Source organism: Cynocephalus volans, chromosome 1 (genome assembly GCF_027409185.1).
Source record: "Cynocephalus volans isolate mCynVol1 chromosome 1, mCynVol1.pri, whole genome shotgun sequence".
Lineage (NCBI taxonomy): Eukaryota > Metazoa > Chordata > Mammalia > Dermoptera > Cynocephalidae > Cynocephalus > Cynocephalus volans.
The window spans coordinates 241484249-241556337 of NC_084460.1; the positions used below are offsets into that span (position 1 = coordinate 241484249).

At 35.4% G+C, this 72089-nt stretch overlaps 1 protein-coding gene across 2 annotated transcripts; it reads right to left on the reverse strand.

Annotated features, from left to right (window-relative positions):
• Positions 1-8847: 8847 nt before the first annotated feature.
• Positions 8848-59511, reverse strand: SP3 (Sp3 transcription factor). Of its 2 annotated transcripts, none has more exons than XM_063094845.1 (7): positions 59380-59511; positions 58625-58776; positions 58050-58175; positions 48956-50315; positions 18934-19126; positions 13066-13262; positions 8848-10575 (listed from the first exon to the last, which is right to left on the reverse strand). In XM_063094845.1, the coding sequence occupies exons 1-7, from the start codon at positions 59384-59386 to the stop codon at positions 10259-10261; spliced, it is 2352 nt and encodes a 783-aa protein (XP_062950915.1). In that variant the 5' UTR covers positions 59387-59511; the 3' UTR covers positions 8848-10258. The 2 variants fall into 2 exon arrangements, with proteins under 2 accessions (XP_062950915.1, XP_062950921.1); XM_063094851.1 differs by lacking the exon at positions 59380-59511 and adding an exon at positions 59162-59211.
• Between the last annotated feature and the right edge of the window lie 12578 nt (positions 59512-72089).

Sequence of the window (72089 nt, forward strand, 5' to 3'; positions counted from 1 at the left end):
ACAGCAAAGCCACAATACAAACCCAGGTGTGTCTTAAGTCCAAACCTCAAGATATTATTCACCACATTATACTGTGAAAGGTTTCACCTTTACTAAATGAATCAAGATGAAGAAGTCACAGAAAGTTATCAAGAATAAAAATAGGAAAGATGCAATTAACACAACTGAGAATTTTTAAAGAATCAGGGTGTGAAGAGGACTAAGTAAATTTTAGGTTACACAATTAAAAGTGAGGCCCAAACCTACTCCAAGTCCAAATACGTAATGAAAATATACAAGGAAGACCATGTGGTATGAGACATAACTATAAGGCTAATGTTGGCAGAAAGTCAATATTCCTTAAAACCAAACACAGGTAACAGCTATCTGATAAGAGAGTGTCCTAAGACTGTAAAGGGACTTCTAAGCCTTTTTTGAATTCTTTATTTTGTGGCTGGCCTGCCCAGGGACCCAAACCCTTGAGCTTGTTGTTATAACACCATGCTCTAAGCAACTGAGCTAACTGGCCAGCCTGTTAAGCCTTTTAATCTCGGGCACTTTCTACTGGCCCTTCAAGGCATACCCTTCCTGACTCATACAAGCTCTAACTAAGTTCTCCCTCATCTCGACCTGACTCATCTGGCACTAACCATGACTTTTTGGTGGTATTTTCTACAGGACCAAGTGACCAACTACTTCAAACTATTTTGTTTTATGTGAGAATGAACTGTATCTCAGATGTCTTAGTTGGCATTATTTGGTAGCAAGTAACAGTCTGCTAAACTTAAGAAAAAGCTAAGTGTGGGAGTTTCTCTGTAAGGTTTTATGACTTATCTTATGGAACTCCAGGAGCAGGAAATGCAGACAGGCATAAAACACTGGAACAAAACCCACAGTTATCAGGAATCAAGGCAGCCATTATCTTCATCTTTTTCTTCTAGGGCTGAATGGTCTCTGCTTTATTCTCTCTCTGCCTCACATGCATGTTCCAAATGCGAATTCCAAATTCTCAGTAGGTATCATCAGATTGGCTCAGCTTTGACCAGATGTCTGCTCCTTGTCCAATAATCCGAACATCTCCTCCCTGAAGGTTGTAGGAAGTAATTTTCAGAAAAGAGATAAAAGTTGGGCAGATATACTGAAAGGTATCCGCTCCAACATTTTCTGTATTTCCCTATTGTCTATTAATTGGAGGCTTAGACTTTTTTTTCTTTTTTAAAGTAAGCTTCATTTCTTTGACGGTCTTTTCTAACTTTTAAACCACTAAATGCTAAATTTTATCTTTCAGTAAAAATGAACTCAAAGATACTTTGGCTGGTTCTTAGAAATGTTAAAATAGAATTCTACATCAGGGCAAAATTTTCTTCAAGAAAAGATACCTCTGTGTTTCATTCCTTTTTTATTTCATCCTCAGATTGGGCAGTCACTTCAGATACATCACCCACTATCAGACTCTAAACGTTCTCTTTTCACATTTTTTGCATTAACAAGACTTTCCCTCATTTTGAAGAAAATCAGTGCATGAACCATAGTCAAACAATGAAAACCCCCAAAACACTGGTCCCTTCAGTACAGAAAAATAAAATCTCCAGAGTTGAGACAACCAGGGGTTTAGGAGGGGAGACTATTTATTGAGCCCCTAGTATAAACCAGGCACTAAGCCAAATGATTACTTTTTAATCCTCATGACTGTCCTATAAGGAGTTATACTGTTAGTTATCCTCTTTTTATGGATGATGAAAATTAGGTTTTAAGAAGGTGGGAAATCTATCCAATATCACACACCTAGTATGTATCTTAGTACAAATTTAGAAGCGAGTTAAAAGGTGGGAAATGGAGAGAAGGGCTGAAGGAGACTTTTCAGTACATAATTTTTAACACCAAAAATTGTATCTTAAATATACAGTAATGAAATGGTATGAAACGTATTACATGACAGCATACCATGGAGCTTTTTAGAAATTGTTTTAAAGAAATACACCATGAAGAAAGGCTTATTTTATAATAAATGAAAATGACAATAAACTTGAAATCCTCTAAACTCCCAATTTTGTTATACATTTTAAAAGGAAATGATTTAAATGGTTATTAAATGGTAGCTTAGACGTTTTAATTTTTACACTTGTATTTTCTCAATATTGATCAACATAAAGGTGCCATAGTGGGAAAACTTCTTCCTCAGTCCTGACTCAGGCGTGCATCTGCCTATTGCTCTTCTCTTCGCCACCAAACTTATTAGACTATTCTATGCTTGCTGTCTCCATAGCCTCTCTTCTTGTGCTCCTAACTGACCAGACTTTTACCTACTCTCTTCAACTACCTACAAAGAACAGCAGACAACTCACTGCCAAAACCAACAGCTTTTTCTTGCTTTTCATCAGACTTAACCTCTGTATTTGATGTTCACCACCATCCTGACACTTTCTATGGTTTCTGATAGCTTCCTTCACTGCTCCTCTTCCTCCACCTTTAAGTGTAGTTGTTTACCAAGGTTCAGTAATTAGCTCAAATAAATTGCCATGCAGTGTTTGAAAATCCTGGACTTTGAACAAATTTAGTTTTTCTGGGAAGAAGGACCATGACCCCCAAAAGACTAGGAATCCCTGATAAAAACTAAATTCTTAATGCCTTCGCAATTTGACAGACCCTGATTCAAAACTTTTTTCCACTCCGTCACTCACAAATTCCCCTATGATCTTAAAATACCTTTGCTAATGTCGTTTCCTCTGCCTGAGTTTCCCAGACTTCTCATCTACCTCTTCTAGGTTTCTACAGCAATTTGTATCTGCCACTAGTATATATTTACCACACTATTTGATTATATGCAAATCTGTCTGAACAAAGTAACCAATGTATCTTTGTGTCTCCAACACTAAATAAAGTGATTTCACTAAAATATCAGATTTTGTTAGCAAGTTATCAATTTGTTTTGTGCTCACTGTCAGACAAAAGACTTAGTACTCATTCATGGCAGTAAGTTTTAAACATACAGTACTATTTAGTGAAACAAATAATTCTTTTACATATTGAAAACAATTCTTACCAAATTCATATAATTAAAACTGAAAACCAAATTGTCTACTAATAGATAGTATGACTAACATGTCAACTCATACATTATAAAACCAAATGTTATTCCAAATCACTTTCGTAACAACCCTAAATTTAAAACAATATTAAATAAAAAATTTTAATAAAACAAAAACTTCAGAATCCTGAGTAGGCAGTACTAAGGTTTAAACTACAATTAAGATCCTAAGGGGATGCTTGCTGTATCCTAAGTGATTCTACAGGAGTGTTTATCAGGGCCACTTGAGGAGCTGTTTAAAAACACATATATACGTTCCTCTCCAGAAACATTGATTTAGCAGGTCAAGGATGAGGCCACGCCTATGGACTTTTTAAAAAGCTCCAGCATTTTCTGATGAGCAATTCCGATTAAGAACTATTTCCTGTGAAAAATGTTTGAAATACCTTCGGCTTATACATACAAGCATTTTTAAATATCTTATGCTTTTTCACTATTCTGAAAGACCAAAGTTATTTACAGGGCACCTGACATTTTTGCAATAGGCACAGCTCCTTTAAAGGTTTATTGTGCTTTTTGGTTAAGTAACTTTTCAGTCATTAAGTCTCAATCTACAAAACGAGATATTTTCTTTAATTTGTGATATAAAGAGTACAAACATCTAGTCCAGTAGATGAGTATTTACAATAGGAATTGTTTGCATGTAAATATACTGAATATGTACTAACTCCAAATAAAGCAATTGATAAAACACCTATTAAAAAGTATGCTCACACTGAGAAATATTATACTCATATACAATAGATCTTATAACTAGAAAACAATGACGAGTAATTCTTCAAATATTAAGCTTCCAGAGTATATTTGGAATATTTTAAAATATAAAAATAGAAATATTTTAAATTGCCTACGCCGAGGTTGAATACTACCTTTGATTTCTTTGTTAGGTAAAAGACCATGAATATATTCCTAGTGAACACTCAAAAAATATAAAAAAAATAATTTTCAAGACTACTTACTCTTTTCATTGCACTCAGAGATTCTCTAAGAACTGATAAAATATGCTTGGAAATTCATGGAGCAAAAGTGCTCTATAAACTTACTGTAAATTTTCAGTATTACCTAAAAACATCCCTACTGTCACTCTAAAAAGGTTTAATCTCCCAACATTTGGGGGGGGGGGGGTTGCTGGCCAGCAAGGGGAACTGGAACCTTGGTGCTCTAACCAACTAATCTCCCAACTTAATGGGCATTTTGCTCAAGTGGGCAACCTCACTTAATCCTTTCCACATAATATTAAACAATAAAAAAAAATATATATATTTTTGTCATTTTTGTGACCGGCCGCACCGCGCTCAACCAGTGAGCACACCGGCCATCCTTATAGAGGATCCGAACCTGCGGCGGGAGCACTGCTGCGCTCCCAGCACCGCACTCTCCTGAGTGCACCACGGGGCCAGCCCAAAAATAATTCTATATTCATCAAGGATATTGGCTTGTAGTTTTTTTGTTGTATCTTTGTCTGGTTTTGGTATCAGGGCGATGTTTGCCTCATAGAATGAGTTTGGGAGAATGGCCTCTGTTTTCAATCTTTTGAAATAGTTTGTAGAGAATTGGTATCAATTCCTCTTTGAAGGTTTGGTAGAATTCTGCAGTGAACATATCTTGTCCTGGGCTTTTCTGTTGGGAGACTTCTGATAACAGCTTCAATCTCTTTTATTGTTATTGGTCTGGTCAGATTTTCTTTATCTTCTTGGCTCGGTTTTGGTAGTTTGAATGTGTCCAGAGATTGGTCCATTTCCTCCAGATTTTCCAATTTGTTGGCATATAGTTTATAGTTGATTCCTTGTATTTCTGAGGTATCAGTTGTAATATCATCTTTTTCATTTCTAATTTTTGTTATTTGGATCTTCTCTTCTTTTCTTGGTTTGCCTTGCTAGAGGTTTGTCCATTTTATCTTTTCAAAAAACCAACTTTTTGTTTCATTGATCTTTTGTATCATTTTTGGGGGTTCTATTTTATTTAATTCTGCTCTGATCTTAATTCTTTTCATCTAATAACTTTGGGTTTGGATTGTTCTTGTTTTTGTAGTTCTTTAAGGTGAAGTTTTAGATTGTTTACTTGTCATCTTTCCATTTGAAGCATTTAATGTGATAAATTTCCCCCTTAGTACTGCTTTTGCAGTATTCCACAAGTTTTGGTATGATGTATCACTATTTTCAGTAGTTTCAAGAAATTTTTTGATTTCCTGTTTAATTTCTTCTTGGACCCATGTCATTATGTAGAATGTTGTTTAATTTCCATGTGTTCGTATAGTTTCCAGAGTTTCATATGTTAATTTCTGATTTTAATCCATTGTGACCTGAAAAAATACATGGAGTAATTCCAATTGTTTTGAATTTGTTGAGACTTGATTTGTGGCTTAACATGTGATCTATCCTGGAGAATGTTCCATGTGCTGATGAGTATTCTGAGGTTGTTGGATGGGACTGTAGATATCTGCCAAATCCAATTGGTCAAAAGTGTTGTTTAGATCTTGTTTCTCTATTGATTTTTTGCCTAGATGATCTGTCCAATTTTGCTAGTGGGGTGTTAAGGTCCCCTATTATAGTATTAGCGTCTATCTCATTCTTGAGGTCTAATAGTGTTTGCTTTATAAATCCAGCTGCTCCAGTGTTGGGTTTGTATATATTTGATTGTTATGTCTTCTTGATGGATAGATCCTTTTATCATTTTATAATGGCCTTCTTTATCTCTTTAATGGTTTTTGGTTTAAAGTTTATTTTATCTGATATAAGAATAGCTACTTCAGCTCGTTGGCTCAACATACGCAAATCAGTAACCGTGATACACCATATCAATAAAATCAAAGACAAAAACCACATGATCGTCTCTATAGATGCTGAAAAAGCATTTGATAAAATTCAACATTCGTTCATGATAAAGACTCTACAAGTTAGGTATAGATGGACAGTATCTCAACACAATTAAAGCCATATATGATAAGCCCACTACCAATATCATCTTGAACTAGATGATAGATGCCCACTCTCACCACCCCTATTCAACAGTGTTGGAAGTACTAGCCAGAGCAATCAGAGAAGAGAAGGAAATAAAGGGCATCCAGACTGGAAAAAATGAAGTAAAATTGTCCCTGTTTGCGGATGATATGATCCTATATATTGAACAGCCTAAAGCCTCTACCAAAAAACTCTTCAAGTTGATAAATGATTTCAGCAAAGTTGCAGGACAAAAAATCAACACACAAAAATCAGTAGCATTTCTATGCTCCAACAGTGAACATGCAGGAAAAGAAATCAAGAAAGCTAGCCCATTTATAATAGCCACCAAAAAAATAAAATACTTAGGAATAAAGTTAACCAAGGATGTGAAAAATCTCTACAAAGAGAACTACAAACCACTGTTGAGAGAAATTAAAGAGGACACAAGAAGATGGAAAGATACCACATCCTCTTGGATTGGAAGAATTAACACTGAAAACATCCATATCACCCAAAAGTGATCTACAGATTCAATGCAATCCCCATCAAAATTCCAATGACATTTTTCTCAGAAATAGAAAGAACTATCCTAACATTTATATGGAATAATAAAAGAACACAAATAGCCAAAGCAATCTGAGCAAAAAAAAAAGCTGGCAGCATAACATTACCCGACTTTAAACTATAGTACAAAGCTATATTAACCAAAAACAGCATGGTACTGGCATAAAAACAGACAAACAGATCAATGGAAAAGAGAATCCAGAAGACAACCCATACACCTACAGCCATCTGATCTTTGACAAAGGCACCAAGACTATACACTGAGGAAGAGACTGCCTCTTCAGCAAATGGTGCTGGGAAAACTGGATATTCATATGTAGGAGAATGAAACCAGACCCACACCTCTCACCATATACCAAAATCAACTCAAAATGGATTAAAGAATTAAATATACATCCCGAGACAATAAAACTCCTTAAACAAAACAAAGGGGAAACACTCCAGGAAGTAGGAGTGGGTACAGACTTCATAATATGACCCCAAAAGCACAGGCAATCAAAGGAAAAATAAACAAATGGGACTATATCAAACTGGAAAGCTTCTGCACAGCAAAAAGAAACAACAGAGGAAAAGACAATCGAGTGGGGGAAAATATTTGCAAAATATACATCTGACAAAGGATTAATATCCAGAATATACAAGGAACTCAAACAACTTTACAGCAAAAAACCAAATATCCCAATTAAAAAATGGGCAAAGGAGCTGAATAGACACTTCTCAAAGGAAGATATATGAATGGCCGACAGACACATGAAAAAATGCTCAACATCACTCAGCATTTGGGAAATGCAAATCAAAACCATTTTGAGATACCATCTCACTCCAGTTAGGATGGCTGATATCCAAAAAACAGAATGATAAACGCTAGCAAGGTTGCACAGAAAAAGGAACATTCCTACACCGTTGATGGGACTGCAAAATGGCACAGTCTTTATGGAACATGGTATGGAGGTTCCTCAAACAATGACAGATAGACCTACCATATGATCCAGCTATTCCACTGCTGGGAATATACCCAGAGGAATGGAAATCACCATGCTGAAGGGATACCTGTACTCCCATGTTTACAGTAGCACTATTTACAATAGCCAAGAGTTGGAACCAGCCCAAATGTCCATCATCAGGTGAGTGGATAAGGAAACTGTGGTATATGTACACAATGGAATACTACCACCATGTAAAGCAACATGGATGGACTTAGAGAAAATTATATTAAGTGAAACAAGTCAGGCACAGAAAGAGAAATACCACATGTTCTCACTTATTTGTGGGAACTAAAAATTAAATATACAAACAAATGGGGGGGAAGAAGATACAACAATTCTTTGAACTTGTTAAGACAAGTGAACAGATATGATGTGTGGGGGGGGAACGGGTAAAGGGACATGAAAATCAACTACAATGTATATTGAGAAAACCAAGAAAAAAAGGAAATAAATAAACAAGTAAATAAATAAATAATGATAATTCTAAAAATTACCTAAAGGAATTTTAAAAATTCAAGTTCTATATAATCCTGTAACTTCCAAATAATTACACATTCCATTGATTCATTTCTATAGTTCCAAGTAATATTTCCTATTTCACTTCACAAGCTAAACTCTCACATTTAGAAAAACTTTGTCCATGTTTATTATATATGTCTAGAGTTGCCCTATGCATTCAAAGATATTACTGACAAGTGTCAGATTGGGCCTGGAAAATAAACTACGGAAACCTTTACCCCACTGTATATGCATGGAGAGGAATTTGATTTTTACTTTAAAATATCTAAGATACAATCATTAATATCTGCACATTTTCCTTTCCTCCTACTCTGCCTTTATGATGACTAGACACACACAAATTCAAAACAACTTTTTCAAATAACTCCTGCCATGGTTATGAAAGCTTATCATATGCTATCATTTTCAGGAGTCTTTATGTTAATTCAGGTTTTTGATAAATCAAAATACTCTGCACTGCTTTAAAAGGGGAAACAAACAAAAAATGTTTGCAAAATGGTGTTGAGAAAATTGATATGAATCAGTGGGCTAATGATTAACATGTTTTTTCAAAAGTTATATTTAATAAGCTCATTCTTAGGTTAAAAAAAAAAAAATTAGTAAACTGCCAGTGCCTCTACACATCTTTTTAAATAAACATACCTGTTTACAAGTTTAGTGTCTGAAATCAAAAATCTGAAAATGAAAGGCAAAGTTTTAAAAATAAACCATGCAGATTTTCTTACCCTGTAACACTGCAACATTTTAAATGCATAGGAATACAACAAACTCAAAAGAAAAAAAATAGTGTTTTATTAACTACCACACTGTTATAATACACTTTAAACGTACAATAAGGTAGCCTTTAAATTTGAGGTGGTCTTAAGAGTAACAAATGAACAGAATTCCAAATTTTTGAAATAGGTGAACTGCTGCAGTTATAGGTATACATTTAGGAAAACTGGATAGCTCTTACAAGACCAGCAATGTAACTTTATTTTGTACATTTATTAATTGAAAATATAAACAATAATTAAAAAATAAAAAGAAAATACAGCATAATAAAAAACATACATTTCTCAATTAAATGTACTGGATACATATAAATTTTAAGGGAAGAAGCAAAAAAGGAAAATGGTTGATATTTAAGTGCAGACGGACTACCTAGACAAAAACAAAAAAAAAGACTTAAAAAAAATCATAAAACCTCTAGTTTTCTATGACTACTATCCATATGGTTGGAGTATCGTCACTATGGAAGTGATTGTTATGTTTGCATATGTTATACTTTACTGGTAATTTACATGATGGCTTTTAAGGCCCTGCAGACATGGTTTTTGGAAACAAGATTAGATAAAAATCACTGCTAAGACGCAATACACCTCATTTTTTTGGTCCTCCAATATTCAAGAAAAGGGATAATTCACTATAACGTTTTCTTACCACCCAAATGCCTCAACCTATTCATTTTAAACTTTTTTTAAACATTGGCTATATTGCCCAACTTTGTTATTGAAAGAATATTAACAAGACATTATTTTGGCAAATTAAATCTTAAACATGGCTTTTCAACAGGATTTTAAAAGATGACTATCCCTAGAGTTCCATGTTAAAATGTAGTTTTCAAAATCTTACAAGAGTAATGCTTAAAATATTGTACATAGTTAACCTAATTAAAATAATTAGCTTCAAAATGACAAATTGATAAGCTAAGTAAAGCCTACACTATGTAACATTTGCTTGGAAACTTGATTTGTCAGTTATGCATAATAAAAATTCCAGTCATCAAGAAAATTACAAAATTTTTTTATCATAACATGATTTCTTTCACCCACCAACTTTTTTATCTTACAATAGATAAATACCAACATGTTCTCATTTTTACACTAAACCACACAGGATTGATGCATTTGGTTAGACTACCATTCGCATTGTTAAATTCAATTTTCTCTTTATATAACTTGGTAAAATTTCATTTCTTCTAGATTCCAAAAGTACCTACAAAACCCATGCAATTTTACCATTTTTAATATACTATGGAATATCATACAAAGTAAGGCATTTCAGTGTCATGTATAACCAAGTTACTGTCAATCCAAAAATTTTTGCACATCAATAAAAAGATATCTAAGAACTTAGGAACAATATTCTTCTCACTACCGTATAAAAATAACCACAATGAATAAGTATTTGTGTAATATTTACTCCATTGTCTCATTTCCAGAAACTGTGACAAGCTGTAAAGGTATTTCAGTGTTGGTAAGGATATCTTGATTGCTGGTGGCAGAAGTATTAACAGTTCCTATCCCTGAAACAGAACCTTGTTGAATATTTGCAAGGATAAGTGTTGTTCCTCCTGCAGTAATCAAAGTATCATCTCGTGCAGCTTCTACAGATGCCAGCACTGTACTGCTAGAGTGAATACCTTTTTTATTCTGATGTGTTTTAATATGTTTGGCAAGGTGGTCACTTCTCATAAAGCGTTTTGAACATTCTGGACAAACAAATTTCTTCTCACCTATAAAGAAAAAAAATGAAGTTACTTAGTTTTTGAAATTCAAATTAAATAGACTGATCATCCCCCCAAAAAACAGAAAGTAAGCTGCACTGACAGGTGGGAGACAGGAAACAGGGGTCTATTAAAATTGTTTGTTTCATGAACTACTCCTGCAAGATTACTCTTAAACAATATCTCTCCTCAAAATAAATCTGCCATCTTTTTGATGAAAAACAATCTTCAAACTATTAATATGACAGACCAATAGTCAAATAAGACTTTAGTACCTCAACTGTGCTGTTTATTTTGAAATACCTGTGTTAAAAGATACCAGCTAAAAAATGATCATCTATAACACACTTCTTTGAAGTCCAAACAAAAGTACATTCTTTTAAGCTATAATTAAAATATTAACATGTATGTCTATAATACTAAAACTTCAACTCTTAAAGAGAACACAGAGTAATTCTACATTAAAGCAAAGATGCAAGCCAGAGGTCCAATAAGACTGAGTAATCCCAAGAAAAGTGGAAATAACTAACTGACTTGATTTCAGCAGGAATAATTAAAAGTAAGCCTAATATACCAAGGTGTTACAGATGTTACCTTGATGCCTAAGTTTATTTCCCAGAATGAATAAAATACTTTTAATATAAAAGACAGATTAAACCAACATGTTAAAAACCTACTGTGCAAGAGGATTACTGAAAGAGAAGGCAAAAGGCCAGCCTAAAATGAATCTAGAGAAAAATAAATCAATAAATCTATGAAATATTTTCTGATTTTTTTTCTTTAAAAATGCCTTCCTATCTCTTCTTCCAGCACCTCTACTCTAGGTAGGTCCTCATCAGACCTCATGCCTGAACTATACTGCAATTACATCCTAGCCTCTCCCATCCAACAAATCAATGCCAGATACATCTTCCTCAAATACCAAATTTTATTACACTACAAAACTTCACCATTGTACTGATAAGGGAATGCAAGGGTAACTTGCAGATAAAATGAATAGATGGCTCCACTATCTAACTTACAAGGATATCTGTAATGTGCATCGATACTACTTAACAGCAATATGTTATGTAAAATCTCATCTTTGCTCATGTCATTACCACTACAAAATGTTCTCTCACCTCTTCTATTAACATACCACCATTTTTCCAGGAAAGTATTTCCCGAAGTTTCTCTTGAAACATCAGTCCTGAGATATGTCCCATACAAATGGCATAATGACCCAACAGGGCCTGGGAAATGCTACACACATTTACATCCCCACTTAAAGAAGCATGATGTGCATTTAGCATTCAGTTAATTTAAAGGTCCTAAGAGGTGCTTGCTTTATAGTACCTATACCCTCTTTAACCCAATGTTTCCCACTTATTTGATCACAGACCTTTTTTTCCTTTTACAACCTGCTGATCAGATTCCACTGAGGAAAATTCTGTTATAGGGACATCTTAAGGTCTACTATCCCAGCTCACTACCCAATGGTGCCTTACGATCCCAAGCAATGACTTATCTCTGCTTCTGAGCATATTCAACAGCACAGACTATACTTCAAAATCTTTTTACTTCATTATCTACTTTCTTATATTGTTTGTTGGAGTTTCATACAAGTTAATCTCATCTGTCTAGCTACCCAAGGAAAGACACAGGAACTAAAACAAGCAGAATATCTAATATGTGTACTGCTACGTTCTCCATAGGTTATTTTGTGCAATATTGAAAGCCAATGCAGGAAGTGAGAAGGGGTATCAGAGATAGCTTATTTGCTTAATCTAACAGAGAACTTGGATTGGAATCCTGATGTAGCAGACTTCAAAATCCATGTTGTTCTCCATTTAATCATGCTTCTTCCTTCTAAGCTCTCTAGGGATTGTAAATACACATTTTTCAATTCTCCACTGTTGAGCATAAACTGGTAAGCACTCTGATCATTTACACAGGAGCAGGAGAAAACTATCTCTAAGTTATATTAAGTTAGGCTTCAGTTTGGGTCAGTCCTAGGTTCATTTCATGTAACAACCACATAACATTATGTAAAAAGAATTAAATGAAAGAGTCTTGACATCAACAATGCCTTGGTTATTCCTCAGTGAAATATCTCCCTTACCTCACAGATACTAAAACAACAGAAAAGATGAAACACCCAAATTTATCAGAAGGGGTTATTCTTTGTTACAGTGTTAAGGGGGAAGAAAAAAGAATAAGATGAATCAAGAGTAAAATCAAACAACTAATTAAAAATGTTAAAAGAATAAACAATAGCGCATATGTACCTTAAGACATTCAACAATGTCAACAAAACCTAATCAAAGTCTGAATAAAATGAACTTTATAAGATATACCACACTGGCTTTGGAATTAGTGTTTTTTTAAAATTGGTGTTACTGTAAGTAAAAATTTGATGTAATTAGTTTTAAAATTCAGTAAGGCATACCAAAAAAATTTCAAGGTAGTTATGTAGCCTTATAATTCATTTTGTCTGTTAAAAGTAAGTATTATAGTAACCTGTATGTGTTCTTCTGTGCCTCTGTAATTCATCACTTCGAGTAAATCTTTTACCACAGAACATCCAGTTACAAACAAAAGGGCGCTCTCCAGAATGCCAACGCAGATGAGCTCTCAGATGTGAGGTCTTCCCATAGACTTTACCACATCCTGGTATATGACAAATGTGTTGCTTCTTTTTCCCAAGATTGGTACCTCTAAAAAACACACAGAATAATATATAGTTATACGAAAATATGCAAATGGACATTACCAATTATATCATATATCCCCCATGTTGAATTTCAAATAGAAGACATTATCACCATGAGATCAATCAGAAATCAAGACCATTTTAAATCAATTTAAATAAAAATGTACATATGTCAAACATATAAGTTTTACATATTAATTTTACTCCAAAACTAATGTGATTGTTGTCCAAATATAAATATGCCCAAGAATTATGTAATTAAAAGGACACTTCATACATAAAGAATGTACAATAAAGCTATTTATTATTCCATCAGAACCATTTGCAAATTACAAATTCTATGCATAGGCCCAATCCAATTGTATAGGAAACTAAATGGTCTTTATTCAAAAGTTATGATGTTAGATAATTTAATATATATATAAACTGAAGAATAAATGCATAATTGATCACAGTTTACAATTAAAAAGGAGCTTAAGTAGATTTTAACATGATTTAAGTATATTTACTCATATATATGTATGACCACATCCTGAATATACACTGACTTAGAGAAAGATTTTCTTAAAAGCTAGCTAAAACTAATGGCCTTAACTTTCTTAACATCAGATGAAAACAAATATAAATCAAAATTATCTTTACAGTTAAAATTCCCTTCATATTAACCATGCAAAGACACCCAAAATTATACACAAGAAGTATAATGAAATACAATTTTCTCCACATCACAAAATTTGACATTACATTTCAGTATTTCATACCAAGGACAGGGTTTGGGAGATGTGTGCTTAGATGGGTGAACAGAGATATCTTAGCCTAAACAAGAAGAAAACGTTTTTGATTCCAGAACGGATATTCAAATAGTATTCAACACTACAGAAATTGTTACTTCTCAAGCTTTTAAAAATAAAAACTTAAGCTATTGAATAAAAACAAACGAGTTTTTTAAAAACATGACATTTTGGACAAAACAATTATCAAAATCATACTGTATAAACTTTGCAATGTTTCTCCAAGTTTTTTTTTAAAAGGTACATTTAACCCCCCCATTCCCCTCCTCCCCCAATTTCACAGTCTAGGTGTAGCCTGTAAACCTTCCAAAGCCTGAAAATCCTCCTGTACACAACACACCTATCGTTTTTCAAATTTTACTGGAAAAATGCATATTTCCCCACATTTATATTTTAATGTACTCACACTCAGTAGCATGTGAAATTGCCATAGGACAAACAGTGCTAAACGGTGCAGTGCTGGCTGTTAGATGCCATAGGTGTTCTGAACAGGGAGACATCAATGTGGGCTCCAGTAGTTAGAGAAGGCTTCGTGGAGGAGGTGGGTAGGATTTATATAGAAAGGAGGGAAGGCATTCCAGGCAGAGGAATAGCATAAGTAAAGACAAGGAGGAGTCATGCTGTTGTCTCAAGGGCAAGGACGTCATAATCTAACACAATTCTACTTTCTGCTACAGTCCACCCCCAATTTCTACAACTCTTCAAAGAGCTGAGTTGAACGAAATAGGTTTTTCTGGCTCACTTGCAATGACAAAGTCTTGTTAACCAAAGCCAATATTGTTTCCATTTAATTTAGCTTTTAATATTTATTTTATTCTTAAATAGCCCTAAGAAAAACAGCAATGTTTGTGGCTACTGGTGTACAAACCAATTTTACATATCGTGTTTACCATAGCAATTTCACAGAGAACCCAATTCAATTCAGCCATGTCACTCACAACTTCTTGCCTCTCCTCTACACCTAACACTCAAGTGAACTGATGCACTTTTATAAACTCAAAAAAGTGCTCTTTCATAAACTTAGCAAAATTTAGCATGGGAGCACTAGCAAAGCACAAAACTGTAACAAATTAATAGCAATAAATCTGGGTTCTCAAAGAACCAAGGAGCTAGGGAAAGAAACTTTCAAATGAATTTTAAGAAAACAGAAGAAATATTCATTGCTTGAAAATGGGATAGGCATCTAAGGGAAAAAAATGGAGGCAGGGTTGCACAACAAATAATACAATTTAACAAAAAAGTTTAACATCCAAGTCCAAGTATCTATGTAAAAAGAAAATCTGATTCAAGATAAGATCTAGATATGCTAGATATGGAGTTATGACATATCACATGAAGGGAGATAAACTGAAGTAAATTTCTCAAACTTCAAGTAAGAAAAGATTTAGTTATGTTTTCTTCTTGATTAACGTAACCACACCACTAATACCTATTACATAACCTGGAAAAACTAAAACTTTTAAGTTTCTATTCTTGAATGCCTCCATTTGTTCCCAATAATTTAATAATGCCAAGATAAAGTGACAATAAATAAAGTAAAATTCTGGATAACAGGATTAAGAAAAGTAAAAGGTTAAGAAATCCAGTCTCTTTTGGTTGGGGTGGAAGAAACAGGACATAAACAGAAATGCTAACAAAGAAAACAGATTTTACAAAATAATTTTTAAAATATGGACTGATGCTTAATCCACACAATACCCACATAATGACAATGCACTTATAATTTATTTTACTTTATTCCTATTATTTTAGGAATAATAAGAGTCCACTCAATTAGTCTCTGAAGACTGGTTCTGCTCAATAAATGTTGGCCAAATGAAATTTAAATATATTTTATAACTCGTTCAAAAAGGTAAACAAATAAAATTTAGTTTTCTAAAGATGGATGAATGAAATTAGTTTTCTAAAAATGCCGCCTTGCTTTTCTTCCTTTTTTCCTTTTACAAAAATGGTTGAGGAAAAGAGCCAATATTCTAAAAAAAATTTTAAGTGCCACCAATCTCACCTTTACAGAACACTTTGGAATATTCCTCATTTACTATATATGTTATGCTCCTACTAATTAGATGCAACAATCGTCACTTACATGAATGTGCCTATCATGTGTATACTAGACTTTGTTCAAATGAGCTCTAAGAAACAATACAGTACTTAAGAACCTCAATTTTATTGTTTAGAATAGGTTATTTTAAAAAATGAAGTTATAAAAGTTCTAGAAAAATGAAAATGAGTATTTTTATAATCCTCAGGACAGATAAAACTTTTAATTGCACGGTAACAAGGCATGTAATAAAGGAAAAATTGACCAACTTAAAATTTTACTGCTTAGAAAACAATTTTGCAAACCCAGTGATGGAACTCTTTCTTTACTTGTATAACAATGCATTTTGCAAACCACTGACATAAACGAAGTTGAAGGCAATGTAAAACTGGAAAAAAATATTTGCACATATGAGAGTTAACACACATTAACAGACTCACAGACAACACAAAAGACATAATTCACAAAATAAATTTTAAAATGGCAAAATAACATAGCCAAAAATGTTCAGCCTCACCAAGTAATAAAAAAATACATTAAATAAAACAACATTGAGGTATTATTTTTCATCAACCAGACTTCAAAAGATTTTTAAAAATGAAAAAATCCATTATTGGCATGTGTATGGGAAAGCAGATACTCTCATATGCTGCTGGTGGGGGCAAGGGGGAGGAAAAAACTGATACAACTTTTCTAACAGACAATTCTCTTTGACCCATCAATTCCACTTCTGACAATTTATAATAATGAAATAACAGACAAATGTGTTAAGACATATGTGCAAGGATTATGACAATAAACTCCCAACAAAAGGAGATGTTAAAATTATACATCCACACAATAGATTACTATACAGTCATTAAAAAAATGATGCAGACTATAGACTTGGAAATATGGTCACAAAAATTTTCAAAACAAGAAAATACATGTAAAACAGTGAGAATAAGGCAATTCTACTTTTAAACACATGTAACATCTAGAAGGATATATACAAAAATGTACAATAGTTATCTTGAAGTGCGGGGGAATTTTGGGTTTTTTTTTTTTAATTCTCTTCTATATTTCTGAATTTTTATCAGTTAGTTTAATAAACATAAATTAATTAGAAGATTTTAATTTTAAAGTAAAGAATAAGTGAATCATAGACTAGGCCTTGACCTCCAGTTAGATTTGACTTTCATGAATAATTTATCTTGAAAGTTCTTCTAAAATGAGGGTAGATTTCAGAAAAGTTATTGCCTAGCCAGAATTCCACACTTATTTTAATTGACCAAAACGTTTCAAAGAGCAAATAAAATTTTAAACAACTGAATAAGTATAATAAATATGAATACCTAAGGATCAGACACAGAAGCAGATCCACTTGGGGGGCAGTACAGTACAATGGTAAAGGCTCTGGAGTAAGAAACTAAGTCCAAATCCCAGTTGTATAGGCTCTTAAAAGGCTGAATTCAACCTCTCTATGTCTCACTTATAAGACTGTCTGGAACACAGTAAGCTCTCAATGTTAGCAGTTATTAGCCATTATCATTATTATTATTGCAAATGGGTTGGACAATGTGCATATCAGCTAATAAGACCAACTCAAAGGCAGATAGAAAGGCTCTAGTAGATAAGCTTGCTGTGTTAATAGTATACAGCTTGAGCATCCCAAATCCAAAAATTAGAAATCTGAAACTTTTTGAGTGCCAGCATGACACTCAAATGAAATGCTCACTGGAGCATTTTGGATTTCAGATTTCCGAATTCTCAACAAGTAATGCAAATATTACAAAATTAAAAAAAAAAAAAAATCCAAAGTCTAAAATACTTCTGTTCCCAAGCATTTTTGGATAAGAAATACTCAGCCTATGTTTCGTCTAGAAACAGTGCACTTCTAAGAAAGGTGTGTCGAAAGGTCTTTCACCATGACAGGATTTGGTTAGTGTGGCTTCAGAGTTCTATCATTTTCTGCAGTATATATTTCAAAACTGTGCAGAAAATGTACCATGACTTTTAAATCTTCTTGATGGAAACTTCATATTATTAGTAAGCAATATATTTCTATATGACCATTTGATGCTTTTCACCTTAAACTCACCTTGCCTGATATTAACATTTCTATACAAGTTTTCTTTTTGTTAACATTTGCCTAATAAATCTTTTTCCATTCCTCATCTCCAGCATTCCTGTGCCGATTATTTGAGGTGTTCTTATAATCAACATCAGGCTGGACTTTGTCTTTTTAAAAATACAATCTCAATCTCTTAATTATTAAACTTAATCCATCCACATTTAATATAATTACTAATTGTTTTGAGTCTATTTCTGTCATGTTATTCTGTCTTAATGTTAATTTTTAAAAATACTGAATTGAAATACTACCATCCCACTTTTTAAAAAATTCCATCATTAAGGCTTATTTTTCATTTCTGTTGAAAATGGAAATGCTTATGGTTATCAACTATCTCTGAACTTATATTTAATATAACTTCTTTTTTTTTTACATAACTGCTGTTCTCAAGCTAAGAATCAACTTTTTAATCTGTATTTAGGCAAATCCCATTGCTGACTTGCAAACAGGTAAATTTATGATATGGGCCTATTAAACGGCATCTGTTAGACTGTTTTTAAAAAAACGAAATAATTTTATTTTAAAAGACATTTAGATCTGAAAATTCGATTTCATATATTGTTCTCTAATTTCTGCCACACTCATACAGAGACACACCCAAAATGATCATGTAATGAATAATTTCCCACAATGAAGCAACATGGCATGCAGTATTTCAAAAATTAGAATGATGATACTAGCATTCTGAAAAACAAAAACAAAAAAAAGAATATGTTTCATGTATGCATACCTCCCACCACCTTCTTTACAGTTGGGACAGGTGCAAGCTACCCTCCGAAGTCTTTTTCCTTCTTGATGTTGTTGGTCCCCTTCTTCATCTACCACCTGTACTCTTAAGTGTGTTAGATCATTGGTATTCAACGTAGAATCACCACTGAGCTGCCACTCTTCAGGATCAGGTTCTTCTTCCTTGATCCTAATATCTAAAGAAAAAACAAATACAGATGAGAAGCAGCCCATTGGCCAAAAAGATAGCATGAGACCTGAACCTCTGTAAGGTAAAGTGAACATTATGTAAAATTCAAAAATCATCTATTTGTGGAGCATAATCACTGCTTCTCATTGTGGCTTATTCCTTTCAAAGCAATCTATTTCAGTCTAAATATCAGAGATTTAAGCAAAAAGAGAATAAAGTTAGCATGAGAGCTTACTTTTTTAAAAGATTCCATGCAAAAAGCAGGTAATATTTTTGAGCAAACTGAGTCATAAATTGAAAACAATCTAAAACTTTGATTACAGTTGTTCAACTAATCAATAAATCCAATGATCAATTGAGCTGGAACAAATTCTAGTGCCTTTAATCTCACTTTTACACTCTGCATCCATTATGTCTATCTGTAGGTACTACATGAACGCAAAAGAAGGTAGCATTCACTTGAAACTGTTACTCACAAACTTAAGCTTTAAAGTCAATCACTATTAAAATACCTGTAATGGCCACAACATTACTGTAGAAGTACAGAAGTATGAGACAGTTTCTATTTTCAAGGAGTTTTATTATAAACCAGATTGGGAAACAAAATGAGCATGAAGTGGTAGAAAGGAGAGAATATGGCAGGAAGTTGTGTCATTTTCTTGGCAGAGCCAAGCATCTTTATTTTATTTCTAACTGAAACTAAGAACAGACCAACTGAGGTTTTTTCCCTGTCAGAAAACTGATTTTTAAAAAAGAAACAATAAATGATTTAGAACACTGAGTATAACCATCTTTGGTAAAACAAATTCCTGTAAATTTTTACTTTGATGTATGTAAACTACAAAAATCTTAATTATTTTAGATTTGTATTAGTCAATAATAGCCTTAAAAATCAAATGTGCCCAATAACCCCTGAATTTATACTATGAAACTAGAATGTACAACCAACAATCAAGAAAATTATCTCCAACAGTATTAAACTAGTTTATTTTATCAGTATAACCACATCAAGAATCAAGAAAAATAATGAGAAAAGTGGTTCTAGCCTGAGCAACAGGGTAGATCATAGTGCCGTTCACTGAGATAGGAAATACTGGAGAAGGTCCAGGTGGAGAAGAACAGTTAATAAATTCAAGGTTGAATCACTGAGAATTGTGAGACAGGTAAGAAGCTGGATCTACATACAGTCCTGGAGCTCAGAAAGAGTACATGCTAGAGATACGGAGTTGGGAGTTATCAAGTATATACAAAGTGATAGAGCCCATCCAAAGAAGCAGATTAGGACGAGAAGAGAAGAGAAGGTGGCCAACGAGGAACATAAACATTAAAGAACAGCAAGAAGAGAGCAGTCAGGAAAATGTGATACCGTAAAAGAAAAGGAAAGAATGTCTCACAAAGAGGAAGTAGACAACATCAAGTACTGCATATAAATCAAGAAAGAAACTGACTAAGGAAGTGAGCAAGAAATGAGAAAGTATTAATAACAAGTATAGACAACTTTTTCAAGAAGTCAAGTTAAGAAAAAGACAAAGAAACATGGCAGTAGAAGCTAAAGGGAACACAAAAGGAAGGGGGGGAAGGTTGTTTTGAAAGACAAGAAAAGGAAAATGTTTAAATGCCTATGAAAAAGATCCATTACAGAGAGAGAGGTTGAAAACACAGGAGGAGTAAAGTCCCTAAAAGTCAGAGGTGGGTCAGGAGGAGATGATAATCCACTGCACTTGACAGGCTTAGCTGATGGAACACCTTTTCCTCTGATATATGAGAGAAGAAAAGATAAGGGTGTGTTGTTCATTTATCCAATATTTATAATAATCTACTATGTGCCCAAAACTGCAAGGTCCAGATATAGAACAGATTTGATTTGATAGCTGAAAATTAAGAGGAAAATGAAGGAGATCCAATCTCTTATTTCTCTTTTCTCAGTGTAGAGGTGAAGAAAGATCAGGTATGTATAAAAATCCTTTCAGATATATAATGAGTCTTAACCTCTGTTACTTTATTAGGTGTCTACCTGTATCATTATGACAAAACGTTGAACAAGTATAACACAGTACATATATTCTTGGACTTACAATAGTATTATGTCCTGATAAACCCACCATAGATTGAAAATATCCTAAATCCTAAAATACATCTAACCTACAGAACACATCATAACTTAGCCTAGCCTAGCTTAAAAGTGCTCAGAACACTTATATTAGCCTATAGCTGCACAAAGTCACATAGCACAAAGTGTTGAGTATCTCTTGTAATTTACTGAATACTGTATTGAAAATGAAAAACAGAATGGTTGTACTCAAAGTATGGTTTCTACTGAATGCATATGGCTTTCACACTATCAAAGTAAAAAAATCCATCCTAAGTCAGGAACCATCTGTACTTGCTTTTTACAAGTTGAATGAAAGACAGCATCATATAGACATCACATATACAGAAGTGGATAAATTTAAGTCCCTAAAATGAGGAATTTTATAGGATGTTTTAAAAGCTGCTCATTTTACAGTTTAATTTACAACATTTTATGAGTATTCATTTAACATTATTTGTGATTAAACAGTAGGAAAAAGAGTGGAACAAAATACCAATATTTAAGAATGGATGAAGGAGTCTTGTAACTATAAGAACAAACATGATTTTGAACAAAAGAAGCTACACATACATATATTTTCTCTCTCTCTCTCTCCTGCTATATACATAGTCATATATAATAAGTACATATATAACACCTATACAGTAATCCCCTCCTTATCCCCCAGGGATGCATTCCTGAAACTGCACATAGTATCGAACCCTATATATACTGTTTTTTCCTATACATACATAACTATGATAAAGTTTAATTTATAAATTAGGCACAGCAAAGGGTTAACAACTAATAGAACAATTATAACAATATGAGGGTACTTCATTAGCCTATAATGAAAATATTTCCTCAGATAGTTCGAGGAGAAACAGAACCGAAAGATAATAAAACTCTTTCCATGAACTTTTTGAAATACCCTCATACACTGTTTAAAAAAAAAAGAGGTTATGTAAATATGGTCTTTTCTCTGTGTCTCTCTCAAAATATCTTACTATACTAGTAGTACTTACCCTTTCTGTGATCTGTCCATCTGATAACCAAGATGGCTACTAAGTGACTAATGGGCAGGTAGTATATGAGTATACAGCATGAATAAGCTGGACAAAGGGATGATTTACATCCCAGGCAGGAAAGTGCAAAATTTCATCACACTACTCAGAACAAAAGAGCAATTCAAAATTTATGAATTGTTTATTTCTGGAAGTTTCCATTTAATATTTTTGGGCCACAGCTGACCAGGAGTACTGAAACTACAGAATGTGAAACCACAGAATATGAAATCACAGATAAGGGGGGATTATTGTATATACAGGGAATAGGATAATATATAATTTTTTATATAAATAAAAAATTCCATTTATATAAAACTCAAAACAATGATTCCAACTATATGACATTCTGGAAAAGGCAAAACTATGGAGACAGTAAAAAGAAGATCAGTGGTTGCTAAATTTTAGGAGGAAGGGAGGGATAACAGAGCACAGAGGATATTTAGGGCAGTGAAAATACTCTGTAAGATACTACAATGGTGGATGCATGTCATACATTTATTTGTCCAAACCCACAGAGTGTACAACACCAAGAGGGAACCCTAATGTACAATATGGACTTTGAGTGATAATGATGTGTCAGTGTAGTAGGTTCATCAACTGTAACAAATGTACCACTTTGGTGGGGAATGTTGATCATGGGAGAGGCTATGCATGTGTGGGGGCAGGAAGTATATGGGATAACTCTGTGCCTTCCTTTCAATTTTACTGAGAATCTAAAACTAATTTAAAAAATTAAGTCTTTAAAAGGAGGAGGTGAGGGGAACCACTTTATGGTGACAGAAAGGTGGTGACTGCCTACTTTTGAGGAGGGTAATGATTAGTACCGGGAGATTACTGGGTTGATGGTAATATTCTATTTCTTGATCTGGGTGGTTGTTTTTCCTATGTGTTCATTTTGTAAAACTTCGTCAAGTTATACACACGTGCTTTGTACATTTTCTGAATGTATATCATACTTTGATATAAAAATTGTTCTAAAGAAAATATTTTAAAGAATCTATAGAAGATTGCTTAGGAACTGTTATCGACAATTTCTTCTGCTGTGGTTTCAACTCTAGTTACCACTTGCCGACTAACCCTTTCCCTATTTTTACACCTCCTCCCCCCAAAATGTCCATAATTTGAAGTTTATAATTTTTATTCACTCTAAGGACGAAGCAGTTAACAAGAGTTAAATTCATGCCTTTATAGAATTTACCTTTTAGTTGGAAGAAGATGGAACAAATAAACAAGTAAATACATAGTACTTTAGGTGGTGGTAGAGTCTTGTGAGGAAAAAGTAGGGTAAGGAGAGACAGGAAGTGAAAGGAGGGGAGTAGTAGTTATTTTAAATAAAGAGAGTGGCCAGATAAAGCTTTGCTGATATGGAGACATTTAACCCTTAAGAAAAGGAGCAAGCTGGGAGGGGGGAAAGTATTCCAAGCAGAAAGAAAAGCAAGTTAGATGTATGCTCCGTGTGTTCAGTGAAAAGCAAAGGAGGCCTATGTGGCTAGAGGGGAATGAATATGGAGGAAGAGCAGTAAGTGATAAGATTACAGGGGTAAAACGGCTGGGAGGAGGGAGAAGAGATAAGATCATACATGATGTTACAGCCCATTGTGTATTACTTTGTTGGCCATTATAAGGATGTTACGTTTTATTCTAAGTGAGGGAAGCCGTGAAGAATTGAGAGGTGATAAAATTTGAACTGCATTTTTTAATTAAAATAAATCCAGGGTCATTCTAGATGCTATAGAAAGTAGGGAGACTAATTAAATTAGGAAGCTACTGTAATTATTAAAGCAAAAGATGATGGTGGCCTAAAACAGGGTGCTGATAAAGCAGGGGTACAATTTGTCAGTCAGGAAATATTTTGAAGGAAGAGTCAAAGGCATTTGCTAACAGATTTAATAACAGGTTATTATGTGGAGTGTGAAAACAGAAAGGAGTTAAGACACTTCCAAGGTTTTTAAACTGAGAAACTAGAAAGATAGAGTTGTAATTAACTGAGATAGGGTAGACTGGGGAGGTAGAAAAGACTGCAGGGGAGGGGTGCCAATGAGGGGCATATTTTTGGATATGAGCGTTTTGAGATGCCTATTAAATATCCAAATGAAGATGTTGATCAGGCAGGTGATGATGAGTCTGGAGTCCAGGTAGAAGTTCGTGCTGCCAACTAAATTTGGATATCATTAGCAAGTTGATATTGAGTCACCTGGAATATAGCGTAGATAGGAGGAAACCCTGGGGGCATTCAAAAATTAACAAATAAAGATTAAAAAGAATCATCAAAGGAGACTGACAGTGACCAATGACATAAAAAGAAACTGGTATCCAAAAGCCAAATGAGGGCTGGCAGGGTTAGTTCAGTTGGTTAGAGCACGGTGCCAGTAACATCAAGATCCTGGGTTCAATATCACCAAAAACAAAAACATACAAACAAAAAAGCCAAATGAAGAAATCATTTCAAGAAGAACATAATCAACCATGTCAAATGCTTGGTAAGTCAAGTAAAATAAGAACTAAGAAATGACCTTTGGATGTAACAATGTGGTAATCACTGGTGATCCTGACAAGAGCTGTTTCAGTGAAGACAAAACCCTACCTAGATTTAAGAGAACAAAAAGAGATGAACTGGAGACTAGTATAGGAAACTCTTCCCAATAGTTCTGTTCAGAGAGAAAGCATTATAAGAATGTTACTAAAGTCCCTAGGTTAGCCCACAGAGATAGATTTAACACAATACCTGAACACAATACCTGAAATACTGTAAACTAGACTTTATATTCAGTAGCAATACTTACACAATATATATACTACAATATAAAAACTGAATATGCTTATTTAAATTTACTATCTGAGGAAAAACAAGTTTAAAGGCAAAAAATGCAAGTGATGAAAACAAATTCAAGGATCTCTGCATAACACATTTAAGAATTTTAGAAACCAACAGCACTGGATTTTTATTATGTCTGTTCTCTACCTCAAAATGTTTACGTTTCCTTTACATCTGACCTGGTATGGCACTGACAGTATCTTTGTCTATGATTATGGTTGTTTTCCAGGCCAATAAAACAAGCTCATGAGAGGGATATATATATATAAAAGAAAAAAATTCCTGCACACCTGGGCAAGAGTTGAAGAGGGAAACAGGAAATTTAAATGATGAAATGCGCGCGCGCGCACACGCGCGCACACACACACACACACACACACACAGGCACATACAATATGGTTACAGAGATAAGACTAATTTTCAATATTAGTTAAGCATCAATAACCCAGGGCATGCCTAGACTTCTATTAAAAATATTATGGGAAGAAAATCCTAAATAACTCTTCCTAAAACTAATTGCTAATTATTTATCAACAGAGCTAATCGAATATTTAAGATAAATTCTTAACTGGTTTATCAAGTCTGAAATATGCATATTTAATTTAAATAGCTACCACTAGATAAATATGATTATGGTACTGTTGATAAAATGAGACATTCTCTTTTATCAATAGCGTATCATTAGGATTTTGTTGTTCTTATCAAAGTCTTTCATATTCTTTGCCTTCAGTTTAAGCACTGATGAAATTCTTTTGACTTTAAAAGATTATTTTATTTACATTTTCCCTTTAATCAGTTTTACCTGCCATAAAAAAATTAGCTACACAGAATTACAGGATAATTCTACAAGTAGATTTTCATAACTATTCAGATTCCTATGGACATTTCGGAGCTACTAAGTCTTTTTTCCATTTTTTCTTTTAAGGAGATAGCTGTAAAGTGTAGACATGGGTTCCTAAAAATATAACTCCACTAATCTAATCAAAAGAAGTTAATACTTTAGGGGCAGGTTTTAAAACAAATTTTATTCCCTTACCAAATATAATAATAAGGAAAAAATACACACACACACACACACACACACACACTCTCTCTCTCTCTCTCTCTCTCTCTCTGTCTCTCTCTCTGTTTTAACATTAAGCAATCTCTTCCCCCAACTGTTACTCTTCTATAACTGCTCCTCTCCCTCCATGTAAAATTAATCTTTTAATTAACTTCCATTTTTGTAACAGTTTTCCAAATTATCTTCAAAGTGTTTCTACCCATTTGGAGATTATACATTAATAAGATTACTCCTCCTATTAAATCTAGACAATATAAGCTTTTATAGGACATACACACATATATATGAACATAACTGGAAATGACTGATTTTCTATTATGCCCTAGAGATGATGTTGTTTTATAGTATTACCACAAATATGTGAGAAAAAGACTATATGACCTGCAATTAATACCCTGTGAATAGGGAAACATTAGTTTCCCTTACTTAATCTGAATACTAGATAGTCCCTGTTCTACTCTATCAGATGATGATGATAGCTAACACATAAGATTTACTACTTATCAGGCACTGTCGTAAGCACTTAACATATATATTAACTCACTTCACCTTCCCAACTACCCTGATGTTAGTATTAATTTTTCCCCTACTTTCTAGATGAGAAAATAAAGAAGTCTCACAGTTGAAAACAGATGGAACCAACACATAAGACAAAAAAAACTGTAAAACCATATTGCAGGTATTGGTAAGGACCAGTTCCCTACCAGCGCCAGTTCACAGGAATAGCAGCTTTAAGTTAGCTTCCCCTACATATGAATATATATTATAGTGTGATCAAATTAATGACTTTAAGTATCTGGGAAGGATAAAGAAAGTATAGTATATATAAGATGGAATATTACACAGCCTCTAAAAAAGGAATTCCTGCCACATGCTACATGGATGAACCTCAAGGACATCATGCTAAGTGAAATAAGCCAGTCACAAAAGGACAAATGCTGTATGATTCCACAAATATGAAGTACATAAAGTAGTCAAAATCGTAGAAACAGAAAGTAGAAAGGTAACTGCCAAGGACTGGGGAGAGGTATGAGGGGGAATTGGTATTTAATAGGTAGAGTTTTAGTTTTGCAAGATGAAAAAGTTCTAGAGATCTGTTGCACCATGTGAGTATACTTAACACTACTGGACTATACATTTAAAAATGGTTTTAAGATTATATACTTAACACTACGTGTTTTTTATGACAATTTTTTTTTAAAATGTGAGAAAATCTCTGTTGCATCCCCCTGCCATGGAGGACTTCTCATTTTAGGAAACTCACAGATTAAATCTTCAACGTCACAGGTAAGAAGTTCAGAATAACCATGAAGAATGCACATCAATACTATAAATTATTACTGCAGACAGTACTCTTTCCTAAGGCTCCTTCCTTCCACCATAAGCTTCAGGGACTAGTTTTCCTCTTTTCAGATTTAAAAAAAAAAAAAAAAAAAAAAAAAAAAGACTACTTTAAAGCTACTATAAAGATTTTTTTTTAAGTTGTTTCCCCAGCTTAAAATAATACAAAAAGAATTATAGTTTCCAATAATTCCTAACTGCTATCCAAGAAAAGGCCAGAAAGTGATTTGCTACAAACAGCTATCACAACTCAAAACTTTCACTATTCAAATCCTAACAGTTCCAAACATTCTTCCTAAGAGTAGATTCAATTTTTAAAGAAAACTATAGATGATCTAAAGTTGCACATTATGAATAAAGTAAAGTATTCAAACTGGGAGATATAATATTGCTCTTGGTTCAAAACAAACTATAACAGCAATGAGATCTACATTAATGTGGTTTATCTCCCTTCCCACCCCCAATCACCTAATCTTCTAAATGTTTTATCACTAATAAGCAAACACCTTCTTAGTCTATGTTCTTGAGGACAAAATACACTGTCGTTTTTTTTTAAGCCTCCTTCTTTAGTAAGACCAAGGAAAGAAATATACAAAAATGGCAATAAACAATATATAATTTTTTAACCTAACCTCTCATAATCCTAGTCTCAGTTTTCATATTTTCTATCCAGTAAATACATATCTTCTTCCAGGTTCATCACATGAGGGGTCTTCAAAAAAGTTCACAGAAAGATTCATATTATCTTTTAATTCTACTTTTCCCACAAACTTTTTGAAGTGCCCTCATATACATGTTTATATAACTCACCAAGAATGCAAAAATGTCTTCCATATTAATTCTATCAGTAATTCATTCTAATTGCATGTTGCAAGAAAACTCTTTCAAACTGGATGGCTTATAGTTAGTTATCTCTTAAAAGATTCTTAAAAATGGCCATGACAGAACAGATTTGTTATGCTTTTTAGATAACTATATATTACTCTTAGAGTTCATTGAAATATAATGTAATGACATACAGCATAATATAAGTTCATTTTCTCAAATTTAAATAACCTGTGGTTCTTTGCAATAAGTTTTAATTATGAAATGATTAAATTTGGAAAAGAGTATTATTTACTACTTCAATGTTTACATCACTTTAAAAATACATCAAAAACTAAAATCCAAAACTTTCAGGGCATAAATTATATAGGACAGAATGAGTTATTTAGGATAGTTACCACCAGATAACTACAGATTACTATATTTTCAATAGAAGTCTCTCCAGAATGAATTACAATTACCTTCCTTAGCAGGATGCTCAGAATATTATTTAATCTTTGTCCAATGACTCCAATTTATTATTAGAAATAATTTATGGTATAAGCCCTAGAATACTGCACTAAAAACGTCCAGAGTTCTAGTTTTTAATTTGTTGTTTCTACCTGTTTTTCTGCTAACTCTGGTTATATTAACTCTATCCCCAACTCTATCCCCTACTTCTCAGGTCACCACACCCATCATCTCTTCTAATGTACACCTTCAGAGCCAGTTTTAAACTTGAAAATCAGCCAGGATTGTCAAAACTGTATATAAACACTGGACAAATTAGGCCTAAAGAAAAGATCTGAGGTTGCTACTAAGAGACCAAAACCCCCCAAAATAAAGATGGACACAGTGGCTATACTTACTCCAGCATAGGGACTTTTGAATTGCTTCCTCAAAGGATACTATATGTGTCAGTAGAGAAAATGAATATGTGGGGGTCCCAGGTCCTCATATAAATCAAAGCAGCCCTATTAAGATCAGTTTCATACACTGGAGTCCTACCTAAGACTTCATTTGAAGAAAGGGTTCTCTACTGTAGCACTGGACTAAAACTAATGTTGCTGTCATTTTTGCTATGGCTAGAAAAAAAGTCATGGTTTGGGATTCTCCCCCTCATTAAAAAAAACACTGCTTTTAAACAAACAAAACAAAAAGATTCCCTTTTCCTGCATCCAGTGTAAGAAAGGCATATTTTTTTTCTAAGAATTACTTAACAACACTTTCTATAGACTGTAAACAATCCTAATTTGGGTTGATACCACCAGAAATAGAAACAATGCTTTAAATTATCCACTAAACCACATCTATGTATCACTTTAAACAACTGCTTCTAGTTATAACATCATAAGCTTCATTGTTTGCTTTTTTTCCCTTTGTCTTCTACCTAAGTAATCTCTTTTGCCATATTACCTATTAAGTGGGCACTTAGTCAACATGTAGGTTGGCTATTTCAAGGCATATAAGCCAAAAAATTGAAGCTTGGCAGTTTTAGAATTTGTACATTTTTATTTTGCCCTGGAAGTTCAGTGTATTCAATTCACACATTTATTGAGCAACTACTGTGATCAAAACTATAGCCTAACACATCAAACAGGACTAGTGAGGTTGCACTACAGTAACACACAACCCCAAAATCTCAATGGCTTACCACACAAAAGTTTATTTCTAACTAACTGTACCTGTCCAATTCATGTTGGCAGGGGAGATCTGCTCATAACAGTTCCTCAAGAACCTAGGCTCTACTTAACACATGCTTCCAGGATGGCCCTGCTAAGGAAGGTAAACGGGAATGTGGCAAATCACATCCTACTCTTAAACTTCGACTCACATTTTACTAGAATGTGAATGCACACGGCCTGACTTTGAGAATTAAAGGAAAGAGCAATCCTATCATGTGCTTGGAAGGAAGGAAGTGGACTATTTATGAAGAATCATGACTGCTGGTGAAATATTCAATGCACTTTTTCCCACAGGCAAAATACACCTGTCCCCACTCCGCAGAGGGTAACCCAAATATCCCATCTAGTCACAGCATCAAACTCAAAGGCCAGGATCTATGGGTGATTTGGACACAACTTTTTCTCTCTTTTTTTTAGCGACTGGCCAGTATGTGGATCTGAACCCATGACTTTGGTGTTACAAGGCTGCATTTTAACCAACTGAGCTAACCAGCCAACCCTGGAAATAACTACTATATCAGATCCAGATGTGGCCCCTCTTCAGAGACCTATTTATAAAAACTAGTTATCTACCTCCTTTCACATGCACAAAATACAATGACAGAACAAGGTAAGGGTAACCATAAAAAATATTCCTATTAAAAAGAAGAAAACGGGACACAATAAGTCACTGGTTCAGAGTAATTCATAAACCCACCTGAACAGATAGTGCAAGGGCTCTCTGCCCTGGAGGGTGAGGAATGCTCTGACTGATCCTTGGGAGCAGTTTGTCAGTCCTCTGCCATCTGTGCCTCTTCACATTGCCTCTGGGAGGCTTTTCCTCTTGTCTGTGATTCTCTTCCACCACAAATGAAGTGGACATCAGAGACTGTGTCTCCTCAACTAAGCGGAATTCTCAGCACACAGGTATCTATGAAGTTAGTAGTGGTCTCAAGCAGTTACACTTTTTTTCAGACTTTTGTCCATGCCTGTGGTTTCTCTGGCTATCTGACTCACTGAAAGACTTACAGGGCTTCTTATCTATTTGATTCTAGCTAGTTCCAAGTGCCAGTGTTTAGAACCCCAAAACTTTTTCCCTAGGATATGCCTCTTAGATTTACTACATTTCTTTGCTTTTCTGCTCCATGAGACTGTGTGTCTATTTCTCTTTACTTAATTGTACCTTGAGCTTACCTGCCTTTAGCAGGGAACCCATACCTTTAGTCTCTTTTCCCTAACCCAACTGAAAGGCACCAGCCCCTTAGCAGACCTTTACTAAGTCACCTCAATCCATTCTGAAGTTTTAACAATGAGAATGATGGTCATAACCTTGATTGGATCAATACTAAAAGACTGAGTTTTAATTATTTGCCCAAAAGCCTTCTCAGTTTCATCTCTTACTGATCAGAGGAAAGAAGCAGTTGCTTCTTCTAATCCTAAAAATCCCCAAATTTCTAGACTCTCTTTGTTGCTTCTCATTCCTGCTTGCAAACAAGCCAATTATTTTCTAACTTATCTTTTTTATAATACCTTGTCAAATGGAGCCAACCACAGCTAAAATATGTTTTCCAACCTCGTTCCCTAAAGCTACAAATGCACTGAGTACATTACTTGCCTTCCAAGTTACTATAGGCACATTTTACCAAATGCTTCTCTTCTGCACCCAGCATCTTCCCAGCCTCTAGAATCAGTTTCCTCACTGCCTGATCCTTGAGCCAATGCCACAGTTGAGGTTTTTTGTTACAGCACACTACCCCTTATATCAATGTGGGGGGGTGGGGAGGGGGAGACAGCTGACCAGTATGGGAATCCGAACCCTTGACCTTGGTATTATAACACTGCACTCTACTACGTGAGCTAAACAGCCAGCCCTGTAAATATGGATTTTAGTCAGAATAGGCTATAAGTGCTGTGCAGGAGAAATACAATGCAAGTGACTTATGTAATTTCCAATTTTCTAGTAGCCACAAAAAACAGGTAAAAATAAACAGTGAAATTTTAATAATATATTTCATTTCAATCTGCAAACTATGTAAAAAGTATTAATGAGTGCTAGAAGAGAGGATTTTGAATGTTCTCACCACTAAGAAACTATAAATGTCTGAGGTAGTGGATATACTAATTACCTTGACTTGATCACTACAGAATGTATATGGAAACACCACATTGTACCCCATAGATATGTACAATTATTATGTGTCAATTAAAAATAAGATAAAACTCAAAAAGAGATATTTTACATTCTATTTTTTATACTAAATCTTCAAAACTCATTTTGTATTTTACACTTACAGTACATCTCAATTCAGTCTAGCCACATCTCAAGAGCTTAATAGCATCACAGAACTAGTGGCTACCATGCAGGACAGTGCAAGGTAAAATTAGGTTGCAATAACAACCTCTGAAATCACAGTGGCTTAAAACAAAGATTTATTTTTAATCCTTGTCAATCATAGGTCAGCTGAGGGTGTAATGAATGTTTTCCTCACTTACGGATCAACACTAATGGAGTAGTCAGTATGGCATGTTTCACTAGCCAAAACAAGCTACATAGCTACACTCAACTTGGGTGTGTGCAGGAAAAGAACCAGAAGTACTAGGGAAACAGCACTGATGACTACTGTACCCATTTTTTAAATCACAATTTAAAACTTTCAAACTATGTTTTCAAAGAATTCTATCTTTTTAATTCTCCTTTTCTCCCCCAATATAAACCTGCCTCAAAAAGCAAATTAAAATGGTAAATAGCAGAGTTATACTATGTGAGTCAACTGTCCCTACTGCTTAGATAAAATAGTAACTCTAGAAAAAATAAAATTTCTTTAGCATGGAATATAATTTTCTCTTCAACAAAGATTCTGAAGATTTAGTAAAAATAAGTGAAAAGATGTGAATAAAGCTCAAATACTATTCCTTTTACTTCATTTGGCAAACGAGTACTTCAAATCCTCTTTAAAACTTCTATTACCAAGCCTTCCTGAATGGTTACTGCTGCTTAAACAAGTACAGGCTAAAGGTAAATTAAATAGGAGAGGAAAAGCCACATTTATTCCTCAACAGTGGAGTGAAAGAGAGGAAAATAATGTTAATCAAAACTAAAAATATTTTTACTAATTTTCAAAAAGATTTCCTTATAGCCTGTGTAAGTTACTTGTCTGTCACTTAACACTGTAACATAAAAATCAAATGCCTACTTACTTATCCAAAATATAAGGTATTACTTCAAAGTTTAAAGCACTGCTTTCACAGCTGTAAGGCTGAAACACCTTTCACCTAAAAATAAACGCTTACAATCTATTCCATTTTCACAGAAGTATTTAAGAAAGAATTTTGGCATATGAGAGGACCCATTAGAGGTCATGAATGAATTACATGAAGTACTGGGAATTAAGTAATTATAAGTGGTAGGCAATAAAAAAGCATTACAAGGAGCGGCTTATGTAAATATAACAGCAAATTTTGCTTAGAAAATAGATCTACTAGTATATATGTGGTTTCATATAGCAATTAATTCCTCCCTACAAAACCTCTCTTTTAAAGTTAGGTAATCTAGTTTATTAATGATCAGTCTAGGATAAAAGCTCTCTTAAATAAAACAGAGGTAATAATACCTAGAACTCATAGGCAATCCATGTAGATGCTTTTCTGAGGGAAAAAAGAAAATAAGACAAACCAATACCCAGCCAACAAAACAACCAAAACCAAAACTATCCACTGAGTCCAAACCAAACTTTCCAATGTCAGTTGTCAGGGGAAAGAGAAATCCTGTTTTACTGTTACCCAAAGAAATATATAACCCACTAAAACTTTATTATCCTAAGAGTACCCTAGATATGGTAGAAAATGCACACATTTTCCTGCATGTTTTACTGATGTTAACACAGTAGTTAATTTATAGTCCCCGCTCCATCCCCCAAATATCTTCCTTTTTATAACTCTCTTGCTTAGTTTATCCACTCTCATGATTTCAATGGTGCCTATGGCCTCTATTCTTCAGAATTCTGTATCTGTCCTGAGCTCAGTTCTCTACCTCTATTACAAGTCATCTCAACCTAGCACCACAAATTCAATCCATTATAACTGATGTCACTTTGCCACCCCAGATCAGTTTTCCTTCACAATTCTCTCTTCTTTTTCAAACTTTTTTTTTTTTTTTTTTTTTTTTTGGTGGCTAGCCAACAGGATTCTGAGCCCTTGACCCTGGTGGTATAATGCCATACTCTAACCAACTGGGCTGACCAGCCAGCCAATAATATGACTTTTCTTAAAACAATGGATACGTCTCTTTTATTCCCAGTAGCTAATCACCAATCCTATAAATTCATCCTTTGAGATGTCTAGCATTCTTACTTCCTTTCATTACTTTATCCCTGTATAACTGAAGTAGCCTCCTACCTTCTTAAGTGCTACTTTCTTCCCATTCCAATCTGTTCCTGAAATGCCTTCCAAACAGTGATTTATTCACGTTATTCTTGTTCGAAAACTTTCAAAGGTTCCTTACGTCAAGTTAAAAATAGTAAAATCCTCAGCAATAGTATTCAGTACCCTCCACTCTCTCACCATACTTACTCAAATATGTCCTATCAGGTACTAGTCAAACAACAGCCCAGATTTCTATTTATATTACAGCACTTCCTAAAGTAGTTCCTTACAATTAATCCAATAAGATACTAATCTCTACAGATGTATAATCTAAAAAAGAAAAAAGATGCTGCTTCTTTACCTCAAACAGGTTTCTTTTTCACAGAATTTTTCAGAAACTTTAATATGCTAATAAGCATTTCCATAACTTATTTAATATTAAACTGTCCCCTGGATAGGATGCCTCTACTCTCACTTACATTTCTTTTTGCCTTGTCAGTAACAATCTTCCCCTCATCTCTTTACCTATACAACTCTAGATTCTCCCAGTCAAGTTCTCCTCTCTATGAAGTCACCCCTGACAACTGGAGCCCTCTTTCATCATCTACTTCTCTGAATTTTTACACCATTATCTATATCAAGCAATTCAGTAATTTATTACATTGATTCATATTGCCAATTATACACTGATTTATTATGTGATTACTCCCCCATGTGTCTACCTTAAATACCCCAACAAATCTGTAAGCTTCTTAAGCATATGAATATGTACATACTTCTCTTACAGACCATACAATATGAAAAAGGTACTATATATTTGACTAACTACAGTTCCACTCTAAGAAACTTAATCACCTCCTCTCTTCTCTCAAGTTCTTGAGTCTTTACTATCCCTTTGCCCAAACAAGGCTGCCAAAATGTAAGCACCAACAGCATTTATAAAATATGTATCTGGCTTTTTCCTTCATATGCAAGAAGAACCAAAAACACTTCAGAACAGTTTAGTGTGACTGGCGTCCCCCTGAAATTTATCCACAATCTTCTTAATACAGGAGATAAAGCATGAAAATAGTCTGAATAGTCAAAATCCATCTTCAAGACTTTCAGAGAACCATAATATCCTCTTTCCACTTGTGTATACCTTGCCCAAGCTATTACTATGAACAGGGCTCACTAAACCCAATCATAGGGGATTTGGGCACCAAAATTAAAGTCCAATCTTACTTATACATTAAATTTCTTGTTTTTAAAAACCTTTAATAATCCAAAATTTCCACTCACCAAAAAAAATGAGAGGATAAAACTCACATTTTCAAAAGCTTTTCATTATAGAAAATGTCAACTATACACTAAAAGTAGAACAGAACAAGGGTATTTCAAAAAGTTTGTGGAAAAAGTGGAATTAAAAGATAGCATGAATCTTTCCATGCACTTTTTGAAGACCCCTCATTTCACAAACCCCAAAGTATCCATCATTCAGCTTCAACAAACTCTGGGACAATTCTGTTTCATCTATAACCCAAACTGCCTCCATATAATTTTGAAATAAACCCCAGATATAACACTTCATCCACAAATATTTCAGTATATATTGCTCAGATAAAGAATTTACATTTTCAAAATCTCTCACCATGTTATTTTTAAAATAAATACACAAAATCTATATTTAATTCTAAATTTCCTAATATGAAGGCAAGACTAAATCTAAAATTCCTTTCGTTTCTCTTAGTTTTTTCCTCCACAGGTTTATAGATTGGTTTCTGAAACATAATTCTAAACTCAACGGTCTTTAAAAAGCTATAAATTTAACACAATTACACAAGTGGTAGTGGTATGAAAAATGCCACACATCTCACACATCTGAACAAAGTTAATTATTTCAGAAGCAAATGGGTAAAATTTACATAATATATCATGACATAAATCTATGTTTATTCTGTATATATTACTGGTATCTGCTTGTTTATCCATTGTCCAAAAAAAAAAAAAAAAAAAAAACCCACACAGATAGAAAGATGAATAAAAAATGGTTGCTGAATTCCAGAGAGACAAACATGTTAACTATAATACAAAACAAAGGAAACAAGTGCTATTGAACAAGAAGTAATTTAAAGAAAGCAGGAAAGGCTATGGAATGAAGTATTATCTCAGCTAAGCCATGAAAGATGTCAGCCCAAAGATTCCTCTATTCCTTTCTGTTCCTAAAGTTCTATTAGTATACCATTTACATTATACCAGAATCATCTGCATGTCTGCCTAAAAAAAGAAAGCCTCGTCTCACCTGTTAGCTTTTGAGCAACTTTATTGCAGGAAGTACCATATTTATCTTTGTATCTCCAGTATCTGATGCACAGTAGGAATTCTACAAATATTTGTATACTCAACAGACCTTGATATGAAGGCAATGGAAGAGCCAATGAAGATTTTAAAGTTGGGGAGGATGAGTAATGTGAAGGTTATACTGGAACAACCTCTAGTATCTTCCAAAATTAAAAATGCAGGGCTGGCTGATTAGCTCAGATGGTTAGAGCATGGTGTTATAACAACAAGGTTAAGGATTTGGATCCCAGAACCGGCCGGCCACCCCCCCCCCCCCAAAAAAAGTGAGAAATCTGTTCAATACCATTGTCATTGCTAAGAATGAGATAGCTCTATACTACCAATATATAAGGAGACCCAACATAAAAATTTTAAATTTAAAAGAGAGAATATACTATGGTAAAATTTCAGGGAATGGCTGAGAATACATAGGTATAGTAATGTTTGTAAATGTATCCTTCTACCAGAGATATGACATACATTTAAAAAACTGGTAAAAACGGCTAACTCTAGGGAAGAGAACTAAGGATGGAAAGAGACTAACTTTTAATTATTGTTTTATAGCTTCTGAATTTGTGCCTTGTGCAGGTACTGCCTATTCAGGAAATAAATACTTTTTAAAAACTGGAAAGAGGAAAAAAATTTTTTAATGCACTGAAAAGAGGAAAAATTAGAGGCATGGAAAACATTAGATGTTATAACAATAGTCTCTTAACAGTTAAGAGCCAGACTAACGAAATGAAAATGAAGAGGAAGAATAGATCACAAAAACATGGCAGAGACAAGAATTAAAATAAACAACAAAAAAAAAACAACCCTGGAACTTTCTACCAGGGAACAAATAAGAGTTAACCCTTCACCTGCCCCTCAGCAGCTAAAGGTAACTGGAGGAAAAAAAACACAATTGTGCTAATTATTCAAGTGGGCACCCAGTCCTGCTGCAATCCTACACCTCACATTCCACTTTCCCACTGTCTCATATGACCATTTCAAACCTTCTTCCTTCTCAAACTAACACCTACAACCCCCACTCATCACAACTTGCTTCCTATCACAAAAGGAAATTAGAAGCAATATGACAAGAGTTATTTTCCAGTCAACATATCTGCATCTGTAAAGCTCTATCCTATGCCCTTCCCATTATGATTATCCCTACTCCAGGTACCCAACCCCTATACATATGCTCTGTATTTCATCTCACCTGCCTTCTTAAAAACTTTCCTCCATTTTACCTTCTCTCCTGCATCAATTCCCCACTGTTTATTGAGATATTCCCAAAAAGCCCTCCCTAGACCAAGTCCACCTCTAGTTACCATCTATTTCAACATTCCTAACAGAAAATACTCTTAAAAATATTTATGTGTAATTACTGTCACTACGTCCTCTTCTCTTTTTCTCCTTCTAAGTCATTCTACTCAGGCTTTCCTCTCCAGCACTCCACAGAAACCACCTGCTTGGCTAAACTGAATATCCCATTCTCTATCATCTTATGTATCCTCTCCACAATATATAGAAAGTCAAGCACACGCTCCTCCTTTCTTAGGGAGTTTATTTACTTGACTTCCAGGAAGCTCCTTCTGTTTCCTCTGTTAGTGCCTCCTCTACTTTTCACTCTTTAAAAAATGTTGGTAATGCCCTAGGACTCAACCACCCTAAGGCTTTTCCTCAATTTTGAATATTTTAAGTTTTAGTTCCTGAGTTCCTGTTTGGTTCTTTTAAAATGTGCAATGTCAGTTTTATTGTAGTCTCTAACCCCTTTAAAAATTTTTTAGCTTGGCTTTTATCTCCTAGATTATCTATACTAAACAATTGTTTTTGTCTGTGTTTGACAATTCTAGTATCTGGAGTTCCAACAGTCTATTTCTGTTGTTTCTGCTAGTTCTCACTCATGGTGTCTTTTCTCCTCATATGCCTGGTTACCTTTGATTCTGTGCTAGGCACTGCATTTCAAAAACTGATGATACCACATGTCCTCACTCTTAAGAGGGAGCTAAAAAAAACCCAAATTAAAAAAAAAAAAAAAGATACAACAATCACAATAATACCCTGAACATTCAAAACGAGAGAACTAAGGTTACCAGAGGTGGGAACGGTGGGAAAGGAGGAATTAGTAAAGGGCCACGAAAAACGATTACACTGTATAATATTGAATATACTAATTATCCTGATTTGAGCACCACATACTGCACACATGCAGTATGATATCTAAACTAACCACCATCCTCCATGGTTTTTCCATTTTCCCTGCTATTCCATAACCCTGCTTTATTTTCATTATGCTAATTATTTAAAATTATTATATTCACTTATTTGTCTTCACTCACTGGAACACAATTCATGAGAGGAGGGACTTCGTCTTTTTCACTGTTGCAGTTAAAGAACCTAAAATATACTGCCTGCAATATCATAGTATATTCTCAAATTTGTTGACTGAAATTGAATGATGACTGACTAATCTATGTTGCTGGGAGGATGATAGAACTAACCAGCAGAGGAGGATTTATAAAATGTGTCACATGTTAAGTACCCTCATAAAATAAAGTTAAACACAGTAACTGTACCCAAGAACCATTAAAACGACCAAGTAGTTTAGAGAACTAGCTGTAATAAAATTCTTCTCTTAGATTAAAATACAGCACTATAGAACAATGTGTCAAAGAAATTTTTCTAATGATGATCACACATCAAGTGATTTCCATCCTGTTGTGTCCATCCAGAATGCTAACTTGTATTACTTTTACTTACTATATAATGGGGTAAATTTGGTTAATAATAAACTGAAAACACTATTCCAGAAAACAAATTAGAGAGAAATATATCTAAAAACACACACTTGAGCAGATGCATTTAATGACGTGAATTAGTTGACCTCTCTAAGATTCCAAGATTTAAATCACTAACTGCATCAGAACAAATAATTGGTTATAATATTTACCAATGTTAAATTAAATAGACATTTGGAACTGCTGAAAAGTATCATCTTCAAGGAATTAATCATGGATTTATGAACACTATTTTTCCATAGAATACTGAGAAAATAAGTGTGACCAAAAACATACATTTAGAATGATTTCATTTTAAGAGCCACATAATGTATTCTAGATCTTCCTCTAGTCACAGCAGTATAAATTAACATTCCCATTTCTTCCACATACTGTTGCCGGTGCATCAGAAAATTTGTAAATCAATACAAACGAAACTCAAAAACTACACTTCAGTTTCTAAATGATTTTGTTCAAAAAAAAAGTCTGGTAAGAACTTATATGTACTAAAGCTCACCCTGACCAAACTTAAAGGCAAACAAATAAAGAAAATATTTATGGTGTGTGACAAAAGATTAATATCCTTAACATAAAAATTCTTAATGTCCTTAAGATATAAAGATGTCTGACAAATTAGTACTGAGGGAAAACAAGCAAAATACATAAAAGGCAATTTACCAAAGAAACACAAATAACAACAAACATGCAAAAATGTTTAACCTCCCTAATATAACACAAACTTCACTGTACACTACGTGTGAGGTGAGATCTCAGGGACCCCCAGGGGTCCCAGACTACACATTGGAAATAGCACTTTTGGGTATTATACAATGACTGGGATTTGCTCTAAAATAAACAAGAAGAAATAAAATTTTCAATGGTGGGAACAGAGGAAACAAGAGCGGCAGGATGTTCAACTACTTAAGCTGGAAGGTGGGTACTTAGAGGTTCATTACACACTCTCTGCTTTTGTGTATTTTTGAAATTTTCTATAATTTTTTTTTTTACAATTACCAGTATTTTATTGTCAAATTATCAATTTTTCATCCGTTTCTATGATCACAATCATTTCCTTATTTCCCAATCATTTCCACAGGATCCATTTTTCTACTTAATCTTCAGCAGTTAGTTCAGTAAGGGTCTTCCAATAATAAACTCTCAGTCCTTGAATATTTTAAATGTCTTCACTAAACTCTAACTCTTGAGTAGTAGTTAAAGTGCATATAAAATTCTGGGCTGCTGGTTATTTTCTCTCAGCATTCTGAAGATATTGCTCTATAACCTTCTGGCATCTGTGTGGCTGACAAGAAGTTGTAGGTCTGTCACTTCTTTGTTAGTAATTTGTTTTTTCTCTCTATTAACATTTAAGATGTTAAAGTAACATCTTTGTAATCAGTATAAGTCAGAGACGGGCTTATTTTTACTTATCTTCACAGCTGAAGTAAAATATCTGTAGACATAAGAAAATTTTCAGCCATTAATCTAATCAAATATTGCTTCTATTACCATTCACTCTTTTCTTTTTCTGAAATTCCTATGCTGGTGACTCTCAATCTGTCTTCCATGTCTCTTAACTGTTCATTCATTATCTCTGTGAGGTATTCTGGGTAAACTCCTCAGTATATTATTATGCACTCATTCTTTTTCTAAGTCCACTCTAAAGGTTTTTCTATTTTTCTCCAAAAAACTTTTGTATTTCATATATTCTAAGACATACCACTGCCAATTAAACACTGACATGCCACAGACTGCAAGATGCACACTGATTTGAGATATGTGTCTTAGAATCAATCATGTATCTCGTTTCCACAATTTGATTTTTTTTCATATTCACCTTTTCTATAGATGCTGCTGCTTCTTTTTTCTCACTGACAATTATAAACATACTCATTTTAAAGTCTTTAACAGATTGTTCTATTATCTTCCCTTAATCTGACATTAATTCATTTTCTACTCATAATTTTTTTATTTTATCTACTATTTTCCATAATTTTGCCTTCATTGTATAATTTGGAATCTTGGTTTTCAGGCTCATCTTGAGTACAATTTTTTTTTCCTGCATTGCAGTTCCACGCCTGGCATTTTTGTAAGTGTCTCCACCAAGTCTCCCTGGCCCCAGAACAGGTCTTATATTGACTTTGGTAGTAATACTGAATATATCACAAATCCAGACACTAAGCTAACAGTATTGATTTGGATGCTAGTCACAAGACTGTGTTGATGTCCTATTTCCCTGTATCCTCTCTCATTTCTGTAAATCTTCATTCAAGCCATACCTTGGGGCAACAGACAGTGACAGCCTTCTTTTGTAGCTACCCTTCAACAAAAAGAGGCCCTAATCCAGCCCCTGGTTTTAAGCAGTAAATCTAACTCTGGGCTCCTCTTCATGTGGGGTACCTTTTGAATATATTAATGAATAACTAAATAGGCTATAATTCTTGACCTAAATACTTAGTAGGTATTTTTATACTGCTAAAAGTAAATAAAAATTAAGCAGGATAAAAAAACTGTACATACAGTGTAATTAGGACAATATTAAAAAACATACATGACACCAAGTCTTATTCTTGAGAGATCAGAGGTACTTTCACTTTCTCCATTAAATATTTCCATAACATTTTTATTTTCCATACTAAACATGTTATTACTTTTGTAAGCAGATGAAGCAAACTTTAATTGCGTACAGAAAACCCATAAGACTCAAAAATAACCTCAAAAAATACTGTTGGGGAATCAGAACATGAATGAATTTCCCCCAAGCTTTAAAATAAAATAAAACTCTTAGGATTTTCTAAAATTTAGGTAAGATTCTGAAGGGTCTTCAAAATGTTCATGGAAAGACTTGTATTATCTTTTAATTCTATTTTTCCACAAACTTTTTGACCTACCTTCATATATATGGATTTCCAAATGAAGGGGAGCCCAGATATAGAAACAAAGCCAGGTGTACTGTATTATACCTAAATAAAATGTCCTGAGGTTGTTTGATAAGACAGCTTTAAGTTCTACATAAAACAACAGCTAGGTTTGTCCTCTTTATTTGTATAAGGCCAAAAGTAAGATCTACCACTCGTTTAAATCAGCATGGATCAATCTTCACATTTTTTCCATTATTTCTTTAACTCTTAAGATGATTGCATTTCCACCATACACTCCAGTTTTCAAGTTGTAGGCTTGGCCTTCCAGCAGTATTTGTACATTTCTATAATCAGCCAGTTCTGGCAAGAATAAAATCGATAAAGATTACTTTTATCTTGTTAGAATCACCAATAAAAATGTTTCTGAAGACATTTTCTCCACTCACTACTTAATTCAAGAAGGCTGGTACCTTTACCACCCCCCCCAAAAAAAGTCTGAAATAAAAATAACCAAATAAAACCGAAGAAAAATACAATACTGACATAAATTTAACAGCAGAATGCCTATGCAGTGTAGTACTGTATAGTGAAAAGAACGAAGCCTAGTTGCAAAGCCTTGGGGAAGTTTCCTTCTCTATCCAATTGTCAGAATAGCAACAGGATTCTTGTAACAAACAATTACAGATGACCCTTGAACAACATGGGGTGGGGGGCAAGAGGCATCGACACCCTCACAGTTGAAAATCCACATATAAGGGCTGGCCTGTGGCTCACTTGGGAGAGTGTGGTGCTGATAACACTAAGGCCACGGGTTTGGATCCCTATATAGGGATGGCCCATTAGCTCACTTGGGTGAGTGTGGTGCTGACAACACCAAGTCAAGGGTTAAGATCCCCTTCCTTACCGGCCATCTTTAAAAAAAAAGAAAGAAAGAAAGAAAAAGAAAAGAAAATCCATGTATAACTTCTGACTCCCCCAAAACATAACTACTAACAGCCTACTGGTGACCAGAAGCCTTACCAATAACAAAAGTTGATTAATACATTATTTTGTATGTTATATGTATATACAGCTGCAGAGACAGCTTCACTAACTTCCTTTTCTTTCTTTTTTTTTTTAAACAACGGTTCCTACGCTGGATTCATTTGTATTGAAATGGCAGGCAACCACAGCTGCAGACCTCAATTGATGGTACATATCAAGCAATTCTACTTTTTCCTGTAATGTCATGACTTTTCTCTGCTTCTTGAGTGCACTTTCAACATCACTGGCGGGACTTCGTGTGGGACCCATGTGTTATTCAAGGAGTAGGGTATTGCACGAAACACAATGAAAAATACACAAGAACTGTGAGAGATCACGTTTTACTGATATACAAAATTTACTGGAGAGATTAACTGCTCACATGGAGGTGATTAATGTCACAAGGAGTTTCAAGCAGATACTCCAACACGAATAGTCACAACACGTGAGCTCACCACAACAGCAACAGGAGGTAGCTACAAAATTATTACAGTAGTACAATATGTACTAATTAGTTTTGTGTAGTTACAATTTAATACTGCATCTTTACATTCGTTTATATTTCTCTCAACTGCAAATGGTGCCATGTGTGGTCTGTGTAAGTTCTGATAAATTTTAACTTTTTATAATAGATTGTGTGGTAGTAAATGACAAAATAGACAAATAACTACATATATTTTATGCATTCATGACATACCTAACTTTTTAATTTTTCTTCGATATTTCTAGGCTATGCAATCTATCTGCGAGTTTTTTCAAATTGTCGCAAATCTCCAAAAAATTTTCCAATATATTTATTGGAAAAAATCCACGTATAAGCGGACCCATGCAGGTAAAAACCCATGTTGCTCAAGGGTCAACTGTTTATAAGGTAAAGTATCTAAAAACACATAAATAGTACCTGACACAGTTAAGATCACACAAGAGATCCCTCCCTTTTGCCCATCAAAAATAACTAAGTACAAAGTAAAAAAACCAAATGTTTTGTTAGCACTTCTATTTTTCTCTGCTAACAAAAAACGTACAGCTACCAGTTAGTCCATAACAATCCAGTATTCCATGGATAATAAGGTACTCTAACGATTAAGTTGTTTGCATTGAAGAAGTAATGACTTCTACTCATATAAACCCTTCTTCCTACTACAAACATTTTGTTATCGGCCCTACTTCAAACATTTTGACTACATTTTAAGTACGTCCAGTCAGGAAGGATAAAATTATATTTGGATAAAACAAAATTTGGTAGAGGACCAAAATCTGAGAGACTGAATAAGTCTTGGCTTAAATCTTGGGGAAATTTTATGACTAAAAAAGATGTTGAAAAGATATATAAACATGCTTTGCCTCCTTCCATCCAGTTTCAAATACACAGCAATGGTAGACAAAGTAAAAGACTACAAAGAAGTTCTCCAAAAAAATCAAAGAAGTTCTCTAAAAACAGCATGCATTTCTCAGTGGGCCACAAGTGGACAGAAATGTAAGAGGGGTTGCAACTTGGGGCCTAATGGGCTCTATATTCCAAAGATGGGGATTTGGCATCTAAGGGATAAGAAGCAGTAAAAAATACTTCACCCTTTTACTGGGATAAGAATAAAAGGACAGGCCCAGAGTCAGATTTACTGCTTATAGCAGGCAAAAGTAGAGGTCATTTTTGTTAAAGAGCAGCTTTAAGAAAAAAATTAAAACGCAAACTAAGGATGTCAAAGTCTTAAGCATTTTCATGTAGGCATACTATACGTAACACAAATCAAAATTTTTTACTCTGATTTTCAGGTGAAAACTAAACATCTTAAAATGATTTATCTACCTTCTTGCCAATTAAAAAGACAGTACACCAAGAGAAAGTTTTCCTAATACCCGATATCCCCAAATGAAAATTTCCTGGGTTTTATTACTAAATATGCTATTATACCAGTAAGCATTTTTATTCCCATTTGCTTTAACTTTTACTTTCTTAAATTCTTTCCACATTCCTTTAAAATTGGGACAAAATTTAAATTTAATGGCCTTCTGGACTACTGCTTTATTTTACCCTTCCTGGCCAATTTATTCAATAAACTAAATTACCACTTTAAAAAAATCAATTTTGTGTTTAATTCATAGTGTTTCTATTTTGGTAACATTTGAAAATAAATTACTTTATTGAAACACTTGTTGCTTTATACCAACCTAACTTCATGACCAACATAACTATAAAAATCACAAATTTCCTAGAGATTTTTTCTAACACGTTTCTAACTCTATGTATTAACTTTGTATAAATGTTAAAAACTGGCTTCTAAAAACTATCTGCTATGTTTTCAGAAGTCTGTCACCTTACCAGTTGTTCTCAAACTTTTTAGTCTCAGGACTCTTTTCAAACTCTTAAATATTACTGATGCCCCCCTCAAAAAAACTTTTGTTCATGTAGGATATATATGAATGTGGAACATATATGAGTATATATATGACATATATATGTATATTAACTGTACTAGAAATAAGATACCATATTAGAAATAACAGAAATTTTATTTAAATTCATTTAAAAATAAAGCTATGACATGCTAACATAAACATTTTATAAAAAAACTACCTCCCAAAACAACAAAAATTATTCAATAAGAGAAACTACGTTTTACATTTTTGCAAATTTCTGTAATGTCTAGGTTAAAAAAAGACAGATATGCTTCTGCAATATACAGTTTGGGCAGAAGCATATGAAGAAAATATCGAGTCTCACAAAGATAAGTAGCTAGGTAGAAAAGGAAAAAACAGCAAATAGCCTTCTGGCCAAATGTAGCTATTCTTTTTTGATACTACACCAAATTTGACAAGTGACAGTTTCTTTAAAAATGGAATGTGAAATCAAACTGGTAAACTACCCATACTCTGTTATTGGTCTATCTGGTACTTTGAATGGATCTTTAACCTACGCATGATTTTGTAACATGAGTTGGTCATATGAAAACTACTGGTTCACTGAGTTAACATACAGATCTTCCAAGTCTTGGCACATCTCATTATAATACAGCATCAAAAATAACCTATTTGTTAATATCATCATCCATCTCATCAGAAAAACGTAAGAACTAAGAAGCTATCAAGCTCATTTGCATTTTCCAAAATTCTAACTTCCATTGGAAAACCCAAATTTTATCATTGGCAGTAAATACTGTCAGGTTTTTTTCCTTTAAATGACAGGCTCACTCCATTTTGGGGGGAAAATATCTGTCACTTAAATACATGAGTCTCAAAAACTATAGTTTATCAGTCGTTCTTGCAAGTAAAAACAATATTTCATAAAAATGAAGTATAACTCAGTATGCAACTCACACAACTGCATAACTGGAAAAATGTGTTTTTCAAAGACAATTATTTTGGTATGCAGCAGAAATGCTTTACTAAAGAATACTTTCCATTTTGTCATAAGATTATTAAAAAGACATGCAGTAGGGAACTGCAAATCAAAACTACAGTGAGATACAACTACACACCTACTATGATGGCTATAATCAAAAACATGATCAATAACAAGTGTTGGGGATGTAGAGAAATTGAAACCCTCATAACATTGCTGATGAGAATGGAAAATGATAGTCTCTGGAAAACCAGTTTTGCAATTCCTCAAAAGTTAAACATAGAGTTACCATATAACCCAGTATTCCACTCCTAGGTATATACCCAAAAGAAAACATAAATCCACATAAAAACTATACGTGAATGTTCATAGCAGTATTCATAATAGCCAAAAAGTGGAAACTACACAAATGTCCATCTCGACAGATAAAAATTTAGTATAACAATACAATGGAATATTATTCATCCATAATAAGAAATGAAGTACAGATACACGCTACGACACAAATGAAACTTGAAAACATACTAAATGAAAGAAACGAGACACAGAAGGCCAAGTATTATACAATTCCACTAATGAAATAACAGGCAAATCCAAAGAGACAGAAAATAGATTAGTGATTGCCAGGGGCTGATGGGAAGGGGAGTGAGGAATAAGTGCTAATGTGTATGGGCTTCTTTTTGGGGAGATGAAAATGCTTTAAAATTAGATGGCGATGATGGCTGTACAAGCCTGTGACTGTATGAAAAACCACTGAATTGTATAGTTTAAAGGGTAAACTTTAATGTATGTGAATCACAACCCAATAAAGCTAGTATTTTTAAAAAGATATGCAGTACTCAAGCGTCGAGATTTAGTAAAAATAACTATTTTTACTCGTTCATCAAGGTCATTCTTCAGTAAAACGGGATTTTTTTCTTTAACTGCAAATGTATTGTCACGAAGAATACAGCATCTATGTACAGTCTGATGCCACTGCATTCATGCTAAGACACCAGCAGTTTTATCCACCATCAGTGAAAGTGTCAATGCAGTGAAAATGACAAAATAACTTCTTAGTATTATTATGAAACATAGTTTGACATGAAAACTCTGAGAAGGTCTCAGGAATCCCCAGGGGTCCACAGGTCACACTTTGAGAACTGCTGCTCTAAACCAAGCTTCAGAAGGCTCAAATGCAATTAAAGGAGTTCCAAATACAAATCTGAGGCTCCAGAACAATTCCAATTTTCTAAGCACATATCACAAATTTCTCAAAAGAAAAAAGGTAATCTTTAAATTGTGATGGGAGTTATTTCAATCAGTTTGTAATCACTGACCCAGTGGAAGGTGTAATAATACAATCTCCATGGAAACCCAAATACAAGAAAGGTTAAAGTAATAAATTTTAAGATTTAGTGCACAACAAAATAGTCCATAAAATGTTATCTAGACAGATAACATTACAGGTGAGAATCCCTTATCCAAAATGCTTAGGACCAGAGGTGTTTTGGATTTTATCAGATGTTGGAATACTTGCAGAATATATACCAAGATGAGCATCCCTAATCCCCAAATCCAAAATCCAAAATCCAAAAAGTTCCAATGAGCATTTCTCCTTTGAATGTCATGGTGGTGCTTAAAAGGTTTTAGATTTTGGAGTATTTCAGATTTTCTAATTAGGGATGCTAAACCTGAAATGGGATGATGATGATGCTGTCTCTTTTAAACCTTACTATTTTAATTCTTGCACAACATTCAAAGAATAGATTTCTGAAATTTCTACTCATACTATCAACTATTTCCAGCACAACTAAGTTTAATGCCCGCCATGGAACCAAAAAATTTTAGATCTGGAAGGTATCCTAGATACAGTTACCTAGTCCAACACTCCCACTTTACACAATGAGGAAACCGAGTTTACAAGAGAAAAATAACTTGGCCAAAATCACTGTTGGCTAGTGGCTGAGACAGCATAAGTAGTCTTTAACTCTCAGCACCACATGTTCACTATGCCAAACTGATTTCCCAACCAAACAATGCATAAAATAGTTAACCCACATCACACCAAGGCCAACCAAGACACTGTATCTGCCAAAATTTTGGAATGCCTGACAACATCAATCAGATGTCAAAACAAATATAAAATTGTTGTAAGGAAAAGCTACAAATGTAATTTGTATACTAGAAAAATGAATCCTTAACTTCAAAAACTACAAACTTTCAAAGAAAAACAATTTGGAAAATATCTTGATGTCTATTTTCATACAAACATAGAAAGCCAGATGCTGATAAACACCTGAAGCAAAAAATTTCCCTATATATTACCACTGAACTTATTTATGGCATGACATAACTTAAGACTCACCTGCAGGACTGTCAGCATTCTCTCCTGGATGTAGCTGTATACCAGTAGAATCTATAGAGTTTACTGTAACTGTCTGTAGATTTGGCAACTGACCAGTGCTTAGACTAACTGGAGTTGAAGTCAAGGCTCCACCTGCTGCAACTTGACCAAGTGTGAGCGTCTGAACAGGCGTCAAAGTTATTTGTTGGGCAGCAGTATTCTGTATTTGCAAATTCTGCAAGTTCTGGACCCCTTGTACTTGAAATGTTTGCCAAGTTATCTGTCCAGAAGGGGTCACTGTCTGTGCCTGAATTAAAAAGGTTCCAGGATTCAGCTGCAACTGAAGATTTTGCAAAGCCTGTTGTGATATATTTTGACCACTGGCTTGCACACCATGGATTGTCTGTGGTGTAATACCTTGCACAATTTGGGCTTGACTGGTTGGCTGCTGAGACTCTTGAAGTTGTAGATGTTGTACAACAGGCTGTGCTGTAGAAACCTGAATATTCTGAGCCTGTGTCTCTTCAGAAACAGGCGACTGGATGTAATTTCCCTGAAGATCTGAAGAATGAACCTGCCCACTAGAAGTAGTCAAGCTGTTTGCGTTTTGTTGTAATATACCTGTACTATCTATCGTAACAGGCAATTGTGATGAAGAGGACGTTGGCACAAATAAATCTGTATCAGTATTAGTTTCATTAATATCAGGAGAAACCCGCTCACCAGTCCTTTCTGAATTGTCTGAACTATCCATAGCTTGTCCTGTGTTTATCAAATGTCCATCAGCATTAATGCCTGCAGTCATTGTCTGAGAACTGCTCGAGAGTCCCAAAGAATCTAGATCGACACTATTGATTGGTACAAAGGTAATATTGCCTGGCAGACCAAGAGGCACATTAGCAACTACTTGGGTTTGGCCAGGAAAAGATGAACCACCAATCGCAACTCCCTGAACTTGGACTTGACCAGTCTGTGGTATGAGATTCTGGATATTAGCAGGAGGTGTTCCAGAGGCAAGTAAAGTTTGATTAGAGCCAGGAATGATCTGAATTTGACTGCTTTCTTGATTTATACCCCCATTATCTGAAGAGCCTGTGAAACCAATCTGAACCTGCTGACCATCTGTTGACTGAATTTGTGGTATCACTTGATATTGAACATTGGACACTGAACCATTTGATGAATCTGATCCTGGAGCAACTGAAAATATTTGTTGATTCTGCAAATTCTGAAGAGGAAGGACATACTGCCCACTTGAAGTAGTAGCACTTGGAATCTGTACTAGATTACCAGCTTCATCTTTTATAGTTGTAGGTGTGGCAGACAAAACCTCCCATCGATTTGGTGCTCCTCCTAACTGTGCAGAAGCCAAATCACCTGTCTGGATTAAGAAAACAAAAATTGTGTGATATACCTGTGGTAAATTTAAACCAATTTTCAAAAAACTCTGATAACTAGTATAAATCCTACTACTTAAAAATAAGTTATCTTAATAACGTGATAGAATTCAAATACAGAAGCAGTATTATAGAACTACAATAATTATCATTTCCAGTTTTTTTAGTTATTGCACAGACAGCCCATCCTATCTGAGCAGGGAGGAAAAATGTCAATCAGAATATTCTTTGTTTTATGACGACAAACTGATTTTCTAATCCCTGATCTATGATCTCTAATGCTATACAGTTTTTTGTTTAAAAAAAAAAAGGTGAAGGTAGCTAGAAAAGATTATGAACAGTTCAAACCAAATACACCTCAACTACTAGAGAGAGTTCAAAAAATATACAACCCACTAAAAACATATGACTAAATCAGGTGCATTATGTTTGTGTATAAAAAAAAAAAAAGAAACACTACTACAGTGTTATCAAATCATCTGAGTTACAAAAGTAAGATTATTATTGCTATAAACCTTAAATCAAATAATTAAAGTTACTCTTTTATGGGACATATTAATGTACTCGAGAGTAAACTCATGGCTAGGGCTATTCCATTAGCAAGTCATCACACATTATTTTTCCCATGAACTACTAGAAAAATATGAGACTTTAAAAAACTTAATGAGGAAAAGTTATTGACCCATGACCACACAGCAAAGTAGCCCCATCTGAAAGGTTTTTCTAGAATCTTAAAGCTGGAAAATATAGACTGTGGTTTTACATACCTATTCTAAGTTTGCAGTAGAATACCAGGCATACACATTTTGCATTCTGGGACCTGCTAGAATCTCAGGTATCATGCCTATAGTTTATGAACTAGACAAGATTGGAAAAACACCACTATTTAGAAAACAATAAAATTCTACACGTCAATGTCAGAGAGTAGATTTTTTAAGGAAATAACACTAATGTCTAACATTTGAGCTTTTCTTTTATATGCCAAGTACTATACTAAGGGATTATAAGATTACGTCATTTACTCCTTAAAACAATCCTGAGGCAGGTGTTACTTTTATCACTATATCACAGATGAGAAAATTGAGGGATAAAAATCACATAGCTGTCAAAGGGCCAAGAAAGGATTTAAAACTTGCTAACCCTAGTTCCAGAACCCAGGCCCTTAAACACTATACCATATCTGTCCCCCACTAAGACCGTAAAGACATGGGAAAGAAGACCCTATATGAATTATTCACCATCAAAATAAAGCCATCCCTATACCACTTCTAGATTTATCTGATTTTCTGTAACTCGACATATCATAGACAATGAGAACATAAGCATATCTAACCCAGCAACATCAACCTAGGATCTGTGACCGGGCTTCAAGAGATCTCTGAATCCTCTAAAACAGCAAAACAACTTTTTGAGAAAGTGCAATTTGGCAGGGGGAAGATGACCTAGATTTTCATCATATTTTCAAAGGAAGTCTGTGACCATAAAGAAAGGTTAAGACAGGACTGGCCGGTCAGCTCAGCTGGTTAGAGTGTGCTGCTGATAATACGAAGGTCTAGGATTTGATCCTTGTACGGGCCAGCCACCAAAAAATAAATAAAGACGTTAAAACAAATACTGTACTTTTAAAATAAGCCATTCCATAAAATTTAATGCAAATATTGTAGAACTAAAAGATCTTAAGTTTCTTAAAGAAACTACCTAATTTTCATATGGACAAAGTTGAGAAGTGTGTATTTCAATGGATGAACCACAGTTTAACAACTCAATTCAAACATTTGAATATAACTGCCAAGATGAAATAAGCATTTGTGAGTGAACCCATGAGATACACAACCCCTTTTTTCAAATGGTTCACAATCTAAGCAGACATACAAATACATACCAATACAATGTGAAAAGTGGTATATACTAGCCATTTGATCAAAATACTATGTGGAAACAAATAAGATTAAAAAAAAGATTTCACATAAGATATGAAATAATACTAGAATAAAATTTAAGATTTTACTGTGGTCAGTTAGGAAAGAGAGGCATTAACAAAGATTTAGAAACAATAAAAATCACAGACAAAAAGAAACCCTAAAGAATAATATACAGTTCTGAGTTAAAGAGAGGATCCAGAAAAGACTCATATTCATAAAGAAAAATAATGGGGAACAGGACTAGACAGTTTTATCAAGGCCTATAAATGGCTTTGTAGATCCTACTAAATTGTTTGGACTTTATCCTGCAGATAGTGAATGAAAGCTATAAAAGGTTTATAAGCGAGTGGTGCAATCACATCTGTGTTTTATAAAGATAAACTAAGACCCAGTGACGGAAACTCAAAGAAAAGCATAAGAGACTAAAGACAGCGAAAACTGTAGGACCCAATACAAATCTCTAGGCCTGAACTAAAATAGTGATGTCTTTTAAATATAAACACTTAAATTTTAAAATGACATTAAAGTCGCGTGTCATTCTTCAACTTCAACCTGGTATAGAAATTACAAGCTTGAATCACCTTCATAACATTACAGTACTAATTTGTTTCGTTTCAGTCCCTTGGCATTTTAAGTAAAGATATTACAATCTAGACTTTAAATTAAAATCTGCACTAAAGTATGTCTGAAATCCAAACCATATCTTCTTGTTATTGTTTGTCTGCAGAACTGAATTTTTTTCTTCCCAGATTACATTTACAAGTATTCAACTTTTATAAAAGAATATGGTATCTCAGACACAAATTAATTTTAAAATACTGGCATTTTGTCCCTCTTCCTTTCTTCAAAATAGGTCAAATAGGGCTGGCCAGTTAGCTCAGTTGGTTAGAGCGCAGCTTTATAACACCAGGGTCATGGATTCAGATCCCCGTACCCACCAACTGCCAATAAAAAGTCAAATTTGTGGCATCTAAAGCTTTTTTTATTTTTTATAAAACATTAATAAAGGCAGATATTCAACCATCATGAACAGCTTTATAGTCAAGACATTCATTGAAAATAAATACAACTACTCAAATGACAAGTCTGAGTAAATATTTCTGAAGTCACCCCTCTCCAAAAGCTAAATAAAAATAAACTATAGTACCATTTTTCCCAGTAATGAAGGCCAATGATTGAAGGGAAATCTACAAACCTAGGACAAAATGATGAATTCTGAACTTTTTTGAACACACCTAAGGCAAAAATATGAAAAATACCTATGAAGCACAGAAATAAAAAAAGAAAACAGCAACAGATAATTTAAGCAAAAAGGCAGGCAAGAAAAAAGGGTTTTTAAAATGTAATAAATTTTCAGTTTTAAAAAAATTGCTAAATATTGTTTTTTAAATGGAATTTAAAAAAACATCTTTCTTGAGGGGCTGGCCTGTGGCTCACCTGGGAGAGTGTGGTGCTGACAACACCAAGTCAAGGGTTAAGATCCCCTTACTAGTCATCTTTTAAAAAAAAAACACCTTGAATCAAAAAACTACTAGACTTTGATGATCTAAACTAAAACTATGCCTGGGGGCAGAGAATATATTACACTGAAAGGAAAAAACTAAGAACTGAGTTCTAGTCCTAGCTAGAACTGTGGAATCATGTGATTTAGAGCAAGATTCAATTTCCTCATGTTAACAATGGAAAAAATATTACCTTGCAGGGTCATAAGAACCAAAAAGAAAATGTTAAGTTTTATAAAGTATAAAAGCACTATGCAATCTCAAGGTATCACTATGATTACTAAGATTATGAGAACAGATTTGAAAAATATCCATTAGATGCCTAGCAAAATTCATGGCACAAAGTAAGATCAATATGTATCTACTAATTTTAAAGGTATTTTACTTTAAAATCATTGCAAAGAAAATGATAGAAATGGATAGAATGATATACAGAACTGGTTGAATAAAACTGACTTTGAGGTATTAGAGCTTTCTATGAAAAACTCAACCAATTTTGAACCTATTTATTTCCATAATTCCACAATGAATAAGCCCCAGATATTTTAAAACTACAAAGCCTTTTCAGCCCATTCATTTGTAAAACTTTTATCAGCAACATACCACTAAAAGAGATAAAGTACACTAACTACCAAATGGGAAAAAGAGAAATTAGAAAAATCATCTAAGACCAGAAGCAAGTTATATAAGTTTGATGTTAGACGTTGTAAACACTATACAACCAAAGGAAGAAAGACACAAAAACAGACAACCCAGAACTAATATTCGGTTTAGGTGTAAGCTAACTTTCCACATAAGCTTACTAACTAAAAGAAAAAAATTACCAGTGTTTCTTTCAGTAACTCTAATATTCTTATTGGACAATTAACAAACAAAACACCATCCAACATGGAAGTTGGCATTATTGTAAAAAGCTGTAAATGAAGGCACTCTATATGTTTATACATAAACATAACCACGCTATGAAAGGGACCCAACATACAGCATCCCTAGGGTGAGGGAGGGTTGCACCAGCAGTGATGCTGCTATAACAATTAATTACAAGGGCATTCTCCAGTACAACCAGGTGTAAAAATGGGGCAGAGGGGGCAACGAGAGTGTGTATATTGTCTGAGGTAATACCTGTAGAAAGGAAAAAAGAAAAAAATTCACACCACTTAGTGCACAGCATTTGTAAAGGATTAGTAACTTCTCAGTTTGCACAAATGGCTTTGTGAAAGCCAGAAATAGGCAAGGAAGGAGTATAACTGGAAACAAGAAAAAGTGTGAAACTAAGGTGGAAACAAACTAAGAACCATTCTTAGGCAAATCCTCAAGTTTCTTAAAATCTTCAGGGAACACTAACAGAACTCAAACAGACTTTAAAACCAACTAGCCAATGAATTAACCACAATGACAGCAAGTCTTATTTTAAATGACGGTAAAAATGACCTTCTTTTGAAATAAGCTACTACTCATTTTTTAACTCACTAATATTTATGGCCAAAATTAATAAACACTAAATTTACAACCTAAAGCAAACATCAGGCAATGACTTTCATAATATTTACTTGTTCAGTTTACTTCACTAAGGTACAAATGAAACAAGCACATTAAATAATCCATGAGTTCATACAAATGCAAATTGGACAAGTTAATACTTGCATAAATTTCCTGCTTTATTACTAAAATTAACTATACAACGTTTAGTTAAAAAGTACAAAGGAACCTTACTATAAAACCATTTTGGGGAATCCATGTTGTGGGATATTATAGGTGAGTTGCTTTGTGATTTGACCTCTTCAGCACTACACCGAGGGTAACTAAACATTATTAGCCAGGATCCTTTTTACAAATTCCAAATTCAAAATTATATTAAAAGCCAATCTTCGGAATGTTGGCTTTTCAAGGCCCTTTTAAAAATCTTAAATTACTAAGCTAAACAGGCATGAAGTTGAACTGTACGTGTATATTTCCACTTGATTTTAAATACATTACTATACGCAATGTTACATTCTGGATTGAATCTCGGAACAGAAAATGGACAATTAGTGGAAAACTGGTAAAATCTCAAAAGTCTATAGTTAGTTTAGTCAGTAATATAATATCAATATTAATTTCCTAGTTTTGACAACTGTACCATGGCTAACATTAGGGGGAGCTGGGTGAAGGGTACATGGTAATTTCCAATTTTGTAAATCTAAAATTATTCCAAAATACAACTTTTAAAAAACACAGCTACAAAAAAGTTCTCTATATAGACCTCTCATGATTCCCATTAATATGAGTAATTAAAATAAGATCATCAGCTAAGCACATTTCTAAATGGTAAAAAAATGTCCATGAACTCACATAAATTTTTCTTTCATTTTTCTGAGAGGTACTAAAAAGTGTCTGAAATTCACCTTCGCACTGGAAAAATTCTTCTATTTGCTAAGTCAAACACATACAAGACAGTCTTACCAATTTTACTCTAGGTGGAAATGTTTATGCACAGGTACCAAACATACAAAAAAGTGTATGTTTTGAAGTTTTTCTGGCAAAACTATATCTTCATTTTATTATTATTGACAAATTATGATGTATTTGACTGACAAATCTCAGATTTATCAGACTGATTCTAGCATGTTCATCTGGTGGCAAATGTGTTGTCAGTAGTGATTTCGTAATTCAGAGGAGATGAAGAAGCATGGAAACAACTTCCCTACAAGTTCATGACCACAACTGGCTACAGTTGGAGACAGTATTCTATTCCTGGGCCTGAGACACACACATATTTATGTACGTACACATATTTTTCATCCATAAATTCCTTCTTTACTTCTCCCCTCCACCATCTGTAAGCTGGTATCTAAACTTACGAAATTACAATTATAAGAAAATTTTTGTTCTATTTAAAATATAAAAATAAGAAAAGTAGAAACAATCTGCTTTTCAATTTTACTTCTACAGTCTTTTTTTTTTTTTAAATAAACAGTCAATTTGTTTTCATGCTTTGAGACTGCAGGGATATAGTTCATTAAAAAGCTTCCAATCTATGAGAATGTTTAAAAACAACAATGCTTCTCACAAACATAATTTTATGTGTTTACATTTTCACATCCCCCGTAGTATACTTTGAAGCACTAAAATTACATATAAAATATTTACCAGTAACATAGCTTAACTTTAGCTTAACTTTTAATGCTCAGACATACTATTTGCTGCACACTATACCATATATCAAACTTTTCTGTCTATAGTGCTGATTCAAAACATCACTAATCAATGCTTATAATCTACCTCCAAAAAAAACCCCCAAAACTGAGAGCGGTTTCAATTATTTTAATAACTGAACACATCTACAAGTTAAACTAATGCAACCGCAATGATCCCCCAAAATATAACACCCACAATAAAGTCTAAAAACTGTTCCTAGCTAATCTGTATTAAGTCCTCTAATAGTGGCCAGTTCCTCCCCCTGCCCCAGACACTCTAAAAACACTACAAAAAGAACCCCACCGCATCCTACCAGACTAGAGATCATAATAAAATGAAAATAGTTTTGCCAACCAAATTCAACTGTAAGTATGGTATGCGTTAGCATGCATATAAATACAATTCCTTATACGTACTTTTGTTTCTAACACTGATATACTCAATTTCAAAAGCTAAAGTACTAAGTAACTTTGCTAATCTCAACGATCGCTAAAGTTTCACTTACCCCACTTATGAAAAATTACTGCAAACAAATCAGCAGTCTACAAAAACTAAAATTCAGCAATTTTGAACGGTCACTAAAATAGCACTCAAAGACTGTTCAATCTTGCATACGAAAAAGTAATTCAAAGAATAAATCTTCATTTTTTTTTTTTTTTATAATTCACGATCTGAATCAGTAAGACCTAGTATCTTCCAGCAGAAAAAGGTCCCGGTTCAAAACATACTAAAAACTAAAGACACTGTCTCTTCAGTTGATACTATCTATGGCCGATAGGCTGTGCTTGAGAATTTTGTAGTATTCGGCGAAGGAGTTTTCTGCACTGATATGAATTGCTCAAACATCCATTTTGGAGCCCTCTACCCCCGCCCTCTCAGACTTCATTTTGTAGAGAATTTTGAGCGAGGTGCCGCAGTGACAATTTCGAGAAAGACTGGGCTGGCTTCGGATCCAAACAGGGATGCGACCGAGCAGTTAAGGGCGCCGTGCTGGGCGACCCGTGCGTTTCGGGGGAAGCGCGGGCGCCGGGCAGGCCTCTTTTGGGCGGGCGCGCCGCAGGCCCAGGATGGCGGGCGCAGGGCCTCGGCGGGGGCGGGCCGAGCGCGCGGGACTTACCGCTCCGGCGGCTGCGGCGGGGGCCCCGGCGGCAGCGGCCGCCTCCTCCTCGTCGTCGCCCGGCGATGGCGGCCCTATCTTGCTGCAGGTAGCGGCCAGCAGAGCGAGCGGTGACGGCTGAGTGTCCTACCCCCGATGGGCGGGTTCAGAGAGGGAGACAGGGGGAGGGGGTGGCGGTTAGGGCCGGGCCACCTCTCGCACAGGAAGTGCGACTCGGTCCTCGCCGGCTGCGCCCGGGCGAGCGCCAGCCCGCGCTCTCCTCCGCCTTCTGCCCTCGCCTCCGGCCCGTGTCCTCCCGCTCGCACGCACCCCGACACCCCGGCCGCGGGCAGGCGGGCTGCGCGCCGGGCCTCCCCCTTCCGCCCGGAACCCACCCCGGGAAGGCCGCACACACTCACACGCACAAAAAGGCGGCGGGCGGGGGAGCGCGGGCGGGGTCGGGAGCGTTGGCGCCTCGGGCGGGCAGCTCCTGGGGCGGGGGGAGGGGAGGGGAGAGGCGCGGAGGGAGGGGAGAGGCGAGGGGAGGAGAAAGCGGCGCTAGGGGGGAGCCGGGCCGGGGCTCAGCCTCTCCTCACCTGGGCCGCCGCCGCCGCCACCGCGCCGTTTCCGTGCTGTTGCTGCTGCTGCTGCTGCTGCAGATACTCGCCGTGGCCGCCGCCGCTGCCGCCGCCGCCGCTGTCCACGTCCAAGGCAGCCATTTCCTCTTGTTTCACGGGCTTTTCGGGAGCTGCAGGCACAGCGCGGGGGGGTGGAGGTGGGAGGAAGGCGGGTGGAGGAGAGGGAGGGGGCCCGCGGGCCGAGGCGAAATTACTCCGAAAGCCCTGACCGAGGCCCCTTCCCCTCCCCCACCCGCCCCCCGGCGGCGGCGACTCCCTCCTCCCCTCCTGCTGCTGCCCCCGCCCGCCGCTGCCTGTAACCCTCCTCCTCCTCCTCTTCCCTCCTCCTCCTCCTCCCCGCGCTGCCCCTGCCCCCTCTCCTCTCCTCTCCTCCCCTTTCCCTTCGCGCCGCTCGCTCTCACTCGCGCTCGCTTCTCTCGCACCGTCAGTCACTCACACACGCCCGCCTGCGCCCGCACACAAGGGGATGTGCTCCCGGCGGACCGGGCCGCTCACCCGGGGCCCGGCGGGGAAACGGCGTTGCTGGGGCTTGAGGGGTGGACGGTGGCTGGCGGGGAGGGGAGGGAGGCGGAGGGGAGTGCGGCTTTCTGCCTCTCACAGACACTCGGTCGCACACTCGGGGTCGGGAGCCGGCGGCGGCCCCGGGCTGGCTGTGGTCGGCGGCAGCAGCGGCGGCGGCAGCAGCAAGGGTTTTCTCTCTCGGCTTTACGTACCGGTCATAGTGTGTTTAGGGCACCTCAGGCGGGGCTCCCCGCCGCCTTACACATGGTGAGGAGCGAAGGCGGCGGCGGCGAGAGAGGATGCGGGAAGCGGCGGCGGACACGGCCGGAGCGGTCCGGGGATTTTTTTTTCCTATTTTGATTGACTGTGCGGGAAACACAAAAGGTGGAGCCTCCAGCCCAAAAGGGGGGAAGAGGGTGACAGCCCGCCCGGAAGTCCCGCCCCTCTTCTTCGCCCTCATTCGCCACCACGCTCTTCGTCGGCTGTGCTCATTGGTCTGGATACCCGTCCGTTGCTCGGCCAGGCGGCGCGCTTCCTGTTTGCCCCCCGGCTGGAAGGGGAGAGACAATGAGCGGCCGTGGCAGCGTAGGTTCCCGGGAGCGGCTAAGGCTCGCCCGTTACCCCGCTGTGCCCGCCTCGGTCGCCGGCTGCAGTTGGCAGGCCCGAGGCGCAGGCCTCTTCCACCTCGCACGCTCTCGGAGTAGGCCCCGCCAATCTGTAAGGGAGCTGAGCTGGGGAGGAAATCTGTCCCCGGTGGCTCCGGCTCCATTCGACGCTTCCTCCATCCCGGCGGCAGCCTCAGCCGGATCTCCCCAGGGCCTCGCGCTCTCGTAGCCGCCGCTTTCCTGTGCTGCCAGGAGGCCGCCGCTGCTCAGCCCCGGGGCTGCTGCTCCGGCCGCTGCTGCTGCTGAGCAAACCAGACCCGCCCCACGAGCCCGGGGGGAGGGAGCTGGTATTGGGGGAGACACCCCCTCGGAGGCTGGAGGAGGATTTTTCTCTCACACACATTCAGCTCTCAGATTCACAGTCAGAGCCATCTCGTTCCCATCCCCCCTTGCCCCAGGTTTCCAACCTGTTTCCCACTTTTGCGTACCCTGGAGGCAGGCATCTAAAGCAAAAAAGAAATGTCACCTCGCTTACGGGAGGAGAGCTTTAATTCTGGCCAGTGGCACCAAAACAGGGACTTGCAGTATATTTCTTTCTATACGTGATGTGTAGAACCCTTAAAAAAAAACAAACTCACATCATTTTGCTGTACAAACGTGTTATTCCCCGCTTCTTAATCTTCTTGGTACGAAGTCAAATATCTTCTGAAAAAGCCCATCTGCAATTACCAACATCTTTTAAATAGTGAATCTCAGTGAAATGTTTTTTTCTTCCTGGAACGTTTTAGTTATACTTTAAAATCGCGTTTCACTTATTAGATTAGGTTAACATTTCTTCCCTCTTTGGCATCCTTGATATCTTGCTGTCATCCTGGGGGAAAATGATCAAGTTTTAGTGTGTGTGTTTTGCCAGCTAAGAGACATCTCTGCCTATTACATGTAGGTGTAGTTGCCAAGAGAGGTTAAATTCAAGAGGAGGAAACGCTGTCCACAACACCATTTTTATTAGAAATCTGACTCAAACAAGAGATCGGTGTTCTGATTATTGTGATTATTATGTTTTGTGTGATTAATGAAGTTGTACTGGGGGTTGATGTTATGAAATCCAAGCACTTGAACTAGATTTTGTGTACTCTAAAAAAAAAATTCGTAATCCATTTGTGAGAATTGAGTGTGCATCTCATTTCCAAAGCACTTATACTTGCCACCTATGCTCATAGGATCGGAAGCATTATATGGTTACTTGGCTCTTAATTGTACAAAAGATAAATTTCCAGGGAGTTTACCTAAAAACCACAAACATGGAAAAACAAGACTCAAAATTCTGAGTCCAGGCTGGCTGGTTAGCTCAGTTGGTTAGACTGCGTTGTTGACAACAGCGGGGTCAAGGGTTCAGGGTTCAGATCCCCATACCCGCTAAGCAGCCAAAAAAAAAAAAAAAAGAGAGAAAAAATTGAGTCCAAGGGTAAGGTTGATTTCTTCTAATGGTAAGTCCTTTCAATCTCATAAGAATCACTTTAAAAGTTGAATAGTACAACTTGTGTGCTATATACTTAAATTTTTAAAGGGAAAAAAATATTTAAAGGAAAATGAAAGTGTCATAGAATAAGCCAATGGGGTGGTTGGGGGCAGGGGACAGAAAAGAAAGGATGGATCTTGAAGAGCAGGACACAGGTGAAAGCAAGTGGAGTGAGATAGAGGTCACAGTGTTATCACTCTTTGTTCTTACCGAATATGTTGGATAGAGGGTAGCTCTTTCCCTACAAGGAATATTTCAGGCATTTTCAGGTATTTTTCCAGGAGGGAATATGTTTTATGGCTCCAAGAACATGCCCTTTTGCAGAGGAATAGTCCAGCCACCATAAAGAACAAAGTAGTTGGCGAGAGGCATTAAATTAATTTCTTCATTGATACCTATTGACAAATGATACGAAGAAATTGTTTTCAATTTTTTTGGTCCATAGACCATTCTGACATGCAAAAACACTTCTGATCTTTCTGAAAAAGAGAAAATAACCTACCTGAACTAACTATTCTGCTTTTGATGCAATGTTTTTAAGAGGTATATATACTAAAAGCATTACTCCTACAGTCAGATGGAAAAAACCCTCTCAGACCACACTTGAAAGAGTATTGTTATGGAACATCTTAGATGGCTGGAAATGAAAATAGTCTCTTACAAGAGCACTGTTTCCTAGCTATGTCAGTACTGTGGTCAAATCTTGGAATACAGTTTAATTAAAAGATACTTACTTTCATGAGAAGGCTCCTTCTTAGTGGCACCTCCTACTACATTTACATAGGAACCAAAAATTGCAGTTGCTTTACAGGGAGAGAAGCACAGTGTTGAATATTATTTATAGTTTCTTCTTTCTAAAATGATTTGCGGAAGCTCTATGCTGGGCACTGTTTACATCACATCACTGTTTACATCAATTGACACTCCTCAATTTCCTCACTTTTTTTTTTTTTTCCTTTTTAAAAATTTTTTTATGTGTTTCTGTGAGTTTTCTTAAATTCTTTGGAAATGTGGGGAAGGTCAAAAGTCCCCAAAGGCTTCATACCCCTATGGCATAGAATCTTTTACTGGTCTTCAACCCCTTTTTTTCTCTACAAAGAGATGAGACCACTAAATATTGCTTCATCTATATCTGCAAGAGCCTAGTTACTCTGTATTAAAAACAGTTACTGCACGGGTTAGCTGTACCACACGTGAAGGACCATGCCCTTTTCTTCACAGTCCCTATTTCTGCATTTCTTCCCTCTTGAGCATCTGTTAAGTGAACCATATGAAAATGCCAATATTCAACTGTTTTCTATCTAAAAAGTGGCAATTTTGTGTAGTTCATCCTATATCAATATCTCACGAACCTTTGTTGCTATGATCGTGACCTGACTTTTGTGTGCCCTAAATCTCTTTAATGTGTACACACTGGATTTCAAGAATCTTAATTTGTTCTACTTATATAATCACTCTCATGTTTCAGAAACATTCTAGTTTAACTAGGTATACTTAACCCCTTTCATATTTCATATCTTCCCTACTTTCTCAAAAATATACCTTGAAAGCCATCTCTTATCTTATTTTTAATCTACCAAGGTAGAAGTAGCATTTTTAAGCTTTTACTATGTGCAAAGCCCTTCACATCTTTATTTAATCCTTATAGCTCTATGAGATAAGTATTATAGATTTATCATTTTACAAATGAGAAAACAGGCTCAGCAAGATTGTGGAACTTGCTCAGTTCACTTTCAAATAAGTGACAGGATTCAAACACACATCCATCAGTCTCGCCAATAAACAAGTCCTCTTAAATGATCAGTTTAAAGATTCACCTGACCACTATGTAAATAATAAAAATAAAGATAAAACCAATAAGTTAGACAAAATCAGTACATATTTACAAGGGAGATCATTTTTAAAGCAAGTCTTCCTGAGAATGTGAGCTCCGCGTGATGGGGTCATATATTTTGAATGCTCTAACCAATAACTGACACATTGTAGATGTTTAACATTAAGCAGAAAGATTGTCAAGACAATTATCTTGTGGGAAAATGAATGATGAATAAAAAATTAAAATTAACTGATAAATACTGTATGATAAAATTTCCTTGACCTTATAATAGTTCACCTCTTTCAAGATCACCTTCCCCAAATGAGCTATACCCTCATTTTCATTCAAGCTCCACACCAATGATATTACTATGCTACAAAAGGACTGATGTCCTTATAATTCAAGGAATCCCATTCTCCTTATTCAGGCCATTGACATTCCTTGGTATTCTAAAATTTCTAATTATCCACAACACTCCTACAATCATCTTCATGTCAGTCCACTGACATTAGATTTCTGAGTTGTGGCAATTTTCCAAGAAAAGATGTCTTAATGTATTTCTACCTTGTTAATAACTTGTCTTAGGATAATATTAGAATGGCAGAAATTATCTTAGTTGTGAATTAGCAAACTTCAATGGCTTTACTTAACAAGTAATAATCCATAACCTGATGCCACTAAAATGTGATGTCCTTAAATGAGCAACAATCTCCATCATGGAATGTATTTATACTCTATTTCAGTCTCTATCTTATAATGAAATTTGTTTCTTTCCTTTAATTGTATAAATCTGATATATACATCAACTAATTCCAAAAGCACCCAAGACCTAACTAGAGAAGGTAAGAGAAAGGGGAGAAAATAAAAAATGAGGTGGCAGGGAAAAGATTGGCTAGAACTGTGGAATATATACAGCCCTAAAATGGCTGAAATGCTACACCACATCATCCATTTCAACCAAGAGGTGGAGTAAAAAATAAGTGCAATTATATACGCACATACATATGTATGTGTTTTATATATATATATATACACACATGCATATATATGTGTAATAGATACATACATGTATATAAATATATACAGTATAATCTACAATGGAGTAATAAATTGTGGTATATTCATTACATGAAATTTAAAATAAAAAGAGATAACTATTATGGATAAATCTCAAAAACAATATTGAGTGAAAAAAGCTAGTTAAAGAAAGATAAACAGTAAAATACTATTTATATAAAATTTAAAATGTACCAAATTATATGCTATACTGTGTATGGATACATACATGTGTCATAACACTATAATATCTTACAAGGGAATGATAAATGATAAATTTAAAATGGTGATTACCCTTGGTATGGAGAGGAAAATGGGACTTGAATGGGTTTCCCAGGGGCTTTGTTTATATTTGCAGGTTTTACTTAACAGTAGGCTGAGTGTATTATTATTATTATTATTATTATTATTATTGTTATTATTATCATTATCATTATTATTTTCTCTATACTGCTCTCTTGCCTAAAATACTACATAATCATTATTTTAAACTAAAAAAAAAAAAAAAAAGAAGAGGAAGAACTAACAAACAAGTACATAATAGAGGTAGTACAATAAGCATGCCCAGGCAACTGGTTGACCTGAAAGGGGTGGAGGTGAGGGAGAGAATGATTCAAAAACGACTCCGTTTTCCAGCTTTAGTAAATGGAAAGATGAACTGAAATAGAAAGTGAGAATGGATATAAGATGGGCAATCATGAGGTTGGTGTTAGATGTGCTGAGTTGGAGATGCCAGCAGGACACCCATGAGGTAGCCAGTAGGCTATTTAAGTTTGTTTTTTTGTTTTTGTTTTATTTATGTTTTTACTTTTAACTGTAAATTTGAATCTAGAGCTAAAAATAGAAGCAAAGGCAGGGTATGGATGGCCCTTACCAACTTCACAAGCCTCTGTCCACTTATCTTTAAACATGAGAAAGTCTCATCTTTAAAAAACCTCCATGTGACTCTGCAGTTTTCTCTTCCAATTGTCTTCTTTCCTTCCTTTCCTTCCCCAAAGTCTCAAAAACTTGCTCTCTTCCTACTTCCTTCCTAATTTAATTCTACACCCAGGACTGACTGGTTAGCTCAGTTGGTTAGAGCTCAACCTTATAACACGAGGTCAAGGGTTTGGTTCCACAACCTACCAGCCATCCAAACAACAACAACAAAAAAGCTATAATTCTACACCCAATTTCAGCATTTGACACTGTAAACATTTCTTACTTAAAACTCTCTCCTCCCATGGCTAGCCAGTTAGCTAAGTTGGTAAGAGAGCAACCTTATAATACCAAGGTCATGGGTTTGGATCCCCTATTCAGTGCTGGCCAACCACCAAAAAAATCAAAAACTCTCTCTTGCTCCAAAGGTCATCTGCTTTCTGGTTTCCTCTCAAATTAATATTTCCCTGTATCTTTGCAATGCTGTCATACACAACTGTCTGTGATGATGGAAATATTCCATGTTTACACTGTCCATTACAGTAGCTACTAACCACATGTGGCCATTAGGCACTTGAAATGTGGCTAGTGTGACTAAGAAACTGAAATTTTTCATTTTATTTAATTTTAATTAATGTAAATTTAAATTTAAATGTCAACATGTGGCTAGTGGCTATCATATTGGACAGTGTAGCTTTAGAGTTTCTTTTCCTCCTTCCAGCCCCTAAATATGACTCGGTTTTTGATTCCCTGAGCTTTTCTTTAGAAGTTCATTCCCTGGAAGTTCAGCATTTCCATAACTTCAGCTTTCATCTCCAAACAATCCAAAATCTTATCTTTAGTTGTCTCCTGTCACTTGAGTTCTTATTCTGTATCCTTAAGCACTGTAAATTCCTTTTGAATGCCTCACTTTCACATCAAACTCAGAATGTTCCAAGCTGAACTCATAACTTTCTCTACAGAACCAGCTACCCCTCCCTTTTGACGCTTTTATGACAGAGATGCCGTCATTCTCTCAGAAAACCATACATGAAATTACCTTTGACACATCTCTCCCTTCCTCTCCCATAGGCAGCCAGTAGCCAGGTGCTGACGACTTTTCCTGCAGAAACTTTCTCAGCTACCTGTTTTCTGAAACCACAAAATTTATTGAACTCCATTATGCAAGACACTGCATGGCCCCTATCCGCAAGAAGCCGAATAATCCACTTACGAAACAAAATATAATCATACACAAATTGAAATAATAGAAAAGAGAAATAACAAAGTCTAAAATACACCAGATGAGCTGACCAGTAAACTCAGTTGATTAGAGCTCAGCCTTGTAACACCAAGGTCAAGGGTTGGGATCCCCATACCAGCCAGCCACTGAAAAGGAAATAAAACAAAATAAATAAAACACACCAGAGGCATTGTCAAAAGACTGCCCACTCCAGACTTTCCTTCTCCTTCCTGTTCTACATCTGACACCAAATTAACCTTCCTTTACCTGGCTCAAAATACTTCAGTGATTCCTGTGATCAAACGCATACTCCCCAGTGACCCACTGTTAGTCATCCTTACCCCTGTGTTTACTCACTCTCTGCTACCAGGATTTCACTTCCCTCTCCCCTGTGCTCCTGCAAATTCTGACAAGACTTGAAGCTCCAGTTCAAGTCTTAACCTCTTTCCATAAAGCCATTACTTCCAGTTTTTGGTAATTCCGTCATCTTTAACTTTCCGTTACACTTAGAGTGTACTCCTTAATACTACACCTACTCCTGGCCAGTTAGCTCAGTTGGTTAGAGCATCAGCCTTGTAGCACTAAGGTCACAGGTTCAGATCACATACTGGCCAGCCACCAAAAAAAAAAAAAAAGAAAGAAAAAAAAAAATTATGCTTAATTCATGACTTAGCATTGTCACCACAATTTAAATCATAGGCACTCTTGTGCACAAGCGTAATATCTTACCCTTTTCCTATGGTTCTTAAGCAGTAGTTTTCAAGGAAAGAGAGAGATAGTTTGAAAACAAAACAGCTCTTTGTTTTCCCCACAGTGACTTTTTTTTAATTTAATTTTTTAAAATTTCAAATATTAAAGGAAAATGTGAGTTTTTATGCTTTATCAAAAGAGGCATGTTGTTTAATGAAAGAGGTCAAGAAACAATTCTACAGTGTTGAGCAGTTGAATAATTTACTGATTTCAATAATTTGGATTATTTTAGGATTAAACTTTCAGACTTCTTATTTTAATGGAAAGACTGTTAGTAATATGACGTGCTGATTGATGAGGGGCCACAAAACTAGTATTCACCAGGTGAACAAATCATCAAAAACTTACAAGGAAATCTTGAAATATTTTTATTATGTACCATTTGATATACATAAAATACGTACAATGTATATATGAATTATAAAACACAATAAATAATAAATTAGGTGACTCCCTACCTAATATAAGAGATTTCTAGTATTAATAGACCACCTGTAATTTGAGAGTTCTACCATCCTTGACAGCAAATGCCCTTATTTTTGCTCTAATTTTATATATATATATTTCAGTGAGTTATTTTCTTAATCTAGTATGTAAAAAATATGTTATTTCTTTAAGTTCTAGTTCAATATTCCTGCCTTAATCATAGCATTTGAGTTATTTTATTTCTAGCATGCTTATTTACTGATGTGATGTTTTTACTTTTTTACTGTATTTCGAACATTCTGATTTCACGTTACTGTGAGATCATCTTACTACCTCATATTTTCTCCACACTGAATTGAGAAAGCCATTATCTGCTTATGTCCCTGGTCTACTCAAGTCATTTCATTCCTTCTTTGTATTGACTGACCCTCCCTCTAGTTTTGCATAACCAGCTTACTGCATGTTCCTTCTTCCAAGTCACTGACATATAAAATGAATAAAATTGGTCCTAATATTGATCACTGGAGCTTTGTAATCCATCCATTCCAAACAATTCTATACTTTCATATCGGAGTCAATGTTTAATCTACTTAAGTAGTTCATCCTTATACCATGCTTATCTAACTTCTAGATTATTTGTTTGTATGGTGTTCTTTTCATGCTACTTTATCCCAAAGTTCAAGTAATTGGTTCGTGGCTTCCCTCAGCTAATATTTGTTATTGGACCCAGACATTATTTCACATCACTGAGGCAGATGAGATGTGAATCCATAAGGGTTTGGATATCTGTACTGGCAAGCCGCAAAAAAAAATAATAATAATAATAATAATTTTTTTAAAAGATGTGAATCCATGCTGACTCTTTTTAAATTAAATTGTAACTTTCTGGTATTTCCAGTTGTTGATTTCCTACAAAATTTACCAATGTCTTCTCCTCCATGGAAGTTAAGCTTAATAATATTCAGGAGAAAAGAAATATTTAGGGAATGAACAGTAATTTCGTGAGGATTTTACTTATTATAACTGACAGACATAGTCATAGATAAGGTATTTCAAGTCACCTTTCTCTTTATTGATAATCCAAACATCTATTAAGAATCAAGAAGAAAATATTTGAATTACAATACTGAAAATCTAGTAGAGTAGTTAAAATTCATAGAACTGTATACTTAAAAGGGGTAAGTTTTACTGTGTCTAAATTATATCTTAATTTTTTAAATGGGAGAAAAGTAAATAGAATTTTTTTTTATTGTAACATAATTGATTGTACATATCCGTGGGGTACAGAGTTGAATAACAATACTTGTGTTCAATATACAATGCTCAAATCAGAATAATTATTATATTCAACGGTATACACTGTCATCACTATTAGTGGCCCTTTACCAATTCCTCCCTCCCCACCTTTTGCCCTTCTAGTAACTTCAGTTCTCCTTTTGAAAGTTCAATGTATTGCTATGATTGTTATATCTTTCCTTTGTTTATTTGTTTATTATTTTAGCTCCAACTTACGAGTGAGAACATACAGTATTTCTCTTTCTGTGTCTAGCTTATTTCACTTAGTATGGTTTTCTCTAAGTTCATCCACATTGCTGCAAATGGCAATATTTCATTCTTTTTTTATGGTGGAATAATATTTCATTGTGTATGTATACCACATGTTCCTTATCCAGTCATCTGATGATGGACATTTAGGTTAGTTACAACTCGTGGCTATTGTAAATAGAGCTGCAATAAACATGGGGGTGTAGGTATCTCTTTGACATGATGCTTTCCATTCCTTTGGGCATATACCCAGCAGTGGAATTGGTGGATCATATAGCAGTTCTATTTGTAGTTGTTTGAGGAACCTCCATACTGTTTTCCATAACGGCTGCACTAATTTACAGTCCCACCAACAGTGTAGGAGGGTTCCTCTTTCTCCACAACCTCACCAGCATTTGTTGTTCTTCATCTTTTTGATGATAGCCAGTCTAACAGGGGTGAGAACTAAATAGAATCTTTACTTCAGAAAACCTGGTAGAATACTGAAAGTGAAAGACTATGTGAATAGTGTAGGGGATGGTACAGGCTCCTGTACCTGGAGGGGTTTAACATAGACTGTTTAATTGTGGAAACTTCTTTGAAAAGGAGATGAAAGCATATAAACAAAGGCTTAGAAGGAAACATTTTGAAAGTAGGTAAAAATCCATGGATAAAGCAGTGGAATGAAAAGAAGTACAAACTTTTTAAAGTTTATTTAATGTATGCTAAAAGCAAATGCATAAAAAAGGCCAAATTAATAAATCCACAGTTTCCCACAAACACATAGATCTCGGAAAATGTAACAGTAAGGTAATAGAAGAGCAGTGTATATTTGTATATATCTATGCACACAGACCAGCAGGAAACTTTTTAATTGTAAGACTTCAATAAATTTTTTGAATAGATAGATATTTAACTTTTCAGCTGTGTTATCCCATTATTACTCAGCTGTCCCTAACTTGTTTTGTGTTTTGTTTTTAATTTATTTATCTTACTGTTTTTAATAAATTTTATTTTCAAATACTTTTAGATTTACAAAAAAAGTTACGAAGCTAGTACAGAGTTCTCATATACTTCTAACCCAATTTCCCCCAGTGTGGGTTGACGAATCATCCCAGTTTGCCCAGAGTGTCCTGATTTCTCAATCTTTCCTTCTTTCTCATGACTTTGACTCTTTTGAGGAGTACTAATAAAGTATTTTATAGAATGTCCCTCAATTTGGGTTTGTCTGAGGTTTTTCTCATGGTTAGACTGGTGTTATGGGCTTCGGGGCCCTAATTTATTTTTAAACTTTGCAAATGTCAGTGCTTATTTTCATGGTTACATTAACCATTATGGACTTTAAATTCCACAGAACATCATTTTAATTTTAAGGAATTAAATCGTTTGTCCAAGATCATACAATAAGTAAGAGTGAATTTTCTGGTTCTAGATAAAGTTCTCACATTACTGTTCCACAAAGGAAAAAATCAAAATTGCTTGAAATTTAAAAATTTTCACTTAAACTTTGAAAATGACAGAGCTCACTGCCCAAGTTACCTTTGAAGCCATAGACTTTTTTACTGGTACTATCCTCAGAGAATAAAAATATACTACCATTTGGATAAATAAATAAAGCCATTAAGGTTTATTTTTCTAATTATGAAAGGTAAACATATTCTTTGTAGAAAATTTAGAAAATAGAGGTAAGTAAAAGGAAGAAAATAAAATTACCTGTAATACCACTACCCTAGAAAAGCCACTGGTTATAACTGTTAAGCTTTTTTAAAAAAAATATCCTTTTAGTCTTTTTTCTATTCATACACATTTTCTTTTGTAAAAATTGGATTATATTGTTACATGCTAACTATAATTGACTTTTAAAACTTACTCTGTACCAGCCAGCCATCAAAAAATAAAACAAAATAAAAAAAATTTTTTTGGTGGCTAGCCAGTATGGAGATCTAAACCCTTGACCTTGATGTTGCAACACTGCACTCTAAACAGCTGAGCTAACTGACCAGCCTAAGATGTAATATATCATGAATATCTTTCTATATAATTAAACATCTGTGACATCATTTTTAATGCCTGCATAATATTTCATAGTATGGATATAGTATTTAACATCCTTATAGCTAAACATTTGCACAGACTTATGATAATTTCCTACAGTTGAATTCCTTTAAGTGAACTTGCAGTATCAAAGAGTATATACAATTTTAAGGTTTCTAACATGCACTGTCAAATTGTCCTCCAAAATGTATAAATTTACCAGTTTATACACACACAAAACACCTATGAAAGTATCCATTTCTCCACACACTCGCCATTTCTTTTTTTTAAACCCTTGTGTAGTGGATTGAATTATGTCCCCCCCAAAACTCCCTGAAGCTTGAATTCTGTCCTCCAAGTTTTATGTATTAGAAACTTGGCCCCCACTGTGACTGTTAAGAAGGTGGGAAATCCTATTACAGTAATAGTAAGGTGGGGCTTTGAAGAGGTGAGTGGGTTGTAGGACCATGCAGGAGTGAATGGATTAAAAATGCTGGTCAGGGATGTGGTTCTGAGAGCTTTAAAAGAAGAGGAGAGTCTTTTTTTCTCTCTCTCTGCTTTCTCTGCTTCCACCATCTTGCAATGTGAGACCCCTTGGTCACTGTCACCACCACCAGATGGACTTTGGACTTCCCAGCCTCAGAAACTCTAAGCAATAAATTTCATTTTTCTTTATAAATCACCCAGTTCCATGTATTCTGTTATAAGCAACACAAACAGACTAATGCAGAAAATTGGTACCAGGAGTGGGGTTTTGCTATACACATACCTGAAAATGTGGAAGCAGTTTTAGAACTGGGTGTTAGGCAAAATTTGGTGGAGTTTGGAGGACTCAGAAGAAGACAAAAAGACAAGGGAAAATTTGGAATGTCTTAAAGACTGGTGACATAGTGGTGAGCAGAATGCTGATAGAAATATGGACTGTAAAGACATTCTGAGGAGATCTCAGATGGAAATAAGAAGGAGTTTACTGGAAAGTGGGGCAAAGATCACCCTTGCTGTGAACTGGCAAGGAACTTGGCTACATTCTGTCCATGCTCTAGAACTTTGTG

Coding starts and splice junctions, on each gene's coding strand:
- SP3 (XM_063094845.1), bottom strand. Junction 50,316..58,049: donor CCGCCGCAGCCGCCGGAGCG/GTAAGTCCCGCG, acceptor TTCTTAATCCAG/ACAGGTGATTTGGCTTCTGC. Junction 10,576..13,065: donor GCACAGAAGAACACATACAG/GTTACTATAATA, acceptor TTTTCTTTATAG/GTGAGAAGAAATTTGTTTGT.